We start from the raw sequence: 53,158 nt of genomic DNA on the forward strand, positions 1-53,158 counted from the left end.
CATTTGCTGGCTCTGCCTATTCAATTAACCTATCAATAAAACTTTGTAATTCTACACTTCTGTCCACACACTTTCTGTCATCAGCAAATCAGGCTTCCTATTTCTTCATTCATCATTAATAAAGGTGAATAGTTGAGGCCCAAACACAGATCCTCGTGCGATACCACCGGTCACATCCATACTCAGTCAAATGCTGTTTAAATGTCAAGGGTAGAGAAGAACCACACGTCTGGAATTCAGCTCCTTTATTCTTGCTTGAACCAATGTTGTTATGCATGTTCCTGGTGGATCCCAAACTGAACATTGGTAAGTAGGTTACTGGTGAATAAGTGCCATTTGAAGCCACTGTCAATCACTCCTTCCATTACTTTGCTGATGGCTGAGTGTAGGCTGCTGGGTAGTAAATGGACATTTTGGATTTGTCCTGCATTTTGTGGACAAGACATACCTGGGAAATCTTTCACTTTGCCAGGCAGATGCCAGCGTTGTAGCTGTACCGGAACATCTTGGCTAGAGGCACAGCTGGTTCTGGAGCGTAATTCTTTAGCAGTATAGCTGGGATGTTGTTTGGGTCCACAGCCCTAGCTATATCCAGTGCTTCCAGCCATCTCTAACTATCATGTGGAGTGAATCACTTGGCTGAAGACTGGCATCGGTGATGAGAAGGAGGAGGCTGAGATGGATCATCCACTCAGTAATTCTGGCTGAAGATGGTTGCAAATGCTTCAGCCTCGTCTTTTGCACTCAATTTCTGGGGTCCCCCATCATTGAGGATGTAATGTTCATGGAGTCTCCTCCCCCAGTTAGTCGTTTAACTGTCAACTACTTTTCATGACTGGATGCGTAGGACTGCAGAGCTTTGATCTGATTTATTGGATTTGGGATCATTTATCTCAGTCTATAGCATGCTGCTTCCACTGTTTAGCATGTATATAGTTGTGGCTTCACCAGGTTGGCATTTCATTTTTAGTTAGATCTGGTGCTGCATCTGGCATGCTCTCCTGCAATTCTCATTGAACCAGGGTGGATCCCCTGGCTCGATGATAATGGTAGAATGAAGAATATGCCAGACCATGACGTTACAGATCGTGGTGGTATACAATGCTGCTGATCATGTCCCACAGCACCTCGTGAATGCCCAGATTTGAGCTGCCAGATCTGTTGTTAATCTGTCCCATTTAGCACAGTTGTAGTGCCACACAACACAATGGAGCTTATCCTCAGTGTGAAGATAGGACTTTATTTCCACCAGGATGTGCTGCAGTCACTCCTACTAATACTGTTGCAGATAGATGCGTATGTGACAGGTGAGTTGGTAAGACCAAGGTCAAATAGTTTATATCCTTGTGTTTGTTCTCTCACCACTGCCACAGGCCCAGTTTGGCAGCTATGTCCTCCAGAACTCAGCTAACCACCAAGCCACTTTTGATGATGGACATTCAGAAGCCTACACAGAGGAGATTCTGTGCCTTTGCTACTCTCAGTGCTTTTTCCAAGTGGTGCTTCATCGGCTGTGAAATGGCAGTAGGCGGTAATCAGCAGAATATTTCCTTGCCAATACTATATCTGATGCCACGAGACTTCATGAGGTCTGAAGTTAATCTTGAGAATTCACAGGGAGATACCATTACAGGTGAAGGTAGGCTTGAGGTAGAAATAGTGGAGAACCCATTAGCAGATTTCTCAACTAGCTTACCAAGGAAAGGGAGTGCGTTAGACTGCCTACCTTCACCAATCAATGGACATGTTGAGGTTCGTATGGCTCTACATACTATAAGATTGGCCTTATCAGCAATTTTGCACATAGGGCCCTAGCCATTTGCACACCTTGCAAGCTTGGCACAGAAACAAGAGTATTGTGTGCAGTCTTGGTTTCTTTACCTAAGGAAAGGTATACTTGCCATAAAGGGATTGCAACGACAGTTCACTAAACTAATTCTTGAGATGGAGAGATTGTCCTATGAGGAAAGATTAAATAGACTGGGCCTTTATTCTCTGGAGTTTAGAAGGATGAGAGGTGATCTCATTCAAACATACAAAATTCTTACAGGGCTCAACAGGGTAGATGCAGGAAGGATGTTTCCCTTGGGTGTGGATGGGGGGGGGCTGGTGGTTGTGGGGGGCGGAGTCTAGAACCAGGGCACACAGTCTCAGAATAAGAGGTAGGTCATTTAGGACTGAGAGGAGGAGAAATTTCTTCACTCAGAGGGTGGTGAATCTTTGGAATTCTCTGCCCAGAGGGCTGTGGAGGCTCAGTCATTGAATATGTTCAAGACTGAGATTAATAGATTTCTACATATTAAAAACATCAAGGGATACAGGGATAGTGCAGGAAAATGGTTTTGAGGTAGAATATTAGCCATGATCTCAATGAATGGTGGAGCAGGCTTGAATGGCTGCATGGCCTACTCCTGCTTCTATTTCTTATGTTCTTTATGTTCTATCCCGTAGAACAATGGCTATCCTGATCAGATCATTGTTTGCGGTGTATCATGCAAGCTAGCAAATGGGCCAAAGGCCACCACTTTCGGACCTGAAAAATACCCAGTCTACCTCAAATTACCCTGGAAAGACAAAGTGTCTGAAAAATTTTAGCAACAGGTTAAGTAAGCTGTTTCACACTGTTACTATGCAGTGGCTGCTCAAGCAGTATTTTCCACTAACAGAATGTTGCCATCAGCCCACAAAGGCGTTCTGCCTACCAGACAATTGAGCAATATTGTGTATGAATTTCAGTGCCACTGCGATGTCAGGTACGTAAGCCATACATTTCAACAATTGGCTGATCAAATCAAACAACATGTTTCTTTGGTTGCTCATAACCGGCAGAGTACAGATCATACTCAATAAACCAGCATTTGCAAAACCTGAAAGAAAATCTCTACTCTTAGATGTGATTCTGTGATTGGGCAGCACTTGCTGAACAATCCTGAATACACTAATAACTACACTAACAACCAATTTAAGATAATCAGTCAAGTTCATAATGTGGCACATTTACACTTACTAGAAGCAACATACATTCATACACTGCGACATGTTCTCAGTGAACAAAAGGAATATGTTCAAGGTTTGCATCTTTTTTGAATTACTCAGGAGGCTGAAGAGTCCATAGTTCCCTATTGCTTCTCTATGGCAATGCCATAGCCAATCAGAGTCGACTTGCTAACCAATCAACACCCTTATCTCCTGTGGTATAAATTGTTGTGATCGTTGAAATTTGGCATTCCTGCATTTATCCTGATGAGTGCAAAATGAAAAACTTTGGCAATATTTAAGTTCTGTACTACCAAGCGACTGTTGAAGGCAATGACTTTGGTTTTCCCAATATTTAGCTGGAGGCAATTTCTACTTACCCAGTACTAGATGTCAGACAAGCAACATGATAATATAGAGGCAATCAGCTCATTCAAAATTCTGCCATGTTTTTAAAATACAGCAAATTCTGTTCAACTATCAATCTCACTGACCTATATTGACTCACAGTCCACTGATGCTTCAGTTTTAAAATGCTCATTCTCATGTTCAAATCCCTCCGTAGCCTTGCCCCTCTTTATCTCTGCGACCTCCTCCAATCCTACAACCCTCCAAAAATTAGGAATTCCTCCAAATCTGGAATCTTGTGTATCCTCCACTTCTTTCATCACACCATTTGTGGTCAAGCCTTAAGCTCTGGAATTTCTTCCTTAAACCTTCCCATCCCTCCAGCTGGCTCTCGTCCATTCAGACCCTCCTTCAAACTTACCTTTTCACCAAGCTTTTAAGCACATATCTTAACATATCCTTCACTGGTTGTGAATGTTTGACTCTTTACGCTCTTACCAAGCAGCTTGGGATGTTTTAAAGGCGCTATAGAAATGCAAGTTACTGCTGAATACCCCACACAAACTACAGGCACTATATAAATTGTTGAAAATTACGTAACGATTATAGTTTAAGATTTAGGTGGGAGAAAGATTTAAATAACTTTCTGCATAGCACACATTAAGCCCTTTTCTCCTTTACCAGTAATTTGGTTTAAATAAGGGTTTATTGAGCGGCTCCTGCACCACCCAGTTTCCTCAATGCCACCCACAAGGCTGTAACCCGAGAATGCAGCACAAGCTTGGAGTTAGCAAAGAACACTAAAACCGCAGAGCTGACAAAGAGCAAAAGGCGAAAGGTTTTGGGAATTTAGTTTACAGAAATTCGAGCTCAACACCGGGAATAAGAAAAATAAATAAAACTAATATTTAAAAATAACGGCAGCAAGCTAACCAAGGTCGAAAGGTCGGTCATGGAAGATGGCTACGGAAGAATGCCCAAGGGTTAAATGGAAAGGAAGGTCCGTCTTTCCCTTTCTCTCTTATATCGTAGCGGATCTTATATCCGATCGCTGGTCAGAACATCTGCTGAAAACGTGCGCCAAGGAGGCACGACCGGCTAACCAGCTCGATAACATTTTTTTGAAAAAACTGGGATACAGAGAGGAAACAGTTACGAATTAATCGTGAATGGACGTCTTGAGGGCATACAAAATCAGCTACTTTCTTGCGTGTCTTCTCAATGTGTTTTCAGGTGGGAAACAATAACGGCTTAAGAACTGTGTTCAGAAATGATGCTTGCCTGAACATGATAAAAGTTTCTTTGTGAGTTAGAAGAGGGAACAGCTTTGTCAAAAGATCAGAGATAAAACATTTGTCAGTTCAGAAAGAAATTTTAAAGGGGAACTCAGTGGGACAAATAAAACGTGGAATGGGATATGAATACACTAACCCTAAATAATACTTTTAAATTCAGGCAGGAATGTAGAACTAGTGTTTTGAATTTAAATGACTTCGAAAAACAGATGAGGAAGAATTTTCTTGACTGGTGTTGCAAACAATGTGCCAGATGAGATAGCACTGGTAGCAACAGTAAATGTATTTAAAGCGTAGTTCGATACAATAATGGGGCAAAGAAGGCGAAGGAGATTTCGTGGACGTTTTTTAAAATTGTAAAAGGTTTTGATTTGGTTATGGCACAAGACTTATTCCTCTAGCTCAGGATCCGACAGTGAAGGGTCATCAATTTAAAGAAGACTGAGGAGAGATGTGGAATAAACTTATTTCAGCGGAAGATTAAATATGGAATGCTTTGCCAGAGAGATCGCTGAAGCTGAGACTATTCACATCTTTTAAGGAAAAATTGAATAGATAATGAAGCAGAAAAATAATTGGGTGAAAGCAGGGCAATGCAAAGAGCTGGCACGGATACAAAGAATGGGCTGAGTGGTCGCTCCCCTGCTGTGCTGTGAGCTTCTACGGTTCAAATGGGATATTTGAAGTTTGAGAGAAATGAAGTAGATGGAGCTAAGTGGGTTTTTGTGTCTTTTCTAACGGGTGGGAAACATTCATTTAGATAGCTTCATATGTTTTAAGTACTGAGAACGTGTTTTTGAATGATTCAGGGTGTTTCTGTGCACAATGTGAAGACTGCATATCTTCCTACTGCTGCAGAGGTTCCCCTCCATACTGCTGCTCATACTACGCCTACATCGGAAGCGTCTTATCGTAAGTTGTCTAACCAAGTTATTTTTGGAAAAAAAAATGCAGGCTCAAAGAATATCACAGCATTTATACCTGTCTTGTGGGAATTCCCTTCTTAAAACATGCCAAAATAAATGACACCAATGCATTGAAGAGGGTTTGGGGACAATGGTCAAGAATAATTCCAGAGTTTAAGGCTTTGTTATAAGGCTTTGTTAAGACTTTATTATGAGCAAAATGGGCAGAGCCAGAATGCTTGCTTTCGCTGGGAAATAGAACATTCGGGGCGGATGGGGGGAAGGGGGGTGGGGGGAGGAGAAATCATTAAAATCTTTAAAAATCTGAGAGTTATAGATGATTTAGATGTAAATAAGTTACTTGATTTAGACTGTGAGTTAGTGCCCTTTCAATTCCATTTACACTGATAAAAACAAGTTCAGTTCTGCATGTACTTTCTCATTACTTAGCCTAATGTCTGGAATCATCCTTTTCACTCTGTTAGATTGTAGTGTTATTTTAGCATAGTTGGTAGCACTGATTTAAGTAGGAAGCCCCGCTTTGGACTTGAGTTTATAATCTAGGCTAGTTCTTCTGAATTAGTATTGAAGGAGTACTTTATTGTTGGAACTGCTGTATTGCAGATAAACATGTTAAATTTGAAGTAGAATATGGAAAATGCTTTGTGATATTCTAGGATGTATGAGGTGCTATATAAATGCAATTGCTTTCTTCCTCTGACTCCTCTCTAACTTCATTTGAAGGTAGTCAGGTGATCAATGAATCTCATCAAAAATATATACAAAATTAGAAAAACTTGTTTTGATTAAAAGTCAAATTCTCTTCCTGGGTTTGTCATATGGACAAGGGGAGGAACTGTTAAATTATATACCTATTATTATTATTATTGTGACATGAAGGAATCACTATCACATAACGTAGTTCAATGTTGAGACATTTTGACAGGTCAGCTTTCAGGATACATACATGAGGAATACAATGCTGTCATATTAAAGTCAGCAACTTTCTGTGACACTGCTTTCATTTTTTTTCCGGCTATTTTATCCTTCTTAACTGTTGAAAGTTTTTGTTCTTAGGGTGCAAACAATACCTGCAGGTCCTCATTGTTGCTCTAAGCAGGTGGTAGGCCTTCTTCAATCTCAATTATTATCCAGGTTAGTGGTTTTCTAGGCCACATTAGCAACAGACTTCAGGAGAACATAGACTGGTGAAATGGGCAGATGCATGGTAAATGAAATTTAATGCAGAAAACTATGAAGTGATGCATTTGAAAAGTGGTCATATAAATAAATGATACATTTATTTAATGTAATGATACATTTATGCTTCCCTTCAGTACTTCATCCCTCTTTGCCTGTCTCGCTATTAAAGATTGGAAGTTCACACATCTGGTGCACGTGCCAATATTTACATGGTGTTGATAAATAGAAAAAGTACACAAACCCCAGTGACCTACTCAAAGCTCTGCCCAACACAACGGCCTCTGCTCTTGGCCACGTATATGCAGTGCTCCGCTTTGGCCTCAGATGATGCAGCATGGTGTGTCTGTTCTCCATCCTTCAAGGGGGACTTGCCTCTGCCTCTCTTGCCTCCTCGTGATGTGCCCTTCGCTCAATGCCACTCTATCTGCGCCCGTGCAAGGACTAAGGTAACTGTATCTGCGCTTGTGGAGGGTGCTCTTGTAAGATGCGGTGGTGCTTTCTCTGATGTCTCTGCTTAAAGCACTTGTCCATTGCAGACACTGGAATCTGTCCTTCCCCCTCAACACCTGGACCTGTGGGAGACGCAAGAACAGATTGTGAGAACTAGCGTTGGAAAGTTGAAGACTCTGCAGTCACCCTGGCAATCTCTATTGTTCCCTCCTCCATGGCAGTCAAGTGCAGGATGGGCACTGTTCCTCTGGCCTGCACCCTTTCACGAGCTTCGTCTCCTGCATTGACAAAGCAGAGAGAGATAAGGCACTGCTAGACTCGATGGCTAATGCCACTGGCTCATTGACATAAGAAGTTGCTAGCAGGTCCATGACACTGAGCATAGCTGAGGGATCAGTGAATACCCTGGGCACACATTCCTTCCATGTTCAGGAGCAGCATGCACCCTCAGGCTCTTCAACAGGAGGTTGAATATCCAAAGACCTGTCTTAAGGCACTCACCTTGCTAGAGTATATTGTTAAGTGTATCTTCATATACACTTTTATTTCCTTTGAGGAATAGTGGGGAGGTGGTGGAAGGATTCCCAGGCTGATTATCAGTCTGTTGAACCATGTCATCAACACTCCTTCTATGGTCAACAAGTCCTGGCATGGGACCTGAACCTAGAGCTTCTGGCCTAAAGGTAGGGACGCCAGCACAAGGCCTCCTGCCAGAGTGAATAAGGCCATTGAACCAATTTGAGCACTGCGCCCAGTTCCTCCAAACCACAGACCATGTTCTGAGTCACTTCCAACCACGCCTTATTAGTCTGGGATAGTGGCCTTCTCCTATTACCCTCCGAAACGAGGACCTCCAGGGCTCCATCTGTGAAGTGAGTGGCAGCCTTGCCCTGGGCTCCTGCCCTCTGCTTCCCTATCCCATGTCTGCTACTGCAATTCAGTGAGTTTAAAGGCTGTCACAGTAATGGCTGCCATGGTCTGTTTCAATTGGGTCAGCACACCATCAATCCCGCCTCCATTCCCGCCCCTCGCAGCCACCAATTGGCAGCCCAACCCACCTTCCAGCCAATTAACAGGCTGCCCCCATTAAAAACACGGCTTGTGACTGCTTCCCCCTCCCCCCAGAGCACAATCAGGACCGAGAAATAGTTCTGTTGTCTGTTTCCTGACCTTGGAAGGAAAATCAGGCCCTGTATGACTGATTGAGTATAGGAACATAGGAAATAGGAGCAGGAGTAGGCTCTTTGGCCCCTCGAGTCTGCTTCATCATTTAACTCGATCATGATTGATGTTCTGCCTCAACACCATTTTTCTGCATTATCCCCATATCCCTTGATGTCTTTAATATCTAGAAAACTATCTTGAGTGAAGAAATTCCTCATCTCATGGCCTACCCTTATGTATGCTACAATATATGAACAGCTGTATCTTTGTTGGGGTTTGAGTGTTATAATGTTTGAGTAACTGTTTGGTTCTGTATTTAACTTTGACTATTTCTGTACTTGAGTGGCTGTGTTCTGGTTGATTGTACATCTGAGTGGTAATGTAGTTCAGTGTATTTGTTTAGATGAATGTGCATGTAATTATAAGTTTGTGGTGTGTGTTTGACTGCTGTTACTTTTGATTGACAGTGTATAACTGGTTGTATATTTGAGCAGCTACATATTTATGTTGTGTATTGTGAGTAGCTCATTGACTGTTTTTGCATGGATGTGTGCTTGAGTGAATGTGTGCTTGAGTAACAAAAACAGAAAATGCTGGAAAAACTCTGCAGGTCTAACAGCATCTGTGGAGAGAAAAACAGAGTTAATGTTTCGAGTCCGTATGACTCCTCTTCAGATGAAATTTATACTATTTAAGGGGGGGGTGGGGGTGGAGCAGGTGAAGCTGGATAGAAGGCCAGCGATTGGTGGGACAAAGGAGAGATTGACAAAGATGTCATAAACAAGAGGACAAAGGGGGTGTTAATGGTAGTGGTAGGGGCTAAAGGAGGTGCTGATAGTGGCATTAAGGTAAGAAAGCAGAATGTGATAATAGCAGGACAAGGGTAAGCACTCTGAAAAGAACAACATGAACAAGTGACAGATGGCCCTTGTGGGTTGGGGTGGGGGTAGGGGATGGTGGTGGGGAAAAAAGATGGAAAATAGGATAAAAGGTGGGGATAAAACAATGAATAAATGATTAAAAATGAAAATAAATAAAAATAAGTGGATAAAAATTTAAAAATAAGAATAAATATTGAAAAAACAGGGGTAAAAAAGGGGTGAGGATAGAGGAGAGGTCTGAAGTTGTTAAACTCAATGTTAAGTCTAGAAGGCTGTAAAGTGCCTAATTGGAAGATGAGGTGTTGTTCCTCCAGTTTGCACTGGGCTTCACTGGAACATTGCAGCAGGCCAAGGATAGGCGTGTGCATGAGAGCAGGATGGTGTGTTAAAGTGGCAAGTGACAGGAAGATCTGGGTCATGCTTGTGGACAGACTGAAGGTGTTCCACAAACCGGTCACTCAGTCTGCGTTTGGTCTCTCCAATGTAGCATTGGGCACAAGACTCCTTTCAGTGACTTAATGACAAGGATACCCAGGTCCCTTTATACATCTACACTTTCTAATCTCTCACCATTTAAGAAATACTCTGCACATCTGTTCCTCACACAGTGATAACCTCACATTTTTCACAATATATTCCATCTGCCATGTTCTTGCCCACTCACTAAGTCTGTCCAAATCCCCTTGAAGCTGTTTTGCATCTTCCTCCAACACACATTCCCATCTAGCTTTGTATCATCCGCAAACTTGGAAATATTACATTTGGTCCCCAGCTCCAAATCATTGATATATATTGTGACCAACTGGGTCCCAAGTACTGATCCTTGTGGTATCCCACTAGCCACAGCCTGCCAACGTGAGAATGACCTGTTTATTCCTATTCTCTGCTTTCTGCGTATTAACCAATCCTTAGTCCATGCTAGTCTATTGCCTGCTATCCCATGTGCTGTAATTTTGCTAACCAACCTCATGTGGGGGACTTTATCTAAAGCCTTCTGAAAATCCAAGTACCCTATGTCCACCAACCCACCTTTATCAATTCTGTTAGTAACACCCTCAAAAAACTCCAACAGGTTCATCAAATATAATTTCCCATTCATAAACCCATGTTGACTATGCCCAATCAGATCATTATTATCTAAGTGTCCATTTATCACCTCCTTTATGACAAGTTCCAGCATTTTCCCAACTACTGATGTAAGGCTAACGGGTCAGTAGTTCCCTTTTTCTCTATTCCTCCACTCTTAAACAGTGTGGTGACATTTGCTACCTTCCAATCTGCAGCAACTGTTCCAGAATCCACAGAATTTTGGAAGATGATCACCAATGCATCCACTATCTCCATAGCAAGCTCTTTCAACATTGTGGGATGTAGAATATCAAGTCCCAGGGACTTATCAACCTTCAGTCTGGTTAATTTCTCCAATACAATCTTCTAGTACTAATTTCCTTCAATTTCTCATTCTCCCTAGTCCATTAGATCTCTAATTCTGGGAGATTTCTTGTATCTTCCTCAATGAAGACACATAGTAATTATTTAGTTTCTCTGCCATTTCTCTATTATCCATTATAAATTCTCCTGACTCTGCCTGTAATGGACCCACATTTGTCTTAGCTAAACATTTCCTTTTTACGTACCTATAGAAGCCTTTACAGTCTATTTTTATGTTTTTTTACTATTCTCCCTTTATCAGTTTCTTGGTCCTCCTTTGCTGTATTCTAAAATGCTCCAAATCCTCAGCTTTACTACTATTTCTGGCAACTTTATAGGCCTTTTCTTTTAATCTTATACAATCCTTAGCTTCCTTTGTTAGCCATGGTTGACTGACTTTGCTTTTTGGGCCTTGAAGGAATGTGCAATTTCTATAAACTATGTAATAAATCTTTAAAGGCTATCCATTGCCTGTGTACCGTCATACCTTTTAATGTCTTTTCCCGATCTACCTCAGCCAATTTTCCCCTTATACCTTCATAATTTCCTTTGTCAAATTTAACATCCTGGCTTCAGATTGAACTACCTCACATTCAAACAGAATGTAAAATTCCATTAAATTATGGTCACTCACCCCTAAAGTTTATTTTACAACAAGACTATTAATTAGCCCTTTCTCGTAACATAATACTAGATCTAAAATAGCCTGTTCCCTTGTTGGTTCCTCAATATACTGCTCTAGAAACCATCCCTAACATACTCCAGAAACTCATCCTCCACAGCATTAGTGCTCATTAGATTTACCCAGTCTTTGTGCAGACTGAAGTCACCCATGATTATTGTATTACTCATGCTACATGCTTCTCTAATCTCCTGATTAATAACAAGCCCCACACTACCACTACTGTTTGGTGACCTAAAAACAACTCCTACCAACATTTGCTGCCCCTTGCTGTTTCTTAGCTCCACCCAAATAGATTCCACATTTTGTTCTTCCAATCTGAGATCCCTTACTAACGTACTGATCCCATCCCAGATTATCAGTGCAACACCACCTCCTTTTCCTTTTTGCCTGTCCTTCCTAAATGTCAAATATCCCTGAATATTCAATTCCCAGTTTTGGTCGCCCTGTAGCCATGTTTCCGTGATACAGTTAGATCATACCCATTTACCTTTATTTGTGCTTTTAAATCATCTACCTTGTTGCGATTGCTATGTGCATTCAGGTATGGTGCCCTTAACTTTGTCTTTTTAACATTATTCTGCATTCAAAGCCTAGTTGATGCTCACCTTCGTTTTGCTTGCATTCTAATTTCACTTGCTACTTTTCTACTTCCTGTTACCAACTTTACTTCCTTCCAATTTGAGCTACCCCTCAGGTTCTCATTACCCTGACAACTTAGTTTAAACCCTTCCCAACAGCACTAGCCAATCTCCCTGCGAGGATATTAGTCCTGGTCCTGTTAAGGTGTAACCTGTCCATCTTGGACAGGTCCCACCTACCCCAGAACCGGTCCCAATACCTCAGGAATCTGATGCTCTCCCTCCTACACCAGCCATATGTTCAATTTTCCCATTCCTATGCTCACCAGCATGTGGCACTAGGAGTAATCCTATGATTACTGCTTTTGAGGTCCAGTTTTTTAATTTCCTTCCTAACTCCCTAAAATCTGCTTTCAGGAATTCATCCCACTTCCTGCCTATGCCATTGGTACAAATGTGAACCATGACCTCTGGCTGTTCACCTTCCCCCAGAAAAATGACTTGCCGCTCCATGACATCCTTGACCCTGACACCAGGGAGGCAATACATTATCCTGGAGTCACATCTGCAGCTGCAGAAACATAGAAACTAGGAGCAGAAGTAGGCCATTTGGGCCTTCGAGCCTGCTCCACCATTCAATCTGATCATGGCTGATCCTCCATCTCAATGCCATATTCCTGCTTTCTCTCCATACCCCTTGATGCCCCTAATATCCAAAGATTTGTCAATTTCTTTCTTGAATATACTCAGTGACCCAGCCTCCACAGCCTTCTATGGTGGAGAATTCCACAGGTTAATCACCCTCTGAGTGAAGAAATCTTTCCTCATCTCAGTCCTAAATGGCCTGCCCCGTATCCTAAGACTGTGGCCCCTGGCTCTAGACTCCCCAGCCAGGGGAAACATCCTCCCTGCATCCAGTCTGTCTAGCCCTGTTAGAATTTTATACATTTCAATCAGGTCCCCTCTCATTCTTCTAAACTCTAACACATACAGGCCCAGTCAAACCAATCTCTCCTCATACGACAGTCCTGCCATCGCCGGTATCAGCCTAGTGAACTTTCGCTGCACTCCCTCTATGGCAAGTATATCCTTTCTTAGGTAGGGAGACCAAAACTGCACACAATACTCCAGGTGTGGTCTCACCAAGGCCCTGTATAACTGCAATAAGACATCCTTACTTCTGATCTCAAATCCCCTTGCAATGAAGGCCAACATACCATTTGCCTTCCTAACTGCTTGCTGCACCTGCCTATTTACTTTCATTGACTGGTAAAAGGATTCCAAGATCCCTTTGTATATCCATATTTCCCAATATATTTAAATAATACTCTATTAATAATACTCTACCATTTAAATAATACTCCACTTTTCTGTTTTTCACACCGAAGGGTATAACTTAACATTTATCCCCGTTATAATGCATCTGCCATGTGTTTGCCCACACACACAACTTGTCTAAATCATCGTGAAGCCTCCTTGCATCCTCCTCACAACTCACAACCCCATCCAGTTTTGTGTTATCAGCAAACTTGGAAATATTGCATTTGGTTCCCTCATCCAAGTCACTTATATATATCATGAATAGCTGAGGCCCAAGCCCTGATCCCTGCGATACACCACTAGTCACCGTCTGCCACCCAGAAAAGGACCCATTTATTCCCACTCTCTGTTTCTGGTCTGTCAACCAATTCTCAATCCATGCCAGTATATTACCCCCAATCTTATGTGATTTAATTTTGCCCACTAGCCTCTTGTGTGGGACCTTATCAAAAGCCTTCTTGAAATCCAAATACACCACATCCACTGGTTCCCCCTTATTTATTCTACTAGTTACATTCTCAAAAAACTCCAGTAGATTAGTTAAGCATGATTTCCCTTTCATAAACCCATACTTAACCCATTGGGGGTAATTGTTCCCCATTATAATTTCCCCCATTTCTGACTATAAGGGACCAATGTTTGTCTTCGCTAATCTTTTTCTCTTCACATATTTATAGAAGCTTTTACAGTCAGTTTTTATGTTCCTTGCAGGTTTACTCTCATACTCCATTTTCCCCTTCTTGATCAATCTTTTTGTCCACTTTTGCTGAATTACAAACTGCTTCCAATCCTCAGGCTTGCTGCTTTTTCTGGTAATTTTATATGTCTCCTCTTTGGATCTAATACTATCCCCAATTTCTTTTGTAAGCCATGGCTGAGCCACCTTTCCTGTTTTATTTTTGTGCCAGACAGGAATGAATAATTGTTGTAATTCATGCATAAGCTCCTTCAATGTTAGCCATTGCCTATCTACTGTCAACCCTTTTAGTACAGTTCCCCAATCCATCATTGCCAACTCGTGCCTCATACCCTTGTAGTTCCCTTTATTTACATTCAGGACTCTAGTTTTGGATTCAACTTCTTCACTCTCCATCCTAATGAATAATTCTATCATTTTACGGTCGCTCTTCCCCAAGGGGAACAACAAGATTGTTAATTAATCCTTTCTCACTGCACAATGCCCAGTCTAAGATAGCCTGCTCTCTAGTTGGTTCCTCAATGTATTGGTCTAAAAAAACTATCACGTACACACTCCAGGAAATCCTCCTCCACAGTATTATTGCTAGTTTGGTTTGTCCAATCTATATGTAGATTAAAGTCACCCATGATTACAGTTGTACCCTTATTGCACGCGTCTCTAATTTCCTGCTTAATGCCTTCCCTTACATCTCCAATACTGTTTGAAGGCCTATAGACAATCCCCACCAATGTTTTCCTCCTCTTGGTGTTTCTTATTTCCACCCAAACAGATTCCGCATCATGATTTTCCGAGCCAATATTCTTCTTCACTATTGCATTGATTTCCTCCTTTACTAACAAAGCTACCCCACCTCCTTTCCCTATTTGTCTATCCTTCCTAAATATTGAATGCCCCTGGATGTTCAGTTCCCATCCTTGATCACCCTGCAGCCATGTCTCCGTAACTGCACTTTTTCATAACCATTTATATCTATTTGCGCTGTTAATTCATCTACCTTATTGTGAATACTCCGCACATTAAGTTACAATGCCTTTAGACTTGTCTCTTTAACCTTGTTAGTCATCTTAGCTTTATTTTGCACTATGACCCCATTAGTTTTTCACCCTTGTTTTTTTCTGCCTTCCACTTTTGCTCCTTACATTTCTATCTCTTGTTTCTATCCTTGTTTCCCCCTCCTCTGTCTCCTTGCTGAGGTTCCCATCCCCCTGCCATTCTAGATTAAACCCTCCCCGACTGCACTAGCAAACCACCCCCCCCGCCTCCTCCCCACAGCCCCTCCCCGAGGACATTGATTCCAGTCCTGCCCAGATGCAACCCGTCCTGTTTGTACTGGTCCCACCTTCCCCAAAACCTGTCCCAATGTCCCAGGTATCTGAATCCCTCCACCCTACACCATTTCTTCAGCCACATATTCATCTGATATATCCTGTTATTTCTAGTCTCACTGGCACGTGGCACTGGTAGTAATCCTGAGATTACAACCTTTGAGGTCCTACTTTTTAATTTATGTCTTAACTCCCTATATTCAGCTTGTAGGACCTCATCTCTTTTTTTAGCTATGTCGTTATACCAATATGTACCACGACCACTGGCTGTTCACCCTCCTCCTTCAGAATGCCCTGAAGCCTCTCCGAGACATCCTTGATGCTAGCACCAGGGAGGCAACATACCATCCTGGAGTCTCTTTTGCAGCCGCAGAAACACCTGCCTGTTCCCCTTACTATTGAATTCCCTATCACTATAGCCCTGCCACTCTTCTTCCCCCCATCTTGTGCAGCAGAGCCACCCGTGGTGCCTTGGACTTGGCTCCTGCTGCATTCCCCTGAGAAGTTGTCTCCCCCCAACAGTATCCAAAACGGTATATCTGTTAGAGAGGGGGATGGCCACAGGGAACTACTGTACTACCTGCCTACCTCTACTCTACCTGGTGGTCAGCCATCCCCTTTCTGCCGGTTCAGTCTTTATCTGCGGTGTGACCACCTCACTGAACATGCTGTCCACAATAATCTCAGCATTGCGGATGCTCCACAATGAATCCACCCGCAGCTCCAGCTCTGAAATATGGTTAGCCAGTATCTGCAGCTGGACACACGTTCTGCACACATGGTCACCAGAGACACTAGAATTATCCACAACTTCCCACATAGCGCAGGAGGAGCATATCACGGGTGCATGCTCTCCTGCCATGACTTCCCTTTAGGTTAAGTTCGTTAGTTACTTCCTTTAACGAATACTATTTACGCTAGGGGCTTATTCCACTCCAAACACTCCCATTACAGTCCAAAGTCCTCACCTTATTTTGTTTAAGCTAATGGACAGCAGCAGTTTAATTAGTAGAAAAAGTAGAAGCAGAAGTACTCACTTGGCCCTACTTACCAATCAGATGCCTCCCCTGCGTCGCATTACTTATTGAATCATGACATCCTCGCGCCACTTTCAGCTCCAAGTCTCCCCGGAACTCTCACTCTGTCCTCGAGCCACTTTTAGCCCTGAGTCTCCCCGGAACTCCCGCTCTGTCCTTGCACCACTTTCAGCCCCAAATCCAGCTCCCATTCTTTTTAAATTTCCGCTCTGACTCTCAGTTCCTGCTCTTTTTAAATCTCCACTCTGACTCTCAGTTCTTGCTCTTTTTAAATTTCCGCTCTCTCAGTTCCCGCTCTTTTTAAATCTTACAAAGGCTGCCCCTCCTCTTGCACTGCCTCCTGGTCCCGCTCTGGGGGACCACCAGCTGTTTGATCTGCTCCGCCACTCTCGCGCTGTTTACCTGTCTGAAACACTTGTCTGATCCCCTGACTATTGAATCCCCTATTACTATTGCTCATCCACTCCTCTTCCTCCCCTCCTGTGCAGTTGAGCCACCTGTGGTGCCTGATTTACCCTGCTTCCTTTTTAACCTATATGGTCCTGCCCTATAGATGTTAGCCTCAGGATTTTCAGGGGTAAAAACCTGACTTTCAAACTCCATATTGGTGTCAAGTAGAGACCTGCAGCACAATCCCAGAGCAGAGATTGATTGACCAGAGCCTGGGATAATTGGAAAGTAGTGGATTTGGTTAATTGGCTATTCTCTTCAGGACTGCCTAAATGGGCCAGTGTGAAGCATGGTGAAAGATCTGGATATATATAAAGCAATGGGTGTCCTGCACATAGGAAACAGAAGCAATATGGAGAGCAGTCAATACCAATGATTCCAGTATTACCCAAAACAACTGAGATTGTCCTTTAATCCCTTGTCAATCAGCATTCCAAAACTTCCCATGTCTGCATTATACCACCACCATCGTGGAGGTACTATTTTATTAGAGATAAATAGGCAGGTTTGTTACTCGTTGCTATAGAAATAATGCACAAAGCACCTAATTGGCACCCATTGTAAAGTGAGTTAAGACATAGGTCAAGCCACACATTGGATGAATCGTTTTTTCTCCTGCCCTGCTCTCATGTTCCCCTAATTAAATGTGAACTTTATACCATTATTTCTCTTTGTGTGAAAAGTCTAAGAATACTGTTCACTGAGAAGGAAGTATAATTGATTTAATAGTATTATTTTCAGTCTTTGCTCAGTTTAATATCTGCATTCTCATCGAACTCATCAGCAAGTATTTCTTTATCACTTACCTTATCCTGATCTGCATTCTGGAAGTGTACTATTTAAAAGCTCAAACAGAAGATCCCTCTAAACTCTTAATGTATTGCCTTAGAGATTGCTGTGTACCAAGGCAAAGTGATAATAGGACTTGTGGGAGCCTGCCTTCGCAGTTTTTATATAAGGAGAGTCCTCGGCTGGGTGGATAATGTATGTCCATTTTCTGTCATTAGAATGGAACACAGGTGAGTGAAGCAAAATGATTGAACCAACCTTAAAGAAGAGGGTCATTTAGTGGAACAATGTCTCTTGCTAAATGCCATATCTGATCAGTGCTTACATAAATAGTTATATCCCTGTCTAAAATGATTCATTTTTACAGAGATTGTTGCTAATGATCTTCATTTGCAAGTTCCTGAGGATAATCATTTATTCTAGGATTTGGCTTTAAGGAAAGGCAGTTAGACTGATATTGTGCCTTGTTACATCTCTCAGAATGTGTGTCCCTTACAATTAATTACTTTGGTTACCCAATTAACCAAATCGACTCCTTTCCAAGTATCCCAGGCTGTAGTCGACCCATCACTTCTTTGGGATTGTAGTAGGAGGATCTCTACTTGCCTCCGATAAGCAGTCTGAAAGTTAGTGTTTTTTCCCCTGAGAAACTTGAGTAATGGTCCAAAGCCAATATTGGTTGTAGAGGAAACGGTAAATCTAGGAGCAGTCATTAAGGGATACCAAGCAAAAGGAAGAGAATGAATTTGAAGGACATGGTGCATTGAATCTTAATTACTACGTAACAAGATTTGGAAATAAAGGAATAGCATGTTTGATATTTAGAAATTTGGAGGACCGAAGTAAGAAACTTCTGGTGTGTACTGGTGTTATGCTGACAGCAAAGATTGAAAACTGAAAAATGATTGTTATAATCAGAAGTTGGAGGTGAGAGGCTGTTCATCCTTGGAGGACGCATGGGAACACCACCACCTCCAAGGTCCTTTCCAAATTATACACCATCCCAAATTGGAAATTTATTGCCATTCCTTCATCGTCTCTGGGTCAAAACCCAGAACTTCCTACCTAACAGCACTATGGCTGCATCTACACCACACAGACTGCAGCAGTTTAAGAAGGTAGTTCACCATCATCTTCTCAAAAGCAATTAAAGGTGGGCAATATATGTTAGCTTTGCCAGTGTTGTCCATATCCCTTCAATGAATAAAAAGAAATAGCTGAATATAGTCTGACATCTACACAAGGTGTTTCTGAATAGTCAGGGGCAAAAATCTCTAGCAGGTGATTCTGAATAGTCAGGAGCAAAAATCGTAGTTCAATTTCCCCCTGCCCCTCCTTAGTGTAGGGGGCAATAAGGCCAGTTTTAGCATCTTTGCCATCCTAGCTGAAGATCTCGAAATGAACGTGGAATTTTCTGAACTTTATGGATTAATTTACATTCTGAATGCTTAACAATTAAACCATCAGGAAAACTATAACTGTGCCATATATGCCATACAGATAGAGTTCTTCTGCTTTTCTTGTGTCTGCCAAGGCTTATCTGCCCTAGAGAACACTTTAATAAGACGTCACTGTTCCACATTATAATGCCAGTTTCAGGACCTCTTACACAGCTTTCATGGAGCACAGCTCCCAGCTTAAAACACACAAATTGATCTGTAACTGCAATTTATTGCAGTGCTGTTGCTAATTGCAAAATATAAAGTATAGCCACAAGACAGTACTGCTAAGTATATAGTGAACCAAGTCAATTCTTTCAATTTATAATAATAATACAGTTTTTGTCTGTCTGGGCTGTTTTGATTAGCATATAAATAATAAGAGGATACTAACAGGATGGATTGGGCAGATTAGGGGAAAAAGGAGACCTATGATTGGAGGGAGATGGCATGGCTGAGATACTAAATGAGAACATTGCATCCGTCTTCACCAAGGAAAAAGATGCTCCCAAAGTCATGCTGGCAGGGAGCTGGTTGCGGTATTGGATTGGCTAACAATTGATAAGGAGGAAGTTCTAGAAAGGCTGGCCATTCTTAAAGTCTCCAGGATCAGGTAGAATACATTTGAGGATGCTAAGGATAAAAATTGCTGAGGTACTGGCCATAATGTTCCAATGTTCCTTAGAGATTGGGGGGGGTGGGCGTGGGGTGGTGGCAATGATGCCAGAGGACTGGAGAATTGCAAATGTTACACCTCTGTTTTAAAAAGGGTGTAAGGAAAGCAACAACAGACCAGTTATGTTAATCTCAGTGATGGGAAAGCTTTTAGAAATGATAATCTGGAACACAAATAAGTCACTTGGGCAATTGTGGATTGATTAAGGAATTGCAGCGTGGATTTGTTGAAGGCAAATTATGTTACCTAACTTGATTGAATTTTTGATGAGGTAACAGAGAGGGTTTATGAGGGTAATATTTCTAATGTGGTGTATATGGACTTTCAAAAGGTGTTTGATAAAGTGCCACAAACAGTAATTTTACGAATATAATACATACCCAAATATAATAAGCAGTCTCATTTTTGTGAGCTAAGTTAATTTGCCTTATCATCATGTATCATAAATATCTATCATTTAAAATGTTTGTACAGGCTTAACTTGGGCCAGTAAGGTACATATGCAAAGCGTTCATAGACCTCCTGTCTGAGTATGCTCAGATTTGAAGCCAATCAGTTTCTTTCCAGGAACAGATAGATTAACATGAAAAAGTGTAGTGCCTATCAAACCAATCAGCCTAGCTGAATTTGCTTGCTAATCGGTTATTTTCATTAATGGAGCAATTCCTTATAGTGGGCTGCCTTTCATAAAGCAGGATTTGTAGCTTTGACTATTAAACATAGTGATAACTAGCTTTCATTTCCAAATATTTCTAAGTGGGCTTTAATACATGTAAATAAATGTAAAAAGAATATTAAGACTTAGCTTCTTGATCATTTCTTTCAAAAATTAAGTTTATAAATGTTAAAAATTACTTAAACAAGAGACGATTCTCAGTTATGCCTTAGAAACAGGAAGAATTTAAAAGAAATACCATTGAAAAGCAACATTTCTAGCAAGTATGCATTACCATTCACAATGTCCGGGAAAAGGTGTTCTTGACAGGCTGAAAAAAATTTTTGATTTGTTACCATGTATAATATGCACCCTAAGTTTTAGTAGGAAAATACACATTATATTTGGAAAATTATGTTAATAGATTTGCCAGCAAAGTTGAAGCCCATGGAATAAAAGAGACAGTGGCAACATGGATACAAAGATGCTTGAGTGACAGGATACAGAATTGTGGTGAATGGATGCTTTTTGGAAATGGTTAGCATTAGGAAACTGAAAGCTGTTAAAGTGGCAGAGTGGGCCAAATTTAATGCCCTCCCCCGAGGGGAGTTTGGCAGCAGGGGGGCATTTCATTGGGTATCTCTGGTGAATGCAGTAGCAGCTCCAGCATCACAACATGAGATAGGAAGAGACAGAGTGGGAAAGGAAAGAGAGAGAGAGACAGAGTGGAAAGGAGAGAGGGACAGGCACACAGAGAGGGAAATGAAAGTGTGACACAGAAACTGTGCTACTCGGGGCTTGTTTGGGTGATTTAGTGCTATCTAATTTTAATGTATATGGTATTTCTGTTATATTCAGTGATTTATTTTATTTTGCAAGTTATTCCAGCTAGGAATGCATAGTTCTGCATATATACATTACAGTATTTCAACTTGTACATTGGGTTTTCAGGGCAAGAAATGTCTGAAGGAACCTAACTCCGGCTTTATCATTGATTCCTATGGGATCTTTATGATTCACATCAAGTTATTTTGCTTAAAGTCGCGATTTTCAGGAACGCAACCACAACTTTAAGTGAAGACTTACTGTACTCCTGATACAGTCCCAGCTGATATCAACTAATTTGGCACAAACTAGGAACCAAACCTGAAATCTTCTGGTTCTACATAGTTTAGTACTCACAGTGCATTTTCCCACTCAGCTGTCGACGGAGCTTTTAAATGAATTTTAACAAACTGCCCAAATGAGGAAATCTTTAAAATTGTATAAGAGCCAAAATGCTAACCAATATTTTTGTTGAAGTTGCAACAGTTTGATATTTAGTGGTGCACATGCATTTCCAATTACATCTCCATCTTTCGGTAACTATTCTTTCTTTTACAGAGGCACAGCAATAGCAGGTGTCGTACTTGGGGTTGTCTTTCTCATGGGAGTGGTTGCAGGAATAGCCATTTGTATCTGTATGTGTATCAAAAACAGTGGGAGCACACGTGTGGGCGTGATACAGGCATCTCACATCAATACTGTCAGTCGATTCACTGGTAAGAAACAAAATATCAGCAGGGTTTGGCTTGAACAATAACTTATTGAATCTGAACTCTCGTTTTTATCGATCCAACTTTTTCTGAGTCACTGCCTATCTTTCCAATTATCCATTTCTATATATTGGAGCTCTACTCTATTGTTAACCTCTCTTAATCTATCTTTTTCTTTTTGGAATTTAGTGATTACTAGATAAAAATAAAATAAGTTCATTGAGTTCACCTTCTACCGTCCTGATAGTCACTTGATGCAACAATAATGGAGTTGTTGACTAATCATGGCAATTAATATTTTGTTCCAATTGGAACTGTGTCTTTCACTTAAGGCAAAATGAAGGGGGGGGGGGTCATGTGACCTGTTCTGAAGCCTGCCTGACAGTAAGCCTGGGTGGTTTGATTGTTAGAGGTCAAAGGAGGACTTAGATGGTTTTACTGGGAAGAAGGTGCAAGGTATTTATGCTTGGAACATTGGCAGCAGCCTGCGCATTAACAGTGAAAACTGAGTCTCCAAAGTTCCAGGAAAATGTTGAGAATGTTTGATTATGAACAGTTGTGCTTTACACTGTTCCTTTATCTCTAAGATAAAAGAGAGTGAGAGTCAAGAATAACTAATCAGCCTTTCTACCTGAATGCAAGACTAATGTGTTTCACGTTGCCATGGGGAAGAGTGCAGAGGAAGCCATTTTTGAGATCAGGTTTCAAGTTTTCCTACAAATCAATGAATATTACAGACAGATAGCAGTTTTGTCTGCTCAGTAGAAAGAAAAGACTGCTTGGCTTTGCAAACTACCATAGATGGATATGGGAAGAAGACAGTCTCTCGTGAAAGAGACGCATTCCACAGCCATCTAAGGATTCTGGGAGATTTGGCCTGGTGAGCCCAGAGGGGAAGAATCATTTGGACAGATTTATTGTTGCTAGTGGACTTAGCAGACTCTCTGAAAACTAAGGGAAGCGCTTGGAGATGGTCACTTGAAGTTACTACTTGAGGAAATGGGGATACTTGAACTTATTGGAAGCTGGGAGCAACTGTGGACTGTTTGCTATAAGGACTGTAATTCCATGGAGAGTATGATGTGCAATAAGTATAAAAGTCTACACTGGAGTGCTGCTTTGGGCTGCATTAGAGTGCTTAAGTCAGAGTTTGGTGAGAGAGGGAGTTCGGTGAATGGGCAAGGAGAGATCCTTTCATTTTCTACCTTTTCTCAGTAAGAAGAGTGGTAGCCTTGATAAGTAGGACCTGGTGAGTATTTCTTCTGTCCTTAATATTCTCTACAGTACAGGAAGTAAAAATAAAGTGCGTAATTTATGGGTAAATCATGGCAGGACAGCTTGGCCACGTGGGATGCTCCTCCTGTGTGCAGTAGGAAGTCAGAGGCACTTCCAGTGTCTAGGGCGACCACATGTGCAGGAAGTATCTCCAGCTGCAGCTACTTGAAATTCACACTTTGGAGCTGCAGCTGGAGTCACTGTGGGGAATCAGCCAGGATGAGATCTTCATGGATAACACATACAGTGAGGTGGTCACACCACAGGTAAAGAGTCCATAGGCAGAAAGGAAATGGGAGAGTGCCAGACTGAGTACTAGGTAGGCAGTGCAGGAATCCCTTGGGTCCATCTCCATCTCTAACGGATTTTCCGTTTTGGATACTGCTAGGAGAGATGGATTTTCAGGGAAATGCAGCAAGAGTCAAGTCCTAGGCACTAGGAGTGGCTCAGCTGCACAGGGGGAGAGATAAAAGAGTGGGGGAGCAATAGTGATAGGGGATTTTATCATAAGGGGAACAGATAGACATTTCTGCGGCTGCAGACATGACACCAGGATGGTATGTTACCTCCCTGGTGCCAGGGTCAAGGATATTACTAAGTGGCTGCAGGACATTCTGAAGGGGGAGGGTGACCAGCCAGAGATCATGGTCCATATCAGTACCAGTGACATAGGTAAAAAGAGGGATGAGGTTCTGAAAGCAGAATGTAGGGAGCTAGGAAATAAATTAAAAAGCAGGACCTCAAAGGTAGTAATCCCAGGATTATTGCCAGTATCACATGCTAGCGAGATTAGGAATCAGAGAATAGACCAGATGAATGAATGGAGAGATGGTCTAGGAGGGAGGGATTCAGATTCTTGAGGCATTGGGACCCATTCTGGGGAAGATGGGAGCTGTATAAATTGGACAGGTTGCATCCCAGCAGGACTGGGACCAATATCCTCGCAGAGGTATTTGCTAATACTGTAGGGTGGGTTTAAACTAGATTGGCAGGAGCATGGGAACCTGAGCAGGGAGACACAAGAGAGAGAATCAAAGATAGGGATGAAAGACAGAAAAGTAGAAAGCAAAAGTGGAAGGTAGAGGAAACGAAGGCGACCAGCAAATAGGGCCATAGTACAAAAATGTGTAAAAATGTTTAAAACAACAACTCTAAAGGCACTGTATCTGAATGCACGGAGCACTCGCAACATGGGAAATGAATTAACAGTGCAAATACATGTAAATAGGTACGATATGATTGCGATTATGGAGACATGAGGTGGAATTTTCCATGCCCATCTGGCGTTGGACGTGCTTGTTGGCATGGTTGGACAATATTGCAACAAAGCCGGATGTCAGTTTCACGACGTCATGAAACCAGTTTGCAATCAGTCCACCCAGCCCGTCGATAGCAGGCCACGTTTCCCACCATCGGACATTGGGAACCTAATTCGCTGAATATGCGACCACCAGAAACACATCCTGCAGGTGTGTGCACCGTTTCCAGGAAGCGTCCACAATTCCTACATTCTCAGTCGGTAACAGATCCCTGACATCTTCCAGGGTCCACAGAGGTGGGCAGGGTTGGCTCCTAGGGGACAAGGGCTACCTGCAGAGGATGTGGCTGATGATACCTGTGCGGTGGCTTCAGACTGCAGCAGAGCGAAGGTATAATGAGGCTCATGCTGCAACTCACAACTTGGTGGAGCAAACCATCAGGATGCAGAAAATGAGGTTCCAGTGCCTGGACCGGTCTGATGGAGCCCTGCAATATAGTCCACAGAGGGTGTCATGCATTGTCGTCACCTGCTGCACCCTTTACAACTTGGTGCTGCAACGGGGAGAGGAGCTAGCTGAGGAGGAGATGCAGAAGCTGGAGGTCTCCTCCAATGAGGAGGATGTTGATGATGATGAGGGTGAGGAGGTCCTCAAAGGCGACGATGATGAGGGTGAGGCCCTCGCACTGGCCAGAAAAGGCAGGCGCGCTCAGGAGGCCCTCATAGCTTCTATATTTGAGGAAGATAATGATGACACGCAGTGATGAGACACCATGGATCCTCACGTTGCATCTATGAACGTTTGACTCCATTCTGACTTAAGGCGGTGCACATACCCTCTGTGATCATGCGCCTTTCATTAAGATGCAGTGGAGGCCCAATAGTCACGCGATTGCAGGATGATGATGATGATGATATGCAGTGAGGACACTTCATGAATCTTCACATAGCCTCTGTGAATATCTGACTCTTGTTTGGTCGAGGGCTGTTCGCTTGTGCTCTGTGATCAGGATCATATGGAGAAGCAGCCATGAAACTTTAGAAGCACCTGATCCTATGCCCGTCTTCAGCATCTGACTCCTTCAGGAGCACAACATCACTGGTCACAGATGCTGAAGAAATGGGGGCCAGCCCCACCTTAAAGGTGCTGACAGCACACAGAGAATGACGGAACTCTGTGACCCCTGCCCATGACATCCTGGCAGCAATGACAAGCACAGTCGAGGTGCAGGCATCACTAATATTTCCAGGGAGAGTGAGGCCAGACCATCACTTTGGTCTGAAGGCTCCACAAAGCACAGGGAAGAGGCCCTGCACTGACACACCTGCGTTTATCTTGTGCAGAAAGATTTCACATCTGAGTGACATGAACACTGCTTATCAGAACAACGAGCCATAGGCAGGGAGACCTACTTGGGAGTCTATTTACAATAGTGAATATTATGTACAAGTGATTAACAGCCGTGCCCAGGCTGTGCAACTACATCTTCTTAACTTTCTTAACCCTGCCGCTCCGTTTTGTTGCTTCCGGACATCCACAACAAAGGTGGAGGCAGCCTGCTGACTGCTACGCCTTGTCTGTGTTGACCTTGGTGGGCATCCTCTGGAGGACTGAGACCTGGAGGCCTGCTTTTGAGGTCCTGCTGTGTGGCAGTGGCACCCTCCATGGCCTGTGAAGCAGGAGCTGCGGAGGCCACAGGAAGAGGGGTTTCGGATGAGCCGGACACTCCAGAGTCACCTGGATGGATGGCCCCCTGTGGGGTACACCTGCTGATCCTCCTCCCTATGGATGCCAGCTGGCCCCTGGCTGACTCCTTGAGGAGGAGGGGTAGCTAGAGTGAGATTGGCTGCCCTCCAGCCCTCTCATGTACACACTGTTGGGAACCAACTATGGTGTTGGCGATCGAGTTCAGCCTGCGCAGCAGTGTAGGAGTGACGTCCTCCACCAGGGTCTCCATGGCAGCTGCCATCCTACCAGTGTTGACCTCGGGATCACTTCAGCCTGAAGGCGAACAGACTCCTCCACCTGCATTGCAGTCTGAGGAGTGCACCAGGCTTCGCTTCCTGATATTCCCAAGCTTGCCTTTGCAGCTCCAGCAACTGTGACATGACCAAGTCCAGAGGCTCGTCATATGATTCGGACTCAGCAAATGTCTGGCCTCCAGCAGTCATCCGAGTGCTGGGGAGCTGGGAATTTGCTGCTGCCACCTGTTGTGGATCAGAAAGTGCAATGTGCTCACCAGATTGTGATCCCAAGGCAACTCTAAAGCTAGGTCCCACCGAGGTGTGTGTCTCGCCGCTGGTGGAGGGTGTGGGTGAGCACTGTGACGGGACTTCAAGGAGTGTGCCTTCAGATTTCTCTTCAGAGGTTTCTTCGGGGCTTGATTGGAAGCCCTGGGTCATGCACTCCATCGGCTGTTTAGTAGATGTGGCTGCGAAAGCAAGAAGAGATAATTAATGCATGGCAGTAGTCTTTGAAACAGGACACATCACTCACAGCCTGGTTGTCAGATGGATGTTGCATTGCTAGATCTTCACTTTGTACAGCAGCGCCGACCTCACCATCTGCTCAGGACCAGTCCAGATCCTTGCCAGCCAGCCAGATGGCTCTGTTTCCAAAGTCCATGAGGACCTTGATTTCAGGCATTCGTCCATGAATGTGACCTCTCCCTCTTGTTGTGTGCCAGCTTGTCCTGCATGAATAGAGATGGAGAGAGTGTAATCAGGATGCTTGCCAGGCCAGATGACAAGGATGCCTGGCATGTGTGGCTGGTGAGTGGTCCCATGGAGTGGATGAGGACAATGAAAGTGTGTGTGAGAGAGTGAATGGTGATGTCCCTTGAACTGGCAGTGAGTGAGGGTCCTGTGGATATGTGATGGGTTTGTGAGTGTGTGAGTTGAGAGTGATGAGAAGAGTGACTTACCCTGGCGGAAACGAAGGAGATCATTCGTACTCTGCGACACAGGGTTGCTGTCCTCTTTTGCAGGACATTGGTGCTGACCACCGTTGCCACCACCTCCCAAGTTGGATTTGGTGATGTTGCTGCCATTCTGCAGCCAGAGCCGGGGTCGAGAACATCATGGCGGGCCTCCATGGCATCTAAAAGGCACACGAGGGGTGCATCATTGCACCTGGGGGCTGTAGTCTTTTTGCCTTTTGGGACCATGTCTTCGTGCAGCAGTGCTGGGCTGGAAGCACTGAGAGGTGAGCACGCGGCTGCACTTTAAATATAGTGCCTGGCATGATGAAGTGGCGGTGATGGCATGGCAGGCGAATGAGAGCCCACTCAGCATGGAAACGGCATGTTTCCTGGGAATACATATTTAATGAGGTGGGTTTGGGATGATACAGCGTGAGGAGCCGCCATTGCAGCCGACGGTTAAAACATCGTATTACCCGCCCTCTACCACACTTAGTGCAAATCTGGGACAATGCCGCTCATGGCTACAGGGTGACCAGGGCTGGGAACTGAATATCCAAGAGTAGTCAATATTTAGGAAGGACAGGCAAAAAGGAAAAGAAGGTGGCACAGTGCTGTTCATTGGGGATGAAATCAGTGCAAGAGTGAGAGAGGATATTGGATCAGAAAATCTAGATCTAGAATCAGTGTGGGTGGAGCTAAGAAGCAACAAGGAGCGGAAAACATTAGGGGGAATTGTCCATAGGCCTCCAATCAGTAGTTGTAAGAGAGGGATGGCATTAAACAGGAAATTCGGGATGCATGTAACAAGGGTGCTACAGTAATCATGGGTGATTTTAATCTACATATAGACTGGGCAAACCGAATTAGTGATAATACTGTGGCAGAGGAATTCCTGGAGTTTATGCGAGATGGTTTTTTCAGAACAGTATGTTGAGGAACCGACGAGGGAACAGGCTATCCTAGATTTGGTATTGCGCAATGAATGAGAAGGGGTTAATTAACAATCTTGTTGTGCAGAGTCCTTTAGGGAACGGTGACCATAAAATGGTAAAATTCTTTATTAGGATAGAAAATGAAGTAGCCTGATCTGAAACTAGGGTCCTAAATCAAAACAAAGGAAACTACGAAGGTATGAGGTGTGGTTTGGCTAAGATAGATTGGGGAACTTCATTAAAAGGCATGGCAGCGGATAGGCAATGGCTAATATTTAAAGAAAGAATGTATGCATTGCAACAGTAATACATTCCTTTCTGGTGCAAAAACACAACAGGAAAAGCAGCCCAACCCAAATAAGGATAGTATTAGATCCAAAGAGGAGTCATATAAAGTTGCTAGAAAAAGTTGCAAAGGAGGACCAAGAGATTGATTAAGAGGGGAAAAATATAGTATGAGAGTAAACTTGCAAGGAACATAAAAGCAGACTGTGAAAGCTTCTATAAGTATGTAAAAAGAAAAAGGTTAGTGAAGATAAATGTAGGTCCATTACAGTCCGAAACGGGAGAATATATTATAATAGAGAACAAGGAAATGGCAGAGCAATAAACAACTACTTTAGTTCTGTCTCCATGGAGGAAGACACAAATAACTTCCCAGAAATGCTAGGGAACCAAAGGTCTAGTGAGAAGGAGGAATTGAAGGAAATTAGTATTACCAGAAAAACTGCTGGAGAAATTCATGGGACTGAAAATCAATAAATCCCTAGGGCTTGATAATCTACATCCCAGGATATTAAAGGAGGTGTCCATGGAAATAGTGGATGTGTTGGTTGTCATCGTCCAAAATTCTGTAGATTTTGGAACAGCCCTGGCAGATTGGAGGGTTGCAAATATAACTCACTATTTAAAAAAGGAGAGAGAAAACAGCGAATTACAGACTGGTTAGTCAAACATAAGTAGTAGGGAAAATGCTAGAGTCTATTATAAAGGATGTGATAACTGGACACCTAGAAAATATCAACAAGAATTTATGAAAGGGAAATCATTTTTGACAAACCTACTGGAGTATTTTTTGAGGACGTAACTAGCAGAATAGATAAGGGAAAGCCAGTGGATGTGGTGTATTTGGATTTTCAGAAAGCTTTTGATAAAGTCCCACTTAAGAGGTTAGTGTGTAAAATTAAAGCACATGAGGTTGGGGATAGTATACTGGCATGGATTGAGAATTGGTTAGTGGACAGGAAACAGAGAATAGGAATAGATGGGTCTTTTTCGGAGTGGCAGGCAGTGATCAGTGGGGTACCGCAGGGATCAGTGCTTGGGCCCCAGCTATTCACAATATATATCAATGATTCGGATGAGGGAACCAAATGTAATATTTCCAAGTTTGCTGGTGAAATGAAACTTGGCGGGAATGTGAATAGTTAGGAGACTGTTAAGAGGCTTCAAGGCGATTTAGACAGGTTGAATAAGTGGGCAAATACATGGCAGATGCAATATAATGTGGATAAGTGTGAGGTTATGCACTTCGGTAGGAAAAACAGTATTATTTAAATTGTGATAGACTGGGAAATGTTGATGCACAAATGGACCTGGATGTCCTTGTACACTAGACACTGAAAGGAAACATGCAGGTGCAGCAAGCAGTTAAGAAGGCAAATGGTATGTTGGCCTTCATTTCAAGAGGACTTGAGTACAGGAGGAAGGATGTCTTACTGCAGCTGTACAGGGCTTTGGTAAGACCACACCTGGAGAATTGTGTGCAGTTTTGGTCTCCTTACCTAAGAGAGGATATATTTGCTTTGGAGGGACTGCAGCGAAGGTTCACCAGACATGTTTCCTGGCATGGCAGGATTGTCGTATGAGGAGAGATTGGGTTGACTTGGCCAGTATACACTGGAGTTTAGAAGAATGTGGGGGGATCTCATTGAAACCTATAAAATTCTGACAGGGGTGGAAAGAGTGGATGCAGGGATGATGTTTCCTCCGGCTGGAGATGCTAGAACAAGGGATCTCTGTCTCAGGATATAGAGTAGGTCATTTAGGACTAAGATGAGGAGAAAATTCTTCACTAAGAGGGTGGTAAATCTGTGCAATAGAATCACAGAATCAAGGGTACATGGCATATAGGAAGGACAAGAAGCTAGGAAAACATGGAGGGTTGCTCTGTTAATTAAGGATAATATTGGTACAATAGAGAGAGATATGACCTTAGTTCTGGAGATCAAGATGTAGAATCAGTTTGAACAGAGATGAGAAATAGTAAAGGTAAGAAATCACTTGTGGGAGTGGTTCATAGGCCCTCTAACAGTAATCACACTGCAGGATGGGGTATACAGGATGAAATATTGAGGACTTGTGAGAAAGGTATGCTGATATTCATGAGTGATTTTAATCTACATATAGACTGGACAAATCAGTTTGGCAAAGGTAGCCTGGATGAAGAGTTCATGGAGTATTTTTGGGGTAGTTTCTTAGAGCAGCATGTTTTAGCACCAACCACAGGCTATACTAGATCTGGTAATGTGCAATGAGACACTATTAATTAAAGACCTCATAGCAAAGGTGCCCCTGGGTAACAGTGATCACAATATGATTGAATTTCACATTCAGTTTGAGGGAGAAAGGAGTGGATCTAAGACTAGTGTTTTAAACTTGATTAAGGGCAATTATGAGGGCATGAATACAGAGCTGGCTTAAGTGAACTGGGATATTAGCTTAAGGGATAGGTCAGTAGAGATGCTGTGGCAGACATTTAAGAAGATATTTCAGAATACCCAAAAAAGATACATTCCAGTAAGAAAGAAAGACTCTAAGGGAAGGACACACCATCCGTGCCTAACTAAAGAAGTTAAAGATAATATCAAATTGAAACAAAAAGTGCATAATTCCGCAAAGATGGGTGGCAGATCAGGAGATTGGATAGAATATAAAGAACAGCAAAGGATGACTAAAAGATTAACAAGGAGGGAGAAATTAGAGTATGAGAGAAAGCTAACTAGAAATATAAAATGAGATAGTAAGAGTTTCTATAGGTATTTAAAAAGGAAAAGAGTAAATTAAGTGAGCATTGGTCCTCTAGAGAGTGAGAATGGGAATTAATAACGGAAAGTAAGGAATTAGTGGATGAATTGGGCAGATATTTTGTGTTTGCCTTCACGGTAGAGGATATAAATAACATTCCAGAAATAATTATGAATCAGGAGGTGAAAGGGAGGGAGGAACTTAAAACAATTATAATCACCAGGGAAAGGATACTGAGAAAATTATTAGAACTAAAAGCTGGCAAGTCCCCAGGTCCTGATGGACTTCAGCCTAAGGTCTTAAAATAAGTAGCTGCTGAGATAGTAGATGCATTGGTTTTAATTTTCCAAAATTCTCTAGATTATGGAAAGGTCCCATCAGATTGGAAAATAGCGAATGTGACTCCTCTATTCAAGGAAGGAGAAGGAAAGGAGGAAACTGCAGGCCAGTTAGTTTAACATCTGTCGCAGGGAAATGACTGGAATCTATTATTAAGGAGGTGATAGCAGGGCACCTGGAAAATCTCCATGCAATCAAGCAGTTTGTGAAAGGGAAATCATGTTTGATTAATTTATTAGAGTTCTTTGAGGAAGTAACAAGCAAAGTGAATTAAGGAGAGCCTGTGGACGTGTTGTACTTAGATTCCCAGAAGGCATTTGACTAGGTGCCACATCAAAGGTCACTATGCCAAATAAGAGTTCTTGATGTCGGGATAGAATGGATAGAATCACAGAATCTTTACAGTGCAGAAGGAGGCCATTCAGGTCTGCACTGGCTCACTGAAAGAGCATTCTACCTAATCCCACTCCCCTGCCTTATACCTGTAACCTTGCACATTATTTCTTTTCAGATAGTAATCCAATTCCCTTTTGAATACCTCGATTGAACCTGCCTCCACCACCCTTTCAGGAAGTTTGTTCCAGACTCCAACCACCCTCTGAGTGAAAACATTTTTCCTCACATCACTTCTACTCCTTTTGCCTATTATTTTGAATCTGTGCTCTCTAGTTCTTGATGTATTCTTGAGTGGGAACAGTTTATCACTATTTACCCCGTCCATACCCCCAGGATCTTGAATATCTCTACCAAGTTTCCTCTCAGCCTTCTTTTTTCCAAGGAAAACAGACCCAAGCTCTCCAATCTATTCTCATAGCTGCAGTTGTTTATCCCTGGAATCATTCTTGTGAATCTCCTCTGTACTCTCTCCAATGCCTTCACATCCTTCCTCAAGTATGGTGCCCACAACTGGATGCAGTACTCCAGACGAGGCCTAACTAGTGTCTTATACAAGTTTAACATGACCTCCTTACTCTTGTACTCAATGGTCCTATTAATAAAACCTAGGATACCATATGCTTTATTAACTGCTCTCTCAACATGCCCTGTAACCTTCAATGACTTATGTACGTATACACCTCCTTTGCAGTTTCTCCCTTATTTTATACTGTCTCTCCACATTCTTCCTGCCAAAATGAATCACATCACACTTTTCCACATTGAACTTCATCTGCCATTTGTCTGCCGATCTATTAATATGTCTATGTCCTTTTGAAGGTCAAGACTATCCTCATCACAGTTGACAATGCTTCCAATCTTCGTATCATCTGCAAATTTTGCATGCCACAGTCTAGGTCATTAATATAAATCAAGAAAAGCAAGGGTCTGAACACTGAACCCTGGGGAACTCCACTACAGACCTTCCTCCAATCTGAAAAACAACCATTTATTACTACTCTCTGTTTTCTGTCACTCAGCCAATTTCTTATCCAAGTGCCTACTTTCGCTTTTATTCCATGAGCTAGAATTTTGCTCACAAGTCTACTGTATGGCACTGTATCAAATGCCTTTTGAAAGTCCAAATACACCACATCAACAGCATTGCCCTTAGCAACCTTCTCTGTTACCTCCTCAAAAAACTCTAGCAAGTTAGTTAAACATGATTTTCCTTTAATGAATCCATGCTGGCTTTCCTTAATTATCCCACACCTATCTAAGTGACTATTGATTTTGTCCCGAACTGTAGTTTCCAGAAGTTTCCCTACCACTGAAGGCACACTGCCGGCATTATCCTTGTACCCCTTTTTGAACAAGGGTGTACCAGTCACAATTCTCCAGTCTTCCAGCACTACCCACGTGTCTAAAGAACACTGGAAGATTATCACCAGTGCCTCTGAAATTTCCACTTTCACCTCCCTCAGTATCCTTGGATGCATCTCATCCAGTCCTGGTACCTCATCAATTTTAAGTAAAGATAGCCTTTCTAATACCTCCTCCTTCTCAATTATAAATTCCTCGAGTGTACCAGTTACCTCCTCTCTCACCTTGACCTGGGTAGCATCCTCTTCCTTTGTGAAGACAGATGCAAAGTACTCATTTAATACCTCCGCTACTTCTCCTGCCTTCACATGCAAGTCTCCTCTTTTATCCCTAATTGGCCCTACCCTTTCTTTTACCACCCTTTTATCATTTACACTTATAGAAGACCTTGGGATTCCCTCTTATGTTAGCTGCTAGCCTCTTTCCATTCTCCCTCCTTGTTTTTCTGATTAGTTTTTTCACTTTTGCTCTGATCCTTCTATATTCAGCCTGATTCTCCATTGTATTTTCTACCTGACATCTGTCAAAAGCGTACTTCTTCCTTTTCATCTTCATCTCTATTTCTCTCATCATCCAGGGTGTTCTAGATTTATTTGTCCTACCTTTCCCCTTCAAGGGAATACACATTGACATTGCTTGCAATAGTATCTCTTTGAGGGTAGCCCATTGTTCAGCCACCGTCTTTTCCGCCAACATTTGATTCCAACTCACCCGACTCAGATGCATTCTCATCCCATCGAAGTTGGCTTTCCCCAATTAATTATCCCTGCTCTGGATTGCTCCTTATCCTTCTCCATGGTCAACCTAAACCTTATGATAAAATGGTCACTGTCCGCTAAATGCTCTCCCACTGTTATTTGATCTGCTTGTGCTAGCTCATTCCCCAGAACCAGGTCCAACAGTGCCTGCCCTCTCATTAGACCAAAAATATACTGCTGCAGAAAATTATCTTGAATACATTCCAGAAACTCCCACCCTCTTGTCCCTTTGCACTATTCCTATCCCAGTCTATATTTGGATAATTGAAGTCCCTCATTACAATTGTTCTATAATTCTGGCACCTCCCTGTAATTTCTTTGCAAATTTGTTTCTCTACATTCCTTCCGCTAGTTGATGGTCCATATACTGCACCAATCAATGTTTTTGTACCTTCTTCATTCCTTACCTCTAACCAGAGAGATTCCATCCTTAACCCTTCTGGAACATCCTCTCTTTCCAGAGCTGTAATACCATCCTTAATCAATACAGCTACTCTACACACCACCACACCGCAAACCCCCCACCCCCCCGCCCCCCCCACCTTTCTTCCTTTCCTGTCTCTCCTAAATACATTGTACCCAGAAATATTTAATGCCCAATCCTGCCCTTCTTTGAGCCAGGTTTCTGTTATAGCAATGATATCATAGTTCCATTTGTCAACCTGTGCCTGTGGTTCACCAATCTTATTAGCCACACTCTGTATGTTATCATACATGCACATAAATCCTGATTTAGGTGTTTTAACTTTCCCCCTTGCTCTGCCCCCATCTAATGACTTACTATAGCCTACTCTAGTTCTATCAAACTCTCCAAGTATTCTATTGACCTTGATACTACTCTCTGATCTATCCTCCTTATCAGTTAATACTTCTCTACTTCCCACTGCCAGTTTTTTTTTTCTCTTCTGTGAATTTCCCCTCAAGTTCACATCTCCCTGCCAATCTAATTTAAACCCTCCCCAACAACACTAGCAAACCTCCCCGCGAGAACATTAGTCCCAGTCCTGTTAAGGTGTAACCCGTGCTTCTTGTTTAGGTCCCACCTGCCCCAGAACTGGTCCCAATGCCTCAGAAATCTAAAGCCCTCCCTCTTACTCCATTTCTCCAGACATGTATTGAACTGCTCAATCTTCCTATTCTTATGCTCACTAGCACATGGCACTGGGAGTAATCCTGAGATTACTGCTTTCAAGACCTCGTCCCTTTTCCTGCCTATGTCATTGGTCCCAATATGGACCAAGAGCACTGGCTGCTCGCCCTCCCCCAAAAGAATGTCCAGCAGCCGCTCCTTGAAATCCCTGATCCTGGCAAAAGAGAGGTAACATATCATCCTGGAGTCGCATCTACGGCCGCAGAAACGCCTGTCTGCTCCTCTAACTATGGAATCCCCTACCACTATGCATTTCCACTCTTCTACCTCCCCTCTTGTGCAGCTGAGCCACCCGTGGTGCAACAAACTTGGTCCTTGCTGCAGTCCTCTGAGGAACTATCTCGCTCACCAGTATCCAAAATGGAAAAGCGGTTAGAGAGTAAGATAGCCTCGGGAGATTCCTGCATTACCTGCCTGTTTCTCTTAGATACTCTGTCGGTTAGCCATTCCCTCCCTGCCTGTGTATTTCTTAGCTGTGATTTGACCACCTCTCTAAAGATGCTATTGACATAATCCTCAGCCTTGTAGATGCACCACAGTGACTCTAGCCGCTGCTCAAGTCCTGCAACCCGGACATCAAGTTTCTGCAGCTGGTGACACTTCCTGTAGATATAGTCATTGAGGGCACTTTGTGCCTGCATGACTTCCCACATCCCACATGATGTACATTCCACATGGCTGAGCTGCACTTAAACTTAATATAAAGTGTTTACTCACCTGTCACTTACCAGTCGTTGTCCCTGCCCCCTCTTTATGAAGTCTCACTGCTCTCTCCCTCTCGCGCTCTTTATGAAGTCTCACTGCTCTCCTTTCTCGCGTTCTTTATGAAGTCTCGCTGCTCTCTCCCTCTCATGCCTCTTTCTGAAGTCTCGCTCTTTTTTAAAATGAAGTCTCCTCGCTCTCCGTGCTCTTTTCAAAATGAAGCCTCCTCGCTCTCCGCACTCTTTTTTAAAATGAAGTCTCCTCGCTCTTCATGCTCTTTTTAAAATTAACTCTCCCCACTCTCCATGCTCCTTTTAAAATGAAGTCTCCCCGCTCTCCACGCTCCTTTTAAAATGAAGTCTTCTCGTTCTCTGTGCTCTTTTTAGAATTAAGTCTCCTCACTCTCCGCGTTCTTTTTTAAAATGAAGTCTTCCTGCTCTCCGTGCTTTTTTTTTGAAAATGAGGTTCCAGTGCCTCAACAAGTCTGGTGGAGCACTGCACTACAGACCACTAAGGGTGTTATGCATCTTCATCGCTTGATGCACGCTGCACAACCAAAGGGGAGAGGACCTGGCTGAGGAAGAGATGGAAGAGCTGCATCCCTCCTACGATGAGGAGGACATCGAAGGGGATGATGATGATGTGAGCATGCCAGCAATGAGGCCATCGCACTGGCCAGACAAGGCAGGTGCACTCGGGAGCTCACATAGCCGCAAGATTCTTGGAGGATTATTATGAAATGCAGCAAGGATAGTCCTGACATCCTCACCTTGCATCTGTGAACGCTTGACTCCTGTGTGGCTGATGGCAGTGCGCATACCCTCAGTGCTCAGGTTCATGACATGGAGACACAGTTGAGGCCCTAAGAGTCGCAAGATTCCAGGAAGATGATGATGACATGCAGTGAGGACACTCCATGGATCTTCACATAGCTTCTGTGAATGTCTGACTCCTGTCTGGCTGAGGGCAGCTCACTTGCGCTCTATGATCAGGGTCATGGAGACATAACCGTGAAACTTTAAATGCACCAGATCCTTTGTCAGCCTTCAGCACCTGTCCCCTTCAAGAGCACACCATCACTGGTTACAGATGCTGAAGAGATGTGGGGCCAGCCCCACCTCAAAGGTGCTGACAGAGAATGCACAAAGAGAATGACAGAACTCTGTGACACCCGCCCACGACATTCTGGCAACAATGACAAGCACCTTCGAGGTGAAAGCATTACTAATGTGTCCATTGAGTGCGAAGCTGGACCATCACTTTGGTCTGAAGGTTACACACTGCACAGGGAAGAGGTCTGGACTGAGACACCTGCTTTTATCTTGTGCAGAATCAAGGTTTCACATCTGAGTGACACGAACACTGCTCATCAGAACAAGGAGCCATAGGCAAGGAGGCATTCTTGGGAGTTTATTTACAATAGTGAACATTACATACAAGTGCTTAACACCTGTGTCCAGGCTGTGCAACTGTGGCTCAGTTCATAGCACCCTCGCCTTTGAATCAGAAGGTTGTGGGTTCATGTCCCACTCCCGGAAACCAAGAACTGTGAATGTACTCGAAAGAGTTACAATCTGTGACTGTTGATAACTCGAAAGAGTTACACCTTTTCAACCTTCCTAACTCTGCCGCTACGTCTTGGTGCTCCACCGACATCCATAGCGAGGTGGAGGCAGCCTGCTGACAGCTATGCCCTGTCTGTGATAGCCTTGGCGGGCATCCTCTGGAGGGCCAAGACCCAGAGGGCCCTGGCCTGCTTTTGGGGTCCTGCTGTGTGGCAGTGGCACCCTCCTCAGCCTGTGGAGCAGGCTGTGAATAGAGGATTCAAAAGGGAATTGGACTGTTAATTGAAAGGGAACAATGTGCAGGGTTACGGGGAGAAGCCAGGAAATTGGCACTAGGTGAATTGCTCATCTGGAGAGCTGGTGCAGACACAATGGGCCAAATGCCTCCTTCTGCACTGTAACAATTCTGTGAATCTGTGATACTCATGGCCTTAACTCCACTGTACTGCCTGTCCCCACAACCCTTGACTCCTTGTAGATCAAAAATCGGTTTAACTTAGCCTTGAATATATTCAATGACTCAGCCAGAACATCTTCATCATAAGTGGAGATATTTGCATAATGTTCAGCACCATTCACAACTCCTCAGATACTGAAGCAGTCTGTGTCCATATGCAGCCAGACCTGGACAAATTTCAGTCTTGGGCTTGTGTTTTTTTTCCATTCATGGGATGTGGGCATTTCTGGCTAGCATTTATTGCTCATCCCTAATTACCCTTGTTCAGAGGGCATTTAAGAATCAACCATTGTTGTGGGTCTGGAGTCACATGTAGGCCAGACCAAGTAAAGGACATTAGTGAACCAAATGGGTTTTTACAACAATCGGCAATGGTTTCATGGTCATCATTAGACTTTTAATTCCAGATTTTTATTGAATTCAAATTTCACCATCTGCCATGGTGGGATTTGAACCTGGGTTCTCAGAGCACCCTGGGTCTCTGGCATACTAGTCCAGGGACAATACCACTATGCCACCACCTCCCCAGGGCTGGAAAATAGCAGATAATATTCATGCCACACAAGTGCAAGGCAATGACCATCTCCAACAAGAGAGAATCTAACCATCTTCCCTTGACATTCAATGGCATTACCATTGTTGAAAACCCCACTATCAACATCCTGGAGATTACCATTGACCAGAAACCGAACTGAACCAGCCATATAGATACTGTGGCTACAAGAGCAGGTCAGAAGCTGGGAATTTTGCAGAGAGTAACTCACCTCCCAACTGCCCTAAGCCTGTCCACCATCTGCAAGGCACAAGTCAGGAATGTGATAGAATACTCTCTCCACTTGCCTGGGTGAGTGCAGCTCTAACAGCACTCAAGAAGCTCAACACCATCCAGGACAAAGCAGCCCATAGATTGGTACCCCACCGACCACCTTAATTCCCTCAACTACCGTCGCACAGTGGCAGCATTGTGTACCATCTATAAGATGCACTTCAGCAACTCACCAAGGCTCTTTCAACAGCATCTTCCAAACCCATGATCACTGTCACCTGGCAGGATAAGGGCAGCAGATGCATGGGAACACCACCACCTGCAAGTTCCCCTCCAAGCCACACCACCCTTACTTGGAACTGTATTGCCATTCCTTCACTGTCACTAGGGCAAAATCCTGGAACTTCCTAACAGCACTGTGGATGTACCTACACCAGATGGACTGCACCAGTTCAAGAAGGCAGCTCACCGTCACCTTCACAAGGGCAATTAGGGATGGACAATAAATGCTGGCTTAGCCAGCAATGCCCACGTCCCATGAACAAATAAATTTAAAAAAGGGAATTTCAAAGACAAACGACCTTCTAAAAGATGAAATTGCTCCTCATCTCTGTCTTAAATGGAAGGCCCCTTATTTTGAAACTGTGCCTCCTAGTTCTAGATTCCCCCACAAGGGAAAACATGCTCTCAGCATTTACCCTGTGAAGCCCCCTCAGAATCATAACTGTTTCCATGAGATCACCTCTCATTCTTCTAAACTCCAATGAGAATAGGCCCAAGTTGCTCAATCTTTCCTCATAAGACAACCCCTTCATCCCAGGAATCAGCCTAGTGAACCTCTCTGAACTGTTTCCAATGCAAGCATATCTCGCCTTAAGTAAGCAAACCAAAACTCTAGGTATGGTTTCAAAAATGTCCTGTGAAGTTGTAATAAGGCTTCCCTACTTTCAATCCATACCCCTTGCAATAAACGCCAACATTCCATTTTCCTTTCATTTGCTGCACCTGCATGCTAACTTTTTGTGACTCATATACAAGGACAACCAGATCCCACTGTACTGCAGTCTCTCTCCATTTAAATAATATTCTGCTTTTCTATTCTTCCTGCCAAAGTGGACAGCCTTACATTTTCCCACACTATATTCCATCTGCCAAATTTTTGCCCACTCACTTAACCTATCTATATCCCTTTGTAGACTCTTTGTATCCCCCCTCATGATTTGCTTTCCTACCTAGCTGTGTATCATCATTGAATTTGGCTACAATACAGGTGGTTCTTGTTGCCACTCTGTTGTAATTTTATATCTCTCAGAACAATATAAAGATGATACTCATTTTTGTGTGTGTAACAGGTTTTATTTACAGTCCTATAAAATGTCTACTCCATGCTTCCGCCATGGCTTCCAGCAATTTCCATAGTTTGTTTACCTTTCTTTAAGTCCACACCCAGGCTTAACGAATCAAGCATATTGAGCATAGATCAGTCAATAGACATACATAATAAAACACAGAACAATTGAACCATTGAACACTACACCAAGGACATCCTGAGGATTTGCTTCCTAATTTAAGGGATGAAGAACTATCATATAGTGGGGACACTTTCCTTTGATGGCAGAAGCACAGGTGGCATTATGAGAACAAGAACAAACATGGCTTTTGATGAGCGTCTAAGTAACAATTCTGTAAGACCTTCATTGCCTTGTGTCATCTGGATAAATATGAAACTGTGATTAAGGGGCACGCAAGGAGGCAGGTGACTATGCCGGAGTGAAACAGAGACTGAGTGTGTAGCGAATTAGGTTCACGTGGGAACTTGGTGCACAGGGGGAAAAAGGTGTGGCATACATAGGAATTATTCTAAATTAATTAAGTGAGTAATTAAATTAAGTTAACTAAATAACATAAGGATCAATGGCAGGACATGTGTTATGTTGCAGCTGTGGAATGTGGGAGCTTTTGGATGTCATGACAAACATGTCTACAGAAAGTGTAAGCAGCAGGATCAGGATTATTGATCTGGAAGCTGAACTGCAGACACTGCGCAACATAAGGGAGGGGAAGAAATACCTGGATATTTTGTTCCAGAAGACGGTCACACCTCTTAGAATAGGGTCATCTGTTTTGGTTAGCAGAGAGGGACAGGAGGGTGTGACTGTCAGTGAGGCAAGTAATTGGACCGAGCAGACAGTAGTGGAGGAGCCTCAGACTTTGCAATTGTCATTCAGGTTTGAAGTGCTCACAGCCTGTGTGGACGAAAACGAGGTCTGCAAGGTGGATGAGCAGGCTGGCCTTGGCACCATGATACTGGAAGCCGTTTAAGCGGGAGGAACAAACAGGAATATAGTGGTAGTAGGGGACAGTATAGTGAGGGGGTTTGACGCTGTTCTCTGCGGCAAAGAGCGAGAGTCCAGAAGGCTATGTTGATTGCCCAGTGCCAGTGTTCAGGATATCTGCTCAAGGCTAGAGAGGAACTTGCACTGAGAAGGGGAGGATCTAGTCATCGTGGTCCATGTAGGTACCAACGACATAGCCAGGACAAGGAACGAGGTCCTGCACAGTCAGTATGAGAAGCTAGGTACCAAATTAAGAAGCAGAACCTCAAAGGTAATAATCTCTGGATTATTACCTGAGCCATGTGCAAATTGGCATAGGGCAAATAAGATCGGAGAGATGAATGCGTGGCTCAAAGATTGGTGTGAGAGAAATGGGTTCTGGTTTGTGGGGCACTGGCATCAGTACTGGGGAGGCTGGGGTCTGGACCATTGGAATGGTCCACTCCTGAACCGTGCTGGGACGAGTGTTCTTATGAATTGCATAACTAGGGAAGTAGAGAGGGCTTTAAACTAAACAAGGGGGGTGAGGGTTTAAGCTTGGGTGGATGTGGTAAATCAAGGGGCATATTCAAAGCAGGAGACCATAATAGTAGTATGGGAAATGAGGATCATAGAATAGCAGAAAAGGACAGGTAGATAAAACCTAAGAATACACCAATAATCAAGACTAGAGGTTACAAAGATAACAAAAAGACAAAACTAAAGTCTCTGTATCTGAACACACATAGCATTCATAACAAAGTAAATGAATTGATAGCGCACATTGAAGTAAATAAATATGATCTGATAGCCATTACAGAGTCGTGGCCACAAGATGACACGGATTGGGTCCTGAACATTGAGGAGTATATGATATTCAAGAAGAGCAGGAAGATAGATAAAGGTGGAGGGATAGCACTGTTGATCAAGGATGACATTGATGCAATAGTTATAGATGACCTTGGTTGAGGAAATCAGGGTGTAGAATCAGTTTGAGTGGAGATGAGGAATAGTAGGGGAAAGAAGTCACTGGTAGGAGTGGTCTACAGGCCCCCTAACAGTAACCACAATGAGAAATATTGGGTGCTTGTGGTAAAGGGACAGCAATAATCATGGGTGATTTTAGTCTACATATAAACTGGAAAAATCAGACTGGCAATTTTAGGCTAGATGAGCAGTTCATAGAATGCTTTTGAGATAGTTTTTTTAGAGCAGCATGTTCTGGAACCAACCAGAGAGCAGGATCTTGTGCAATGTGACAGGATTAATTAATGACCTCAGAGTGAAGGCAGTCCTAGGTAGCAGTGACCATAATATAATTGAATTTTATATCTAGTTTGAAAGGGAGAAGAATGGGGCTAAGACTAGCATTTTAAACTTAAATAAGGCAACTCCGTGGGCATGAAAGCTGAGCTAGCTGAAGTGAATGGGGATATTAGGCTAGGGGATAAATCAAGAGAGTGGTACCCAGAATTTTTCTTTATAGTACGAATATACTTATTCTAAGGGGAGGACCCACCATCCGTGATTAACTAAATAAGTTAAGAAAAGCATCAAACTTAAGGAAAAAGCATATAACTGTGCAAAGATGAGTAGCAGGTCAGATGATTGGTCAGAATATAAAGAACGGCAGAGAATGACTAAAAGGTTAATCAAGAGAAAGAAATTAAAGTATGAGAGGAAGCTAGCTAGAAATGTAAAAATGGATAGCAAGAGTTTCTACAGGTATTTGAAAAGAAAAAGGGTAAGTAAATTGAGTGTTGGTCCTCCGGAGAGTGACAAGGAGGAGTTAATGGTAGATAATAAGGAAATAGCGGATGAAACCATAGAGGATACAAAAATATTCCAGTAATAGCTGTAAATCAGGAGGTGGAAGGAAGAGGGGAACTTGGTGAAATTACAATCACTAAGGAAACGGTACTGAGCGCACTGATGGAGCTGTGGGCTGACAAGTTTCCAGGTCCTGATGGACTTCATCCTAGGGTCTTAAAAGAGGTGGCTAATAAGATAGTAGATGCATTGGTGTTAATTTTCCAAAATTCATTAGATTCTGGGAAGGTTCCATCAGACTGGAAAGTAGCAAATATAACCCCTCTATTCAAGAAGGTAGGGAGGCAGATAACTGGAAACTATAGGCCAATTATCTTGGCCTCCGTTGTGGGAAAGGAGTTAGAATTAATCATTAAGGGGGTTATAGCTGGGCACTTGGAGAATCTCAAGGTAATTGGGAAGAGTCAGCATGGTTTTGTGACAGGGAAATCATGTTTAACCAATTTATTGGAGTTCTTTGAAGGACTAACACGAGCTGTGGATAAAGGGGAGCCTGTAGACATGCTGTACTTGGATTTCCAGAAGGCATTTGATAAGGTTCCATTGCAAAGGTTATTGTGGAAAATAAAACTAATGGTGTAGCGGGTAACATATTAGCATGGATAGAAGATTGGCTGGCTGGCAGAAAACAGAGAGCATGCATAAATGGGTCTTTTTCTGATTGGCAGGAGGTGTGATGAGTGGAGACCTGCAGGAGCATGTGTTGGGACCTCAACTTTTTACAATTTATATCAATGGCTTAGATGAGGGCAGTGAAGGCATGGTAGCTAAATTTGCAGATGACACATGATAGGTAGGAAAGTATGTTGTAAGAGGACATAAGGAGGTTGCAGACAGATATAGATAGGTTGAGTGAGTGGGCAAAAATCTAGCAGATGGAGTATAATGTAGGAAAATGTGAAGTTGTTCACTTGACAGGAAAAATAAAAAAGCAGAACATAACTTAAACAGAGAACTGCTGCAGAATTCCGAGGTGCAGAGGGATCTAGGTGTTCTAGTGCATGAGTCACAAGAGGTTAGTATGCAGTTACAGCAAATAATTAAGAAAGCTAATGGAATGCTTTCCTTTGTTACGAGAGGGATTGAACATTAAAGTAAGGATGTTATGCTTCAGTTATACAGGGCATTGGTGAGACCACATCTCGAATATTGTGTGCAGTTTTGGTCTCCTTATTTAAGGGAGGATGCAAATGCATTGGAGATGGTTCAGAGGAGGTTTACTAGGTTGATACCTGGAATGAGCGAGTTGTCTTATGAGGGAAAGTTAGACAGACTGGGCTTGTTTCCACTGGAGTTAATAAGAGTGAGGGGTGGCTTGATTGATTTAAATAAAATCATGAACGGTATTGACAAGGTGGACATGGAAAGGATGTTTCCTCTGGTGGAGTTCAGAACTCGGGGGCATTGTTTGAAAATTAGGGGTTGACTTCTTAGGACAGAGTTGAGGAGAAATTTTTTTCTCTCAGAGGGTTCTGCGACTTTGGAACTCTCTGCCTCCGAAGGCGGTCATTGAATAATTTTTAAGGCAGAGGTAGATAGATTCTTGTTAGACAAGGGAATCAAAGGTTATATGGGGTAGATGGGACTGTGGCATTCAAAACACAAACAGATCAGCCATGATCTTATTGAATGGCGGAGCAGGCTCGAGGGGCTGAATGGCCTACTTCTGCTCCTATTTAGTATGTTCGTAACAAAAAATTCTCTCACATCAGGAATGCAAGAAGAATTGTGTCCTAGTTACTCAATTATAGTGGGATATAATTTTACTGGTTATCACTGGGAAGGTAAAATAAAATGTTAAGGGCAGAATTTTACGTCCCCCGGGCAGGCGCGCACCCAACCTGATCGGGCATAAAATAGCGTGTGATGACATCAGGCGATTAAAGGCCATTAAAGTATTAATTAAGAGAGATTTTTCGCTGCCTGTCTAACTTTATGGTTGGTGGGCAAGCAAATCGGCCAGGCGGCCTTTGCATTTTTGAGGAAGCCTCATCCACAGGAGGGATGAGGGTTCTGCCATTAATTTAAAAAGAATAAAAATGTTTTGAAATGATTTTTATGATGTATATGTTCATGTGAGTGAGTCCTATTTGGGGGCATTTTTCTCAAAATTTCCAAATCTTTATTTTTGATTTTAAAATTCCACAGCTCCCTGAGGCAGCTCTCTGCCTTCAGGGAGCTTTCACTGCACGCACCCCCACACCTGCGTAGACTTTAGCACTCGCCCTCCTCCCCAGCAGCACTGAGCCTTTCAGCATGCTTTTCATGCTGGCTAGCCGTTAATTGGCTAGCCGGCGTGAAATCACGGTCGAGGGCTGATCGCAGACGGCAGACCGTTTCCCGGCCGCTCCCGGGCCCACCCACCACGCCCACCTGATGACCCAAAAATCCTGCCCTATGTGTGTGAATGTGTGCTATCTAATGACTTAATGTAATTTTTATTTGCTATAAACAATGTTTGAGAGTAGACTAATTTTATTTATCTAATGTTCCTGTCAACTCTGTAAATTTTGATGGCTGTCTCTTCAGTTCATTTATTTCTCAATTTTTCTTTTCAGTCTCTCCTCCTCCACCTTACAGCTACGACTATGAGATGGATTATCCTGCGGATCTCCCCCCACCTTACACTCCCACGCCTCAAGCTTCCCTGCAGTACACACCACCCCCACCTTATCCGGGCTGCTCAAGAAAATAAATTCTCACTTGACGTTACTAAGCACAACGTTGGAAGCTGATTGTAACTACATCACTCTCATAATAAATGAGAGTGGGCTGTGCCCAAGGCTGCAAAAGAAAAACACCATTGTCCCTCTGATTTATTCGATCGCTGTGCCCAGACAATAATTGCCTCCTCAGCTCTTTAGGCAATTTTCTTTCCTGCAATGCTATGGACTAGAAAGATTGGAATTTTTTAGCTAAGTTATTAGAATTAATGCTGCAGTCACATGCCATAGTAAATTATGAATCTACTGATTTCTCCAACAACATCCAGGTTTTGAACTGGCAGATCCCAACCTCCATAATGGATAGTAACTATTGAGGATCAGTATGTGAAACAAAATGAAGTGACTCGTTTCTGCAAACGTCAAAGGTGAACAGGCAGTTGGACTTAAATAAAAAATACTGATATTTATAAAAGGTATTGAGTAAATGGATTTACTTTTTTTTACACGTTTTTATTGTTTCTATCAACAAAGCTGTGAGGAAAAATCGCAAAATATTATGGAAAATAACAACAGAGCCTGTGTATAGAAGAACATAAATATGAGCACAAGCTAACAACTGGATCTGTGTATATAGAAACATATTATCAAATAGGGCCTGTTTACAGAGAAACAAAAGTATTATGCCAGGATAGTAACAAAGCCTGTGCAGATAGAAACATGAATAATATCCCATGATACTTTGGAGTCCACACATAGAGAACTACAATTAATCCAGACTGGGTACTGTGCACAAAGTACAAATGTCCTCTATGGAGAAACATGAATATTAAGGATTGTCAATTGCAATAGCTTCTCTTCCTGCTCCTACACAGTTACCTTCGGGGGTGTCCTTGGACCCCTCTTATTTATTATCTACATATTTTCCCTCAGCAACATCATCACATGTATGCTGGTAACACCCAGTTCTACCTCACTCCCAACTCTCTCAATTCCTCCACTGTTCCTAAATTATCCGGCATCCAGTACTGGGTGAGCAGAAATTTCCTCCAATTAAATACTGGGAAGACCAAAGCATTGTCTTTGATGCCCACTACAAATTCCATTCTATGGCCACTGACTTCATCCCTGTCTTTAGCAATTGTCTGAAGCTGAACCAGTCTGTTCACAACATTGATATATTTGATCCAAGATGAGCTTCTGACCATATACCCATGCCGGCACTAAACCTGCCTATTTCTACCTCTGTAATATCACTCAACTCCATCCCTGCCTCAGCACCTCTTCTGCTGAAATCCTCATCCATGCTTTTGTTACCTCCAGGCTTGATTATTCTTACACACTTTTAATCAGCCTCCCACAGTCTTCTCTCCATACACTTGAGGTCATCCAAAACTCTGCTGTCTGCATCCTTACTTACACCAAGTTCCATTCACCCATCATTCCTGTGCTTGTTGGCATACTGGTTAAGCCAGGTTAACTCCTCGATTTAAAATCCTCATCCTTGTTTTCAAATGCCTCAATGGCCTTCTTTGTCCTTCCTATCTCTGTAATCTCCTTCAGCCTCATTAACCCTCTGAGATACATGTGCTCTTGTACTTCTGGCCTCTTGAACATCCACAGTTTTAATTGCTCCACCACTGGTGGCGGCGTCTTCAGCTGCTTAGGCTCTAGAATTCTCTCCCTACACCTCTCTACCCCTCTTTCCTCCTTTAAGATGCTCATTCAAAGCTACCACTTTCATCAAGCGTTTGGTCATCTACCCCATGCAGTTTGGTGTCAAATTTTACATATAAGGTTTCTATAATGCAGCTTGGGCCTTTTAATGCATTAATGTGGCTGTATAAATACAAGTTGTAGTTGTAATTGTCACTAACTTTTGTGATTACACTAATGTTTGTGGTGATTCCTTTTCAATATGTATTAATTGGATTTCAAAATAATGCTAATCATTGTTTTTCAACAGAAAATGCTAGAAATACTCAGCAAGTCAGGAAGCATCTGTTCAGAGAAATAGAACTAATGTTTCAGATTGATGACCCTTCATTCAACCCTGAGTGGTGGGAAGTGTAGGAACACCCAGTTGTCTCTCTCTTTAGCAGTTCCTTGAAGTGACGATGCTTGCTACAGAGCTTGTGGCAAGAACTTGAGCGTGGAGACTGTTAGTGTGGGGATACTGTTGCACTGTAGCTACCTCATGGTTTTGACTGACCAGGAAATTCTCCCACACTTACTGCCTGCCATTGGCATATCAGAAGGATTTAAAGGTTGACAATCAACCGCTTGACCACACCACGGCCATCAAATACACCCAGTTCTACCACTACCACAAAAAAAAATGTCAACCTAAAGGCTGTTAGTTAGGGAGTAATATCACATGCCACATGATGTTGGGTGGCTGAGGAGGTGGCATTCCTTTTAGCTGGTCAGTAAAGCGCCAGGTTGGATGGATGGGTAGGGCAGGGAGTCATCTCTGAAAATGGAAACAACTAAAAAGGAAAAGAAAACTTGCATTTATATATCACCTTTTCATAACCTCAGGACATCCCAAAGTGCTTTACAGCAAATGGTGTGTTTTTGCAATGTAGGAAACATAACCGTCAATTTGCACATCACAAACAGCAATGGAACCAATAACCAGGTCATTTGTTTAGGTGTTGGTTTTGGCAAAACTGATGACCAAAACACCAGATAAACACTCCTGCTTTTCTTTGAATAGTGCCGAGGGATGTTTTACATTCACCTGAAAGGGCAGACAATGCCTTGGTTAATATCTCATCCAAATTATGACACTTCTAACAGTACAGCACTCCCACAATACTGCACAGAAATGCCAGCTTAGATATTGGCCCGGATTTTGCAGTCCCAATAGTGGCAAACGCTGGGAGGTTCAGAGGGCTACAATGGCACTGCAACTTCTGGGGAGCCCACTTATGCTCAAATCCAGAAGTTGCAGTGCGCCTCAATGAGCTTGGGAGGAGCCCACCAGGACCTGTCATACAGGAATTCAGACTGATTGCCCAGCAGTTACACCAGTTTTTATGTGGATTTATTTAGGGCTGCTCTTAGTAGGCGTAGAGCCTGCTCAGAAGCGCAGCCCTTTAACTGAACAGGCGCGTGAAAATGCTCCCACTCCTCTGGCACACCCAACTCCTCTTCACCCCCGCAGCCCTGGCTCCCCTGCACCTCACCTTTCCCTCCCCTGGCTCCACAGCTTCTGTTTCTGACAACAGCAGGACTGACGAACCAGGGTTTAGAGTAATCAGGAATAAAAACAAAAAATGCTGGAAAAACTCAGCAGGCCTGACAGCATCTGTGGAGAGAGAAACGGAGTTAACGTTTCTAGTCCGTATGACTCAGCTCTGAAGGAGGGTCATATGGACTCGAAACATTGACTCTGCTTCTCTCTCCACAGATGCTGCCAGACCTGTTGAGTTTTTCCAGCATTTTTTGTTTTTATTTCAGATTTCCAGCATTCGCAGTATTTTGCTTTTACTTTAAAGCACCCAGGGTTGGAGGGGACAGTGCATCCAGGGATGCCGGGGCTGGGGAGTCAGGTAGGAGCTGGGGGAACCGGGAGGGATGTGCCAGATGGGGGGAAATTGGAGGTGCTGGGAGCTTCTCTGCTGACTGCAACATTCAGGCCTATGTATTCACGTCTCTGGAATGGGGGTTGAACCACAACCTTCTGATTCGGAGCAGAAAACGCTACCACTGAGCCAAGACCACAGAGCTGTAAATAGAAAACGTTGAAAATTTTAAAAAAACGAACACCTTAAGTAGTTTTGTGTAATTTGATTGGTCCGTGGTGTCGTGTAGTTAATGTGGGCCACTATTTAAACAGAAAGCAATGGGGGAAAAAAAGGAAAGGCTAAGTATTATGATGCAAAACACAAAAAATGGAGGATTTGTGACTGGAAATTTATTTAAAACTTTCTGACATTCATTGGATATAAAGACTTTTACGTTCTGTATAATAACATCACAAAAGTGCATCTAGCCTGCTGGACCACCTGCAAGTTAAATATGCCTTCACTCCTGAAAATACATTTCTAGTAGCTCTTCTGCTACAGGCAACAATGAAAACCGTTAATTTTAACAGAGTAGTCTTTTAGAAGTTTAAGATCTCTGCAACCCAAAGAATCAAACAAGGTACAATAATTTGGCCAATGCTATTTCAAAATGGATAGCTACCTACTGCAGACCTGTTAACATTGCAAGCGATATAGGTGTAAGAGATATTAATCAAATAGCATCTTCCAATCAATCCTGCCTTCCACTGGAATCGTCATATAGATGATCTATATAACAAAAAGATTACACAATCAATGCTACTGAAGAATGTTTCAGTCATTGCTTTGGCTGGTGATTACTGGATGTATGTAAGCAATCACAGCTATCTTGGAATCACTGCATTTGTGATTGATGCTACTTGGCACTCTCTTCTTAGGCCGTGTCTCGGGATCGAGTATGACTTGTTTCCGCTCCAGTTCGATGGTATCTGAGATGGCTAATAAGTCCAACGTGTGGATCTGCAGACTTTGCTCCATGCAGGACAGGTGGTGCTTGAAAGGTCCGGTAGATGAGCTGTTTGGAGGTTTATGTGCTCTCTCCAATGTTTCGACTTCGCCTCTGCATAGTCCTGACGAAGTCTCTGTGTTCAATGCCTTCCAAAATGAACCTTCTCAATTTTGGTTGGCCACAAGCCATGTTTGACCTCTTCAGGGATGTTTTGGGACATCCCTAAAGCGTTTCCACTATCATCCTGAGAGTCTCCTGCTGCACCAAATTCTGAGTAGAGCAGTTGCTTTAGAAGTCTGGTGTCAGGCATAAGAATGATATGTCCTGCCCAGCAGAGCTAATTTTGCATGATTAGCATCTTGATGCTGGGCATGTTGGCTTGGGAGAGGACGCTGCTGTTGGATTGCCTTTCTTGCCACCAAATCTGCAGGATCATGCAAAAGAACTGCTGATGATACTTCTCCAATGCTTTGAGGTGCCGCTGTAGGTGTCCAAGTCTCTAAAGCATACAGGAGTGTGGGGATCACTGCTGCCTGGTAACCCATGACCTTAGTCTTGGGTTTGAGATCCTGGTATTCAAATATTCTTCTCCTCAGCTGGCCGAAGGCCGAGCTGGCACATTGGAAGAGATAATGAATTTCATTGTTTATGTCTGGCTTCGTCAAAGGAGGCTCCCAAGATATGGAAAATGATTCACATTTTTCAGGATCTCGCCAGTGATCTTAATCGATGGGGGGAGATGTGCTGTGGGAGCTGGTTGGAAGAGGATCTTAATTTTCCAGGTGTTTACTAAAGGTTCCATTTTCTCACATGCTTCAGAGAAGGTGCTGACTTTGACCTGGAGCTGAGTTTCAAGTGAGTGCGCACACTAGTGTCATCTGCATACTTGGCTGGTGATGAATGGACATACGTGAGCAATCACTGGTATCTTAGAATCACTGCATTTGTGATTAGTGCTTCTTGGGCACTCCTCCACTACAAGTAAAGCATACCAAAGAGAGACAATATGCTGAAACATTTGCATAGCATTTCTTGGATGTTGAGAGGAGTAGGATACACAAGGCAAGATATCAACAATTGGTACTAACAATACACACATTGATAACAGCAGTCAAACGTTTGGCCCTTTAATATATGCCATGTAGCAATCATCCTCAGTTGGGCTTAATGAGTGTTTTAAGTAGTAGACCAGCTAATAGTGCAGAATTGAAATCCAACAGGCTTCAAATGGACAGAAACAGAATCTTCTTCTACAAGATGTCTCAACTAGATGGAATTTCTTCAGCATCTTCAGAATCATGATCACAGACACGTTAGTTCTTTTTAAATGCAGTCTAGCGCTGCCTACTGTTGTTGAATTTGGCAAACTCAAAAATTTGTAACCCTGACTGCAGCCTGGCAAGTATGTAATTGAGCTAAAAACAGAAAGTGCTAGAAATACTCAGCAGGTATTGTGGCATCTGTGGAGAGAGATTGCAGTCAGGCCTGCTGGGTATTTCCAGCATTTTTTATTTTTATTTCAGTTTTCCAGGATCCACATATTTTATATTTGTAATCAAGCTACTAGGAGGAGGAGAGATCTATGGTTTCTGCTCTGTAGTTTTACTCACTTTGTGCCATTTATTTTGTCTGTCTCAGCTGTTGACCAATGTTGTTTGCTTTAATACCCTTTCCCTGCACACTTAAGTAACTAAAGACTGTAACAATGGGATGGTGGTCAAACCACATTGCCCTTACAAAGCAGGCATGTACTTAGCAACGCTTGGCGACATTTGTGCCATGCGAACAACGTTTCTCCATCTCAGGTCAGCTTGCAATATCTACTGAAAATATAAACAAAATTGCCTGTATAAGGAACTGGTTAACGGCAGCAAGCATTAGGACTTAAGTCTTTTCAGACTCATGGCACTGTGTTTTTTCTTAGCTGTAACTATGTAAATAAAACCTATGAATTTTCACTTTTAATTTGCACTTTATATATGATGACTGAAAGGTTTTTGATGTTCTTTTCACAATAAACAATTCGGTTTATGAAAGTTTCCATATAATACCGTGTTAATAAATGCCAACAAGTATGAGAAGTACAGAAATCGTTTTCTGCTGGTTTGTTCTTTGCATGATAATAATCATTAAGTAAGAAAACAAATGTGAAATGTATCATAACTATCTATTAAATATGCGATTAAAAGCAAGAGTAAGTGGGATTAAAATTATAATTGAGAGATTTTTTAAAAATCACTTCATAGCCCTAATATTATCCCACTATAGTCAAGTAGTCCTGTGACAATGGATCGTGAATATTATTCCAGGCGAACAAAACCCTTGCACAAATAAACATGTATATTACCCAGGATAGTAACAAGCACCATGTGGAGCTAGTGCACAGAGAGGCATGAATATTATGCCAGGATAGTAAGCAGCACCTGTGCATAGAGAAATATAAATATTAGCCCAGGATAGTAATAGGGTCTATGTTTACAGAAACATGGATATTATTCCAGCATAGTAATATGACCTGTGTACACAGAAACATGGGGCAGGATTTCCCGGTCGGCGTGCAGGGGGTGGGGTGGGGGGGGGGGGGGGGGGGGGGGCGGGACCCGCACACCGACACATAAAATGACGTGGGATGAGGTCGGGCGGAACTCCCAGCATCACCCCGCATCATTTCAATTTTCAGGTCGACGGAGGCGCAGCCGAATCAGCTATGCACCCACCGACCTGTCAACGGCCAATTGAGGTCATTTAAAAAGTTATTGAGCTAGTTAAAGGACTTGCCTGTCCAACCTTAAGGTTGGCGAGCAGGCCAGGAGCCCTGGCAGGCTTCAAAGAAAGCATAAAACCTCATCCACTGGCGGGATGAGGTTTCATGTAGGTTTATAAAAATTTAATAAAAGTTTATCTAAAAGTGATGGACATGTCCCAACTCATGTGACAGTGTCAGGGAAATTTTATTTTTCTATTTTTAAAATTTTTGAATTTGGCACCGATTTCCCTGAGGCAGCACTTAGCCTCAGGGAGATGAGTGCGCTCTTTCGCGCGCACAGGGAATTCCCCCCCCCCGCCCCCACCCACA

The 53,158-nt window shown here is 42.9% G+C and overlaps 1 protein-coding gene and 1 long non-coding RNA gene across 2 annotated transcripts; one reads left to right on the forward strand and one right to left on the reverse strand.

Annotated features, from left to right (window-relative positions):
• Positions 1 to 1,518: 1,518 nt before the first annotated feature.
• cyyr1 (cysteine/tyrosine-rich 1) lies at positions 1,519 to 45,593 on the forward strand. The gene is made up of 4 exons (XM_078560580.1): positions 1,519 to 1,639; positions 5,429 to 5,531; positions 21,691 to 21,848; positions 45,457 to 45,593. Exons 1-4 carry the CDS (start codon positions 1,519 to 1,521, stop codon positions 45,591 to 45,593), a joined length of 519 nt encoding a protein of 172 aa, XP_078416706.1.
• LOC144691999 (uncharacterized) lies at positions 6,918 to 20,639 on the reverse strand. The gene is made up of 2 exons (XR_013579251.1): positions 20,603 to 20,639; positions 6,918 to 7,299 (listed from the first exon to the last, which is right to left on the reverse strand). It is a non-coding gene; the product is annotated as an uncharacterized LOC144691999 (long non-coding RNA).
• Positions 45,594 to 53,158: the final 7,565 nt, after the last annotated feature.

The sequence above is a fragment of the Cetorhinus maximus genome, chromosome 16 (genome assembly GCF_964194155.1).
Source record: "Cetorhinus maximus chromosome 16, sCetMax3.hap1.1, whole genome shotgun sequence".
Lineage (NCBI taxonomy): Eukaryota > Metazoa > Chordata > Chondrichthyes > Lamniformes > Cetorhinidae > Cetorhinus > Cetorhinus maximus.

Bases quoted from the DNA above. Each gene is read 5' to 3' on its own strand.
- cyyr1 (XM_078560580.1), top strand. From the start codon at position 1,519: ATGGCAGTAGGCGGTAATCAGCAGAATATTTCCTTGCCAATACTATAT. The intron at 5,532-21,690 runs GTAAGTTGTCTA...TTTCTTTTACAG, and splicing joins TACATCGGAAGCGTCTTATC to AGGCACAGCAATAGCAGGTG. The intron at 21,849-45,456 runs GTAAGAAACAAA...TTTTCTTTTCAG, and splicing joins TACTGTCAGTCGATTCACTG to TCTCTCCTCCTCCACCTTAC.